The following is a 71,896-nucleotide window of genomic DNA, read 5'->3' on the forward strand; positions in this document are numbered from 1 at the left end:
CGATGGTACGACAACCGGTAGGAGCCATAGGGTTGTCTTTATACTAACGTTTGTGCTTGCAGATGCGTTTACTATTTTGCTAGGATGTAGCTTTAGTACTAATAGCATGAGTAGCACGACAACCCCGATGGCGACACGTTGATGGAGATCATGGTGTGGCGCCGGTGACAAGAAGATCGTGTCGGTGCTTTGGTGATGGAGATCAAGGAGCACGTGATGATGGCCATATCATGTCACTTATGAATTGCATGTGATGTTAATCCTTTTATGCATCTTATTTTGCTTAGAACGACGGTAGCATTATGAGGTGATCTCTCACTAAAATTTCAAGACGAAATTGTGTTCTCCCCAACTGTGCACCGTTGCTACAGTTCGTCGTTTCAAGACACCAGGTGATGATCGGGTGTGATAGACTCAACGTTCACATACAACGGGTGCAAAACAGTTGCGCACGCGGAACACTCGGGTTAAGCTTGACGATCCTAGCATGTGCAGACATGGCCTCGGAACACATGAGACCGAAAGGTCGATCATGAATCATATAGATGATATGATTAGCATAGGGATGCTTACCACTGAAACTATACTCAACTCACGTGATGATCGGACTTGAGCTAGTGTAAGTGGATCATGAACCACTCAAATGACTAGAGAGATGTACTTTTTGAGTGGGAGTTTAGCGAATAACTTGATTAAGTTAAACTCTAATTATCTTGAACATAGTCTAAGTCCACTTTGAATATATTTGTGTTGTAGATCATGGCTCAGGCGACAGTCACCCTAAATTTTAATACGTTCCTAGAGAAAGCTAAGTTGAAAGATGATGGAAGCAACTTTGTAGACTGGGCTCGTAATCTTAAGCTAATCTTACAAGCTGGGAAGAAGGATTATGTCCTTAATGCTGCGCTAGGAGATGAACCACCCGCTACGGCTGATCAGGATGTTAAGAACGCTTGGTTAGCACGTAAGGAGGACTACTCAGTAGTTCAATGTGAAGTCTTGTATGGCTTAGAACTGGGACTTCAACGTCGCTTTGAGCGTCATGGAGCATTTGAGATGTTCTAGGAGTTGAAGTTTATCTTTCAGAAGAATGCCCGGATCGAGAGGTATGAGACCTCTGATAAATTCTATGCTTGCAAGATGGAGGAGAACTCGTCTGTCAGTGAACATGTGCTCAAAATGTCTGGGTACTCAAACCGTCTAGCTGAGCTGGGGATTGAACTCCCGCAAGAGGCTATCACTGACAGAATCCTTCAATCACTGCCGCCAAGCTATAAAGGCTTTGTGTTGAACTACAACATGCAAGGGATGAACAAGTCACCCGGCGAGTTGTTTGCGATGCTGAAAGTCGCAGAGTCTGAACTCCGTAAAGAACATCAAGTGTTGATGGTGAATAAGACCACTAGTTTTAAGAGAAACGACAAAGGCAAGAAGGGTAAATCAAAGAAGAGCGGCAAGCCTGTTGCCAATCCGACGAAGAAAGCAAAAGCTGGACCTAAGCCTGAAACAGAGTGTTACTATTGCAAGGGTATGGGTCACTGGAAGCGCAATTGCCCCAAGTATCTGGCTGATAAGAAGGCGGCCAAAGAAAAATCAGGTATATTTGATATACATGTTATTGATGTGTACTTAACCGGCTCTCGTAGTAGTGCCTGGGTATTCGATACCGGTTCTGTTGCTCATATTTGCAACTCGAAACAGGAACTACGGAATAGACGAAGGCTGTCGAAAGATGAAGTGACGATGCGCGTAGGAAATGGTTCCAAGGTTGATGCAATCGCCGTCGGCACAGTTTCACTTCAGTTACCATCAGGATTAGTTATGAACTTGAATCATTGTTATTTAGTGCCTGCGTTGAGCATGAACATTATATCTGGATCTTGTTTATTGCGAGACGGTTACTCTTTTAAGTCAGAGAATAATGGTTGTTCTATTTCTATGAGTAACATCTTTTATGGTCATGCACCCAATGTGAGAGGATTGTTCATATTGAATCTTGATAGCGATACACACATACATAACATTGAGACCAAAAGAGTAAGAGTTAACAATGATAGCGCCATATTTTTGTGGCACTGCCGCTTAGGTCATATTGGTGTAAAGCGCATGAAGAAACTCCATGCCGATGGACTTTTGGAGTCACTTGACTTTGATTCACTTGACAGGTGCGAACCATGCCTCATTGGCAAGATGACTAAAACTCCGTTCTCCGGAACAATGGAGCGTGCAAGTGACTTATTGGAAATCATACATACCGATGTGTGTGGTCCGATGAGCGTAGAGGCACGCGGCGGATATCGTTATTTTCTCACCTTCACTGACGATTTGAGTAGATATGGTTATGTCTACTTAATGAAGCACAAGTCTGAAACATTTGAAAAGTTCAAGCAATTTCAGAGTGAAGTTGAAAATCATCGTAACAAGAAGATCAAGTTCCTATGGTGTGATCGTGGGGGTGAATATCTGAGTTTCGAGTTTGGTGCTCACTTAAGACAATGTGGAATTGTTTCACAGTTGACACCGCCTGGAACACCACAGCGTAATGGTGTGTCCGAACGTCGTAATCGTACTTTATTAGAGATGGTGCAATCTATGATGTCTCTTACCGATTTGCCGTTATCGTTTTGGGGTTATGCATTAGAAACAGTTGCATTCACTTTAAATAGGGCACCATCAAAATCCGTTGAGACGACACCATACGAACTGTGGTATGGCAAAAGGCCAAAGTTGTCGTTTCTTAAAGTTTGGGGATGTGATGCTTATGTCAAAAAGCTTCAGCCTGAAAAGCTGGAACCCAAAGCGAAAAAGTGCATCTTCATAGGTTACCCAAAAGAGACAGTTGGGTACACCTTCTATCTCAAATCCGAGGGCAAAGTGTTTGTTGCTAAAACCGGAGCTTTTCTCGAGAAGGAGTTTCTCTCGAGAGAATTGAGTGGGAGGAGGATAGAACTTGATGAGGTTGTCGAACCTCTCATCCCTCTGGATGGTGGCGCAGGGCAAGGGGAAACCTCTCTCGTTGCGACGCCAGTTGAGGAGGAGTTAATGATGATGATCATGAAACTCCGGTTCAAGTTTCTGTCGAACCACGCAGGTCGACGAGACCACGTACTGCTCCAGAGTGGTACGGTAATCCCGTCTTGTCAATCATGTTGTTAGACAACAATGAACCTGCAAATTATGAAGAAGCAATGGTGGGCCCGAATTCCAACAAATGGCTAGAAGCCATGAAGTCCGAGATAGGATCCATGTATGAGAACAAAGTGTGGACTTTGGAAGTACTACCTGAGGGCCGCAAGGCTATTCAGAACAAATGGATCTTTAAGAGGAAGACGGACGCTGACGGCAATGTGACCGTTTATAAAGCTCGACTTGTGGCAAAGGGTTTTTCACAAGTTCAAGGAGTTGACTATGATGAGACATTCTCACCCGTAGCGATGCTTAAGTCCGTCAGAATCATGTTAGCAATAGCTGCATTTTTCGATTATGAAATCTGGCAGATGGATGTCAAAACGGCGTTCCTTAACGGTTTCCTTAAGGAAGAGTTGTATATGATGCAACCCGAAGGTTTTGTCGATCCTAAGAATGCTAACAAGGTGTGCAAGCTCCAGCGATCCATTTATGGACTGGTGCAAGCATCTCGGAGTTGGAACAAATGCTTTGATGAGGTGATCAAAGCATTTGGGTTTATACAAGTGGTTGGAGAATCTTGTATTTACAAGAAAGTGAGTGGGAGCTCTGTGGCGTTTCTAATATTATATGTGGATGACATATTGCTGATTGGAAACAACGTGGAGTTTTTGGAGAGCATAAAGGATTACTTGAATAAAAGTTTCTCTATGAAGGACCTAGGAGAAGCTGCTTACATTCTAGGCATTAAGATCTACAGGGATAGATCAAAACGCCTGATAGGACTTTCACAAAGCACATACCTTGATAAAGTTTTGAAGAGGTTTAAAATGGAACAGTCCAAGAAAGGGTTCTTGCAGTTTTACAAGGTACGAGATTGAGTAAGACTGAGTGCCCAGCAACTAATGAGGATAGAGAGCATATGAGCACCGTCCCCTATGCTTCAGCCATAGGTTCTATCATGTATGCAATGCTGTGCACTAGACCGGACGTTAGCCTGGCCATAAGTATGGCAGGTAGGTTCCAGAGTAATCCAGGAGTGGATCACTGGACGACGGTCAAGAATATCCTGAAGTACCTGAAAAGGACTAAGGAGATGTTTCTCATGTATGGAGGTGACGAAGAGCTTGCCGTAAAAGGTTACATCGATGCAAGCTTCGACACAGATCCAGACGACTCTAAGTCGCAGACCGGATACGTATTTATTCTTAATGGGGGTGCGGTAAGCTGGTGCAGTTCCAAGCAAAGCGTCGTAGCAGATTCTACATGTGAAGCGGAGTACATGGCTGCCTCGGAGGCGGCTAAGAAGGGTGTCTGGATGAAGCAGTTCATGACGGATCTTGGAGTGGTGCCAAGTGCACTGAATCCAATAACCTTGTTCTGTGACAACATGGATGCCATTGCCTTGGCAAAGGAACCATGGTTTCACAAGAAGTCCAGACACATCAAACGACGCTTCAACCTCATCCGCGACTACGTCGAAGGGGAGGACGTAAATATATGCAAAGTGCACACGGATCTGAATGTAGCAGACCCGCTGACTAAACCTCTTCCACGGGCAAAGCATGATCAACACCAGAACTGTATGGGTGTTAGATTTATTACAATGTAATTCGCATGATGATGTGAGGGCTAGATTATTGACTCTAGTGCAAGTGGGAGACAGTTGGAATTATGCCCTAGAGGCAATAATAAATATAGTTATTATTATAATTCCTGTATCAAGATAATCGTTTATTATCCATGCTATAATTGTATTGAATGAAGACTTAAATACATGTGTGGATACATAGACAAAACACTGTCCCTAGCAAGCCTCTAGTTGGCTAGCCAGTTGATCAAAGATAGTCAGTGTCTTCTGATTATGAACAAGGTGTTGTTGCTTGATAACTGGATCACGTCATTAGGAGAATCACGTGATGGACTAGACCCAAACTAATAGACGTAGCATGTTGATCGTGTCATTTTGTTGCTACTGTTTTCTGCGTGTCAAGTATTTGTTCCTATGACCATAAGATCATATAACTCACTGACACCGGAGGAATACTTTGTGTGTATCAAACGTCGCAACGTAACTGGGTGACTATAAAGATGCTCTACAGGTATCTCCGAAGGTGTTCGTTGAGTTAGTATGGATCGAGACTGGGATTTGTCACTCCGTGTGACGGAGAGGTATCTCGGGACCCACTCGGTAATACAACATCACACACAAGCCTTGCAAGCAATGTGACTTAATGTAAGTTGTGGGATCTTGTATTACGGAATGAGTAAAGAGACTTGCCGGTAAACGAGATTGAAATAGGTATACGGATACTGACGATCGAATCTCGGGCAAGTAACATACCGAAGGACAAAGCGAAGGACATACGGGATTATATGAATCCTTGGCACTGAGGTTCAAACGATAAGATCTTCGTAGAATATGTAAGATCCAATATCGGCATCCAGGTCCCGCTATTGGATATTGACCGAGGAGTCTCTCGGGTCATGTCTACATAGTTCTCGAACCCGCAGGGTCTGCACACTTAAGGTTCGACGTTGTTTTATGCGTATTTGAGTTATATGGTTGGTTACCGAATGTTGTTCGGAGTCCCGGATGAGATCACGGACGTCACGAGGGTTTCCGGAATGGTCCGGAAACGAAGATTGATATATAGGATGACCTCATTTGATTACCGGAAGGTTTTCGGAGTTACCGGGAATGACGAATGGGTTCCGGGAGTTCACCGGGGGGGGGGGGCAACCCACCCCGGGGAAGCCCATAGGTATTGGGGGTGGCACACCAGCCCTTAGTGGGCTGGTGGGACAGCCCAAGAAGTCCCTATGCGCCATAGGAAGAAAATCAAAGAGAAAAGAAAAAAAAAGAGGAGGTGGGAAAAGGGGGAAGGACTCCTCCTTCCAAACCTAGTTGGACTCGGTTTGGAAGGGGAGGGCTGCCCCCCTTGGATCGGCCGAAACCCTTAAGGGTCCTTGGACCCCAAGGCAAGGCTCCCCCTCTTCCCCCTATATATACGGAGGTTTTAGGGCTGATTTGAGACGGCTTTTCCACGGCAGCCCGACCACATACCTCCACGGTTTTTCCTCTAGATCGCGTTTCTGCGGAGCTCGGGCGAAGCCCTGCTGAGATAAGATCACCACCAACCTCCGGAGCGCCGTCACGCTGCCGGAGAACTCTTCTACCTCTCCGTCTCTCTTGCTGGATCAAGAAGGCCGAGATCATCGTCGAGCTGTACGTGTGCTGAACGCGGAGGTGTCGTCCGTTCGGCACTAGATCGTGGGACTGATCGCGGGACGGTTCGCGGGGCGGATCGAGGGACGTGAGGACGTTCCACTACATCAACCGCGTTCACTAACGCTTCTGTTGTACGGTCTACAAGGGTACGTAGATCACACATCCCCTCTCGTAGATGGACATCACCATGATAGGTCTTCGTGCGCGTAGGAAAATTTTTGTTTCCCATGCGACGTTTTCCAACACTCGGTTAGTGACCAGACAGTAGAGAAAGAAAAAAATGATCCAACCGGACCCTCATATCATTCCTATACGGTCGGGTTGTCCGCAAACCCTCATATTCATGACAAATATGGGGAAGGATATGAGGGCTCGCAGACGCGCCCAATCAGTCTGCCACGCATAAGACGTGAACCCATCCCGGATCATCTTTTTCTTTTCTTTATTCATTTTTTTATTTCTCTATCTTCCTTTCCATCAATCACGTGCAAGTGATCGGACATATAGGAAAGAAAATGAAGAGTGTGGTTGTGCGAACAAACAAATAGATGGCACGAACGTTTAAGGGGTCATATTTGTAATGTCCCATGCACTAACTAGCTCGCAACGGTTTCTCATGTGTGTCGTGTGCATGCAGTTGTGCGTCGAGTATCAACGGAAGTAGAAGCTTTGATCTGCTTGCTGTCGTGGAGAGAGAAAACGTGAGCCCGGGGAGCAAGGCGGCATGCTTGCCATCACCGGATCAAAACGAAAAGATTGTGAGAAACCAGAGCTACAGCGCTAACGTCTAGCGCGTCACCAGCCATTTTCTACTGGATCTTCCGTTGGCCTTTTTCGGTTATTCTGATTGATGGACAAATACTGTGAGTATATGTTCCAGAGCAGAGCATTGTCTCAAAATAATTATGTTCCAGAGCAAGCACTTTTGAAGAGCGCATTCCACATATCTCGAAATTTTACATAGTTCCTACGACGACGGGGGAGGGAGGTGCCCCCATTTTGGAGGCTAGGCTAGAGCGGCATCGCAACCATATCCATAGACGACGTACGTAGTAGCTCATTCATTCTTGGACTCGACTACACAGCGGCGCCGCATTCGTGCTCTCCCGTGCGGCGCCTAGTAGTCAACCGTTACTCGCGGCACTTGATTAAAAACTATGACAACTCTGTTATTTCCTGTCACGTTATATTAACATGCAGTGGTAGGCTGGAAGCACAAGAAAAAACATACAACATCACATGCAAGATTCCTTTTGATATTTGAAATTTAAAAAGTTTTATCTATAAAACGTTAATTCAATCGATGATCCGTTTTTATCATTGATTTTCTCATGACGAGTTCTTCGAAACTAGATCTCATATCAACATGTTCCATCAACTTTTTTTCCGTTCATACTTGCCACGTTTTTGACCCAGTTGCCATATTATTAACCACTTACTTGCCTGAAAAAATAACTTTATTGACACTTTTTAATGTTGTTTCGTACAAACCTTGTGGCAATTTTCATTATACATGGTATAAAAGCATGTCATTGCTTGTGTTTGCCAATTTAAAAATATGACAACTTGTTATATTTATATACAACTTTGTCAGAAAACTATTTTGTGTGTTTGTTAGTTTAACTATGCCGAGTTGTCATATTTACAAACGATGACCAAAAAAGATTTTTTGTGGTCATCGATTTTAAATATGTTGAGTTGTCATATTTTTGCGCGTAATGGCCTAAAAAAGTTGTTTGTACTTGTCAGATTAATTATGTCGAGATGTTATATTTATACGCAATTTTAAAAAATATGGTGATTAAGTTGTTTTTTATCAAACAAGTAAGTACTTACTAATATGACGAGTAAGTGCAATAAATGTGGTAAGTACGAGAAACAAGAAAGTTGTCGAGACATATCGACATGGGATCTAGTTTTGAAGATTGGATCAAAACAAAGTCAATAGCGAAAATGGATCATCGATCGAATTAACGGTTTAAGAGATAAAAAATTTTTAATTCTGATACATTACTGCTTTAGCATGTCCCGGTACAAAAAGTCTGCGAATCTCCCAATCCATCATTGCACGTCACTGTAGCAAAACAGTACATGTACAGGCTGCACAACTCTGCACCGTTCTGTAAAAGAAAGAAAAATCATCATACTTAATCATCAGCGTTTACATGGGATCGGACGTGCGCGAGAGGCGGCCGCACGAGAAGTCAATGGTGTGGCGCGGTTACTTAGATTTTTCCTTCATTCTTTAGGGCAACTTTAACCGATCCCTTATATATAAGGAATGATTTGGTGGATAGTAAAGTATTTTTCCTTCATTAAGATTTGTTCGGATCTAGCCAATTCCCTATATTTAACGGGGTAAAATTAAATTTGCATAAATTTTAACGTACTTTCAATTTAAACAATCGAAATTGGCCACATTGTCTTGACAACCAAATTAAAACAACCAAAATTTAACACATTGGCTGAAAACCGAAATTTAAACTAAAATTAAAATTAAAATTAAATATAAACATAAACTTAAACTTAAACTAGAACTACTCTTCACAACCATCATCATCACCCTTCTCAAGGTCGCTCACCCCACCTCCATTGGGTCTGGGCGAGTCGGTGTCGTCGTCGCTGGAGTCAGGGAAGATGCTTAGATGCACCGCCACTCTTGAACGATGAACTCCTCCTTTTGTTCTTCGTCGTAGATGTTGATGACCTCCCGTCAACTACGCGCTTTGAGAAGATCGCCCGCTCTGCATCCATTAGCTCTGAGTACTGGCAGGGGCGTCCGCCTCGATGGCCGCATTCACCACTCGGGACGCCGGCGGGACGAGGTGGACAGGCGTCGCAAGCTCCGTGGTGTCGAAGGACCCGAGTCGCTTTTTGGTGCGGGTCTCACGGCCCGTGGTCTCCGCCACCCATGGATGTCAGACGCCGAGGCGAGGCGACGGGCGGAAGTCCCATGGGCGAGGCGACAAAGGCTCAAGAAGGCCCCGCTAAAAGACCTACGGAGGGTGTGGCGGCGCATATCCGCGTTGTGGATTGCCGGCCATAGGGGCGCCGATTGAGGATCGGGTAGGTACAGGTTAAGAGGGGTACCGGTTATGGGGATCGGTTAGAGTTGCTCTTAGCTGTGTTGGCGAAATGAAAGGCCCATAGCGTTCTGCTCCGATTTTTGCTTTAGAGCGTTTTCAAAGTGATTGTAACAACATTTACGTGTTCAATAGATCTTCCTCTTCCGCGCAAAAGCAAATTGCATACATGCCTATGCAACACTTCTCCCCCTTGTCTGCATTATTGAGCAAGAACTTTCAAAAAACTGCACACCTGGTTCACACTCAACTCCTACGACTGCACAACCTTTTCAGAATCGGTAGTGGTAACTTTATTCCCATAACATATGCAAACAAGGGAACTTCAGATACAGTAGCTCAACAAACCTTTTCCAATCCACACACAAACGCATGATGCCTAACATCTGCAAATGGTAGTGGAAAGGGAGGGGGTGACGGTATCTGATATATCTCTATAATGGGTTGATCAGCAACTACATACAAAAGATACTTCAGGGATTACAAGGGCACAGGTGTGATCATCACATACATTTTTCTTCCACTAGGGATTGCTAGCTGAAAATTCTTGATACTGGAGACATGAGACTTGACGAGAGAAACTTCAATCCACTAGAGCCTCCAGGGAAGTAGGATATGGTGTAGTAAGCAAGAGCGAGGACCTGGAACAAAAGCAATAGGAAGGTCACTTCTTAAGAAGTAGGCATGAGTGCGCCTCAAACCACATCCAGTGCAAGTGCACACTGAACTGTTTCCGAGAGTTAGAAAAGCATGCTTAGATAGGGATAAGGAAATCATTATGCCCCTAAATACAGAAGGGGGGAAGACATTATAGAGCTGGTCATCAAATCATGGCCCTGATTGCAAGCTTATTAAAAGGAAATGGCGCTGGAATGAAGACAAGAGAAGATAAAAAGACACACCTGGAGGATCGAGAATATCACTGACAGAAAATAGCTGTGAAGCACCATAGAGACATATATCGTACCAACCATGCATCCAGTGAACCCCACTGTAAATGGTAGCCTCTGAAAAAAAAAACTAGGCAAATAAGAGAACTTGTATAACTTTATAAGCATCTTTTTTTTTCTTGCATAACTTCATAAGCATTTAAAAACTTATACAACAAGCAAGTGAACTCGCTGGAAGTCCTGTCACAAGGTTGCCAACTTGCACTACTCTCCCTTCTTTTGGTGTTAAGATCATAAGCTATACATTACATCCTTACGCTATTATTTTTCTTATTTCTTTCGAGTATTAAGTTATTTGGATTTCTTGAATTAATGAATTGTGATAGGCCAGTTCTTGCAGAATACATGTTTGATGTTAATGGTTCAATGTCATTCAAAATAATTAATTTAAAAGGACTTCACAAAGCATTTGCAGTTTTCCAGGTTGTGTACAATCTATAAAGATAAGGGGGTTCCATATATATTTTTGTTGGGACAGTTCATGAGTTAGAAACGTCCTTTAGATCTTCAAGACCTGAACCAAAACTATTAATTTCAAGAGCTCAGCCCGACAACCAGATTAACTCCAAGCGAATGGCAATTTAGACTAAACACTGAGTTTGAATAGGTTGACTGAAGGAAAGGCCTACTTGATCTGTGTGCTCAGTTTTTCCACAGTGCCCTTTCTAACTTGCTTATTTAAAATTAAGCATCACAATATTGGTCAGTCACTCCTATATTAGTTTCATTCAAAACATTCTATATAGACAATAGAAGGGGATAATTATCCCTTCAACTTTTCTTCTCAAGTGAAGAAGTTATGCACGTAAAGATCCACGTAAGGGATTCATAGTTTCATACAAAGAACATCCTTGATGTAAGATCGCAGTCTCAGAGCTATTGGTTCTCTTCCGTGAGAGGTAATGGTATGATCGGCTGAATTCAAGCCTTCAATTTAGGTAGTGATGGTTACCTTTTTTGTTATCAGGCACTATAAGAAATTAAAAGTTGGGAACCCTTCATATGTGTAGCATGTTTCATACAAATAACTTTTCAGCATAGATTTTTCTATCTAGGTTTAGAGAGCCCTATTTTGGAGATTTGGGGAAGAAAATACTTACCCAATCAACTCAGCAAAGTTATATGGAACACAATCAACCAAAGAGGATTAAAGGACAATATCATAACTACCTTGTCCAGTTACCACTCAATCCACCCAAGTTTTGTCTTGACTCATTTTTCCTATCACTATCCAAAGCAGTAACTAACTTCTCTCGGCACAACAAAATGACCACCAGCTAAGCTACAACTGATCCTCAAGAATTTTTCGTTATTATGCAGCTTCCATGATATTCACATACACAGGATGAACTAGCTGATGACAGTCTTTAGCTGTCTGCAGAGAGCACTTAGTAATGAATTAAGATTTCGAACTTGTTTCCACATGTTACAAAGCCCTAACCGTATTTGACTAAAAATAACAACGGATGAGTTTTGACAGGGTAATCTCTACTCCCTCACTAGCAAACAAGACTATTAGTAATTTCTTTATAAACTACTTAAAACAAATGAACAACCATAGCTGCAACCTGAAAATCGTATTGACAGGGTAAATATTTACCTCCTCACTACCAAACAAGACTATTAGTAATTCCTTCCGAAACTGTAAGCAAATGAACAGGCATAGCGGCAATCTGCGGCAATAGAGTACCTCTTTCGACGTCATATGGGCGAGCTGGTTGGCGGGTCCTTTGAGCGCGAAGAGCGACGCGATGATGAGAGCACAGCCAAGCGTGAAGCAGATAGCGAACTTCTGCGGCATGAGCACCATGACGGGGAGGAAGAGCGTGAATGCGATGAAGACGAAGAAGATGCCGGTGGCGAGGAAGAGCCCGAAGTACATGAGCGCCTTCCCCGAGGGGAAGCTGCTGGTGGCGCCCTGGAAGCTCCCCGGCAGCTCCCGCACGCCCTTGGTCACCCTGCAGCCCACGGATCAGAACGCGCTAGATCAGGGGCGGGGAGCTAGCGAGCTAATCGCGCCCAGATCCCTCAGCTCGGAGGGCAGCGGAGCTTGGAGGGAGGGGGTCAGATCTGAGGGATTGGGGCTGGGGAGAAGGGAGCTTACACATTGAAGGTGCCGGAGACGGTGTCGTTGGCGGAGCGGACGGCGGCCTCGATGTCGAACGGGAGGGGGGAGGAGGAGGAGGCGTCCGGGCGGGTGGCGGCATAGGAGTTCCAGTCGGCGAGCAGGGAGGGCTGCGACTCGGCGGCGGTGCTGGGGGAGGCGGTGCCGCCGGTGAACCAGGACTGCGCCGTCTTCTGCATCGCGGGCAGGGGGATGCGGGTTTAGCTGCCGGCGGCGAGGCGAGATTGAGGTGGGCTGGGATGCGGCTGTGCGTGACGAGTCGCGGGGGTGGAGGGAGCGAAAGAGATCGAGGGAGTAAACGAGCAGACTCGTAATTATTGAACGTTTTTCGCTTGACGATGATAACTTTCCGGCGAAGTATGCAGCGAAGAAGGGACTGGGATCAGGTGACATGCCTACAGCATGTCACCCTGCAACATGCGCCCTCCCATCCGCCTTTCACCTGCAACATGCGCCCTCCCATCCGCCTTTCAATCTTCATCCAACGTCCCACAACGATCCTAGGTCAAAATATACTTACAGACAATAAAAAAAATACAGCTTGGATGAAATCGCTCCCGCTGCAGCCCGAGTCGCCGCGGACTGGTGGTCGCGCCGCTGCAGCCCGAGTCGCCGCGGACTGGTGGTCGCGCTCGCGTCGCCCCCGCCTCCGTCGAGCGCCCGCAGGGTCGCGTCGACCCCGCCTCCGTCGAGCGCCCACAGGGTCGCGTCGCCCCGCCTCCGTCGAGCCGCCCGCAGGGTCGCCGCGCCTGATTCGCCGCCCGCAGGGTCGCGTCGGCCCCGCCTCCGTCGAGCGCCCGCAGGGTCGCGTCGCCGCTCGAGTCACCGCTCCGTCGAGCCCCCGCAGGGTCGTGCCGTCGCCCGAGTCGCCGCTCCATCGAGCCCCCGCACGGTCGAAACGCCGCCCCTGACGCCGCTCCGCCGAGCCGCCCAGGTCGCCTCTCCTCTTCCTTGCACATCAGTATGGATTTAATTAGCATATGGGTTAAGTTAGCATGTATGGTTCATTTAGCTTGTTTGGGTTGCAAACATCGCTTACCTGCTATTATTTTGATGTCAAAAGCAGGTCCTTGCTGTGGTTGATGGGCAGAGTGTAACTCCAGCTAAGATACCCCTGTTTTCATTTGACAGAGTTGAATGTTGTGCAATGCCAGAAATTGGAAAGAGGACACCCAAAGTAGGTATGAGGTTCAGAGATTCGGAAGAGGCTTGGGAGTTTTGGGTAGATTATGGGGGTCACATCGGCTTTGATGTGAGGAAAAGATCCACAATCAAAAGCAAATGTGATGGTGTGATTACTTCACGCTGGTTTGTTTGTTCAAATGAAGGCCATCGAAGGAAAAACCAAACAGATCATGAGCCAAAGTGTATTAGAGCTGAAACAAGAACCAATTGTAAGGCTCATGTGATTGTTACATATGATCGAGTTGCCAACAATTTTGAAGTCACCGAAGTCGTTTTGGAGCACAATCATCGCCTTCAATTGCCACAAACCCGCCACTTGTTAGCATCACAAAGGAAGATTTCATAAGTGCAAGCTTTCGAGATAGAAACAGCCGATGATTCTGGAATTATGCCAAAAGCTTCACATGAGTATGCTTGTCGTCTAGTTGGTGGTCCTAACAACCTTAGTTACACTTGCCATGACCAAAAGAACCATTTGCGAAGCAAGCGGCAGCGGGAGTTGGCTTATGGACAGGCTGGAAGTATGTTGAATTATTTTCATGACAAGCAGGCTGAGAATGCAGCATTCAAATACCATTTGCAGTTGGATAGTGAGGAGCATATAGGCAACATATTCTGGATTGATGCTAAAATGCTACTTGACTATGCACACTTTGGCGATGTTGTCACATTTGACACTACATTTGGCACAAACAAAGAGCATAGGCCATTTGGTATTTTTCTTGGGTTGAACCAGTTCAGAAAAACAACCATTTTTGGTGCTGCATTGATGTTCGATGAAACACGTGACTCCTTTATATGGCTTTTTGAGACTTTTCTAGCCGCACATAATGGAAGGCAACCTAGAACTATCTATACAGATCAAGATGCTGCAATGGGAAAAGCCATAGAAAAGGTCTTCACAGAATCATATCATGGATTGTGCACCTTTCATATAATGCAAAATGCTGTCAAACACTTAACTTCTGTGAAGGGCGAAGAAAATGATGAAGTGGAAGAGAGAGATGAAGTGGAGGATGAAGAAAAAGAGCCTCATATTCTCACAGATTTTGGTGCTTGTATGTATGGCTATGAAGACAAGGTAGCATTTGACAAAGCGTTTGCCAACATGAGGCTCAAAGTGCATAAGCAAACTTGGTTAGATAGTATCTACAAAGTGAAAGAAAAATGGGCTGAATGTTATATGAGAGATGTCTTTAGCTTGGGAGTGAGAAGTACACAATTAAGTGAGAGCTTCAACAATGCGTTGAAAAATCATTTGAAATCAGATTTTCATATTCTTCGATTCTTGATGCATTTTGAGAGGACAGTGGCAGTAAAAAGAAGAGTTGAATTAGAATATGAATTTGATGCAATAAAGAATATACCAATAATTAAGATGAAGACTCCTATGTTGGTGGAAGCAAGCGAGGTATACACTCCAATTATTTTTGAGGCTTTCCAAGGTGAGTATGAAAGATCAACGGCTGCATGTTGTAGAGTATTGGATGGAAATAACAGTTTTGTTGTTGCCATTGCGAGATTGCATGAAGATTTACAGTTTGAGGAGGAGCGCATAGTGATAGGTGATCCTTTAACCAAAACGGTTTCATGTAGTTGTGGGATGTTCAATATGACAGGAATCTTGTGTGCACATGGTCTAAAAGTGCTTCATTTGATGAACATAAAGACACTGCCGGCACATTATGTCTTGAAGAGGTGGACTAGAGAAGCTCGCAATGGAAGTATACAAGACAGAGAAGGAAGGAATGTGGTAGAAAATCCAAAAATGGAAGCTGAACTTCGATACAAGGATTTGTCTTATAAATTTCACAAAATGGCACAAAAAGCAGCCAACTCTCCACAATGTTGTATTCTATTGGATAATGCACTTGATTCCGTCGCTCCGCATATACATGATTTACTCAATGCATCCACTAGTGTCATGAATGAACTATGTAAAGACAAAGAGAATGTCCAGCAAGTAGATGAGTTGCTTAGATCTGCACGGTTGAAGAAAAAAGAGGTTCAGTCAAAGAACTTAAGGAGAAAGAAAAGTTGGCTTGATAAGTTACTCAAGGGGAAGCACAGAATAACTAAAGGACCAACAAAACATGGTAAATTTGATTAAAAAAATATAGCTGCTCTTTATATTATATAATGACTGAAAAGTTGATGATTCTATTGAACAAACTTTGAAAACAGTAGTCTGATGTATTTTACATGTGTAGTTTATTGTCTGTAAGTATATTTTGCCTTGGATCGCTGTCGGACGTTGGATGAAGATTGAAGGGCGGATGGGAGGGCGCATGTTGCAGCGTGACATGCTGTAGGCATGTCACCTGATCCCAGTCCGCGAAGAATACCCGAAAGCTTTCCCTTAATGATGACACCAAAGTGCATTCTTTCTGCAAAATACCCAAACTTACTATTTAAAAAATCTCTCCCTAATAATAAATCAAATACGATTTCTGGTCGTCCGTCTTAAAAATTACCCCTAAAGTTTGCATAAATTACTCACCATGCCACCGCTAAGTAATAAAAAACGTTTCACAAAGCGAAAATTCTTGGACTGGGCCGGCCCATGTAAGAACCTCCTATATTACACTCTGCACGCCGGGAGAATATCCAGCACACCATATGGGCCGGTCCATGCACAGACGCCTGCTTTTAGTTCCATTTATTTATTTATTTATTTTCAGTTCCGTTTTATTTTTTTTATTTTAAATAATTTAGAACTTCAAATAATTTTTAATATTTTAATAAACTGAAAATTATAAATCAACATATTTAAAAAATTAAAATGTTTGTGACTTCAAAAACTGCTCGGAGTTTTGTGAAAAATGCTCGCATATACAATAAAATGTTTGCAATTTTAGAAAAATGTTTGTACAATAAGAAAAGTCCATGATCTCAAATACAATTCCATGTATTAAAATTATTAAAGTCATTTAACAAAATGCTTTCTAATTCAACATATGTTAATGCATTTAAAAAATGTCCTAAAATTTTAAAAATAGCTAATGCCTGTTTTGATAGTTTCTTTTTTTATTTAAAATTTTCCGTTCCATTTTTGTTTATTTATAATTTAAATAATTTAGAATTACAAAAACTTTTGCATATTAAAAAATAGGAATTTGAATTAAAATGCTGACGAATTTTTATTTTGAATTAAAAATAGGGTTCAAAAAAAGCGCAGGATTTTTTTTTTTTGCAAATTCCAAAACAATGTTCATGCATTTAATAAATATATTACTGATTTATAAAATATTTGTTTATTCAGAAAAACTTCATGTGTTTCAAAAAATGTTTGTGAATTTAAAATAAAATCCTCCAACATCAAAAATTATGTTCGTCTTTTCTTGAATTGGTCGCCAATTCAAAAAAAATATTTAAACCCATTCGAAATATAAAAAATATTCACGATTTTTACTAAATGTTTGTACATTGTAAAAAATGTTCTTGATTTTAAAATTGTTCCCATATTTGTAAAATTGTTCACGATAGATCTAATGTATGTAGTTAAACATTAATGCTTCAAAGTCTTTGTGACAATATATCTGTGCGAATTTGAAGAATTAACTATTGGATGGATCGGATTATTATTGTATTTTTTCTAAAAAAAATCTTAAAATTTAGAATAAATCTTTGAGTTACCAAGATTTTTGACAACCATGATATATATTATTTGAAAATGTAAAGATTGCTTCAACTTGTGAATAAATTTAAAAAAAGAAACATTTTTTTGCATTTGTGCACAAAATTTCTAAATCAAGCGATGATATGTGAACATAATATGGTCACCATCATTGAAGATTATGTTTTTTTTCTTCCATGGCAACGCACGGGTCATTTTGCTAGTAAGTATAAAACGTAATAAAAAATTACATCGAGATAAGAAGGGGTTCGGATGGTTGACCAACATGATGATTGTGTATGAACTCGGGTTTTGGCTCAACACCTGCTGTCTTTCTTGCCCACCTTTTTGTGATGTGTTGTTATTGTCTTTTCCATACGAGAGTCGGGCTGAATTTATGGATGACAACCGAAAAGTTTTCGTGCACGTGCCTCTAAGGATCAGTGTCCTCGAGTCATAGTCATCATGGTTGAATGTTTGAAGCGATTTGAAGCACCTAACACGAGATCTTGTCATTGCACATGCATGACGAAATACCCTAACCTCGTTGTCCCAAAGAAATGACAAAAATCTACGTCGAACCTCCGTTGACTCCTTCCTGACCGACGAATTCGAGGAGAATCGAAATCCGAAGACCAACTTGAAGATGAAGTGCCATCATCCGTTCAAGCATCGTCCCATGTGAGAACTAAAAAACTCTATACTAAACTACTAACGGAAGGAGAGCAACGGGATTACCCTTCTCACCACGAGCAGTCAGAGCCGCAGGCAGATGAGAGGAGAAGAGTGAAGCTTGAAGAGGAGGAGAACTTTGCCTTAGTAGCCTTATAATGAGGAAAAGAAAAGGATGCCCAAAGTGTACCCTGTATTTGGTAAATGACAATCAAAAAATTATTCAATACAATGAAATAGAACAATTCAACACACACACATACACACACAAGTTCAGCAACAAATAAAATTACATTGTAAACCATAATCATCCTATTTTCCGTTCAATTTATGTCGCTCGTCTTAAAAAATACGCAGAACAAGAAAAAAAGTCGCCTCAGGCAAGCCCACTCTTCTCATGTTGTTTTTGTTAGTGATTAACACCCTCGACAAGTTGTTGGGCAAGGCCATTGAGTTTGGGTTGCTTCACGGCCTAGCACCTTGTGATCTAACGACCGGTATCTCATTGTATGTTGATGATGTGATCATTTTCTACCATTCAGATAGAGATGAGTTGTTCACTATTGGCATCTTACTTGCGCTCTTAGGGCATCCTTCATGTCTACACATCAACTTCATGAAATGCTCCATGCCCCCTATTGGTTGTTATAAGGTGGAGGCCTTGGAGCCAGCAACGGTAATGGGGGTGTCGGTTCGACCCCTTTCCAGTAAAGTACCTCGAGATCCCGTTGGTGATCAAGGACTACGTCATCTTTTGGATCGCGGGGTAGGAGGATTAGCTGCCCCGTGGGAGATGACGTGGGTTGGGACACGGTTGTGCATGTCGAGTCATGGAGACAAAGGAAACGAAAGAAATCGTGAAAGAAAACAAGCAAACTAAGGTTATTGAAGAAGGTATTTTCCTTTGATGTTGATACATACTTTATGTAGATTGATTTCTTGAAAACGCCCTTCTGAGAAATCCTTTTGGATTATGCAGAGATCTGAAAATACTTTGATTGGATTGTTACATGGAATATATAAACAAAGTTATAGAAGTAATATTATTTTTCGAAGAATATAAGTACCTTTGAAACCATTCACTTTGAATCCTTCATCTTAGGTATGTAGTACGAATTTCAACTCTACCACTTCGATCTTCGTCTCCAAGTTTGTCAAACAAACATACCAATAGCCATTGATGAACTAGCAATTTGCGAAGTTGTCGCGCCATTTTATTTTAACTCCAGCTGAAAATCAAACGAGGGAAAGGAAAGTAAGCGTTGACTAAGCTACACCACTATCTCAACAAACACCAAATTTGACATGTTAGAGAATGCATTTTCACTCAATTTAAGAGTTTATAGGCAAAGAAAAAATGATTTGAGTCCATATATTAAGATCTAAGGCGGTCTAGTGTTAACCACATGTCATAGTCTAAATATATTATGTAAAACTAGGAAATGTGTCCGCACATTGCAACAGGGAAAACAAAACCTTGCACGCTCCTAGCTACCCATTTAATTTTGTTGCCACTTTTCCTTTTCATCGGCATCGCCTAATGATGCTCATATTATCCATCATACTTTTTACCATCGCTAATGATCAATCCCAAGACGATGTGCTTTTCATCATACTTTGGCACAACATAGGTGCGTCGTTATAGAGTAAACAGATTCTGACGCACCTCCAACAAGGAATGCGACGCTAACGCTGCTGCTGCCCGACAAGGTTTTTCTCCGGCACGCGATGAGGAGCGGGGGATGGGTAGCACCGACGCCCTTCATGAAGGAATATCGGCACCCTAAGGCGTCGCGGCGTCGAAGCCGGATGAACCGGCAGGGATTTCTCCCGCACCCCAAACACCACCACCCACTCGAACCGGAGCCATCCAGCCAACTAGCCACCTGCAAGCACGCGCCACCACCGTCCTGGACCCAACCACGCCGCCCCGCTGCAAACACCATCACGAGGTCAAGAGAGCAAAGACAAGGAGCGTTTAGAGGCACGGGCAGAAGCACTGAAGCCGCACGGGAGGGAGCTACCTCCACCCCCGTCGCGTCGGAGGCCCGTGCCTCCAGCACCGATGCGGCATGTCGTCCGAACGCGGCCATCAAGGCAAAAAAGGCCACCCGGACCCGATCGGGCCTAGATCAGGCCCGCAAAGCTGTGACCACCATGTTGTTGCATGCCGATAATCGAACCGACGCGCATCACCAGCTGGACGCACCGCCACCACCTCCCGAGGGCCACGTCGACGCCACGCCATGAAGCCGGCCCGCCCGGACCCAAATGGGGCCCAAAAGGCCCAGATCTAGGCCTGGCGGGCGCCACCAACCCGTGCTGCCGCATCACCCCGTCACCAACGACGTCGCCGCTGCCAAGAGCTTACCCGTGCCAGCACGAGGAAACCCCGCCGCCACTAAGGTGCACCGCCCACCCAAAAGGCCCAGATCTAGGCCTGGCGGGCGCCACCAACCCGTGCTGCCGCATCACCCCGTCACCAACGACGTCGCCGCTGCCAAGAGCTTACCCGCGCCAGCACGAGGAAACCCCGCCGCCACTAAGGTGCACCGCCTAGAGTCACTCCGCCCCGCGTCGGAGGAGCCTCGGGAGGGGAAAGGTCAGGGGCCACGACCGCCAGCGTTGCCCGGGCCAGGCCGACGACGGCTGGGAGGAGGAAGGGAGGGGCTCGCGGAGGAAAGCGTCGACCGCGACCGGTCGCCCGCGGGGCCGACACGGTCGCGGTCAGGAAAGGAGGGGATGGTTCCCACTTCAATGTTTATATTAGTCAAGAGGTCCCGAGTTTTAGTTTCGAATCTCAGGACCACTTCAATGTTTATATTAGTAAGAGGTCCCGAGTTTTAGTTTCGAATCTCAGGACCGGCCCTGATACCATGAAACAATCTTCGATTTCGTACCCAATGACGAAGGCACATTCACTCTCAACTTACAATTTCTACTCTGAACCCGCAGGTAGAAAAGAAAACAGAGCAATCAGACTTCTCAACTTACAATTTCTACTCTGAACCCGCAGGTAGAAAAGAAAAACAGAGCAATCAGACTCAGCAGGTACAGCCATCCAGCGACCAGCATTCTCCACGCGTTCAGTGTTTCCGTGCATTAGACAGCAGAGACATACACTAACGTCTAAAACAACTAATGCAAGTCCCAGCAGGTAGAGAGTTCTGCAAAAAATATGTTTGCACAGCACAGCATCATCAAACCATGTCAACGTCCACAGACGTCCCATTTGATGAACCCTTCGTATCTCCGACATCTCTGCTCTGAAGTTTCTCGGAGGCGATATCAGCCTTGACCTTGCGCTCTACCTTCCGCGACCCGTCAATGGTGCCTGCGTCGATCGCCTCCAGGTACAACGCCCTGGCCAGACTCATGAACCGTCTCCTGAAGCTCGGTATCCGGGACATATTGGCGACGATCCCTTGCAACCTGTTGATCGTTGATCGATGAACATGTTACTGATTCTGTAGCCTGTTCCAAATTTATATTTGGGAGTTAACTGTGGCAAAGTAGGAGCGTTGTACAGAACAGGTACCTTCTGATGATCGCCTGTAGCTGAGCTCTCTTCACGCCGTCGCTTGACGGGAAACCGCAGTCATCCCAATCCGACGGTTTCTCGTTCGCGTTCGTCATGACGAGTTTCTGCAAGCACAGCTCCTCGTCTTCGGTGAGCTCCAGTTTCTTCATCTGCTCCTTCAGAACCAGCAGTGGTCCGAGCATCCAGTCGAACACTTTGTCCTTTGGCCAATTGAAGTTGGTCACCTCAACATCATCAGCTGCAACCAACAAAGAAATGATAACCATTAACCACGAAGATTTGAAGTGCTTAATCTTATGCTAAGGCTGCCAGGAACAGGGAGTCATGCATACATATGAGCAAACCGTGCGAGTCGTGTTTCGCGGATCGTATCAGACAGTGAAGAATGCACCAGGCAGGTAGTTTTATGCTCAACTTCTTCCCCTTTCCTTTGGTTATAAATTCCTCTATATCTTCAGAACTAATCAGTCCCTCGCCCAGTAGTATCCTTCCATTTATCTCGCAAGATCGGAAGAGCCAATCCCATATCTGTACAAGTTATGTCAGAAGGAGACTGATTAATTTATCTGTTAGAATAAAGATATAGACCATCCAAGAGAAATAAATATTCATATACTTGAATAGGTCTTAGTCGTTGGATAGTTTCCATGAATGTCTTTGACCGGTGTAGAACCCTCCTATGCTTCCGCTGGCCTTGATGTTGCTTCTCTGCACATGCAGCTGTAACGTTGTGCTCATCTTTGTCCCGACCGGTCTCATGCTTCGCAGAACCCGCTTTCCGGTACTTGGGCCTGTCTATTGGAACTAGTTTACTAACAAGTACTCCCTCCGTTCCTAAATATAAGTCTTTTAAGATATTTCATTAGATGACTACATACGAAACAAAATGAGTGAATATACACTCTAAAGTATGTCTACATACATCCATATGTAGTCCTCTAATAGAATCTCTAGAAAGACTTATATTTAGGAACGGAGGGAGTAGAATGATTGCTATGCATGATCTTCTAGAAATATTGCTATGCATGGATTCAAAGAAGTAACAAACTTCTAACATATGAAGCCATAATCGCAGTAAAAATAACTGCTAAATCACACCTTGGCAAACAAGAACCTTCTCTCAAATAAAGAAGATCATTTGTGTATTCATCATACAATGCTACTGCAGAGATCATGTATGATAGTCCCATTTGAAATGAAGCCTCCTGCACACGATTACAGACATGTATAAGTAGTGGTTCAAACGAGTCAAAAGAGGTTCACCATTATTTTCTGTGAGTAGAAAAAATAAAAGACCTGATAAGCAACCAATCCAGCATGGAGGCCAAAAAAGAAGCTGCTAAGAAATGATGCGATCACTCCCGCGATGACGGCAAGTGGCCACAATACAATGGCCAAACCAGCGAAAGGGACACAAACAGTCTCTAGAAAAGGCCCTTCCCTCCCAACTAGATCCTCGCAGAGTCTTTGCCATCCTTTCAACAACATGCAGGGGCTTTTCCACAATGCCACCCCAGTAATCATCAATACATCCAGAGGAACGGCAACCAGCGCAACAAGGAAGCTCCGCGGTAGATAAGACAACCTTCAATCATACAAGACAAGCGGAATGTATTAGTACTAGACTAGAGGATGTTTCAAGGTCAGTGCATAATTAGGACCCGATCCTGTATTTTGACGACATGAATATGTAGCATGTTATATACTTGATGTCAATAGGTTCTTCGTCATCCCCCATTTTCTCGGAAAGCTCGTCCATGAAGGAGAAGTAGGAGTGGAAGCAGAAGTCGGTAACATCACGCACCACCACACAAGCTCCCCTTATTGTGCTAGCAGTACCATCCTGTGACATAGCATTTCTCTGTTAAATGGACGCATTATTTTGATTTGTAGTACTCCGGCAGATTCCAAAAAGAAGGCACACATGCTTTTCGAAATTCACGTTTGACCATGAATTTAACCAATAAAATGTGGGTTTTGTGTCAAAACAATTATAGCATTGAATTTGTGTCCAAACAAATTTTCCACTGGTATAATGTGGAGTTACATGACTTGTGTGTCATTGATTTAACTGATGGTCAAAATTAAATCTCGAAAAGCGTATGCATCCTCTTTTTGGAGTCGGAGGGAGTACATCCAGAAAACCTAATGAACCAAATCCGCATTCCAAGTTTCAGCAGCATGTACGTACCAAAAAGCAATGAGAGAGCTTGTCCGCGACGCCCTCGCCAACAGCCTCGAAAGTCGCCATGAGGGGAACGAAAACGCCATAGCCAATACCGACCAGAAGGCTCCCCGCAATGCCAAGCACCGGCAACAGGAGCAACGGCAGTGGCAGGAATACCACGGCAAGGATCTTCAGAACCGGCCCGATTCGCTTCGTGCTGCAAACCAGAGTTTGCAGAATAATTTGATCACATACGACCAACACAACATTTCAGTCAAACTTATCCAGAAAATTTTAACTCGTTTAGGAATATTAATTCGTTTAGGCGTGCATGCATTAAAGAGCAAACTATGTGGGAAAGTCGGCATGGTGAAAAAACTAAGGCTACTTCCAATGCATCGGTGCTAAGATAAGGTGCTAAGCACATTAAGGGACTTAGCAACTAAAGCCCCCAATCTCGAAACAGGCTTTCGCCCCGCTTTATATATAAGCACATAGACCAGAATCCATACATCATATCCCAACAAAGAAATAAAAAAGAGGGTCCGCTGGGGCAACAGCACAATTCAGCCCGAGAAAGGAGAAGAAACAAAAAAAGCCATCACAGGGACAAGCTAAGTAGCAAGCGAGGTAGAGGAGAGCCGTCGGGCGGCCACCATCAACGCGTCAAGGTAGCGCTGTAGCCGGTCCCGGTCTCGAGGCCTAACGAGCGGATGCCAGTGCTGCAAGAAGGCAAGGAATTTGAAGAACGAGTCAGATGCACGCCGCTGAAACACCTTCTCAATCACCATCTTATTGCGAGTAGTCCAAAGAGTCCACATCATAGCTGCGAAGACCAGCCAAAACAGTCGGCGTTTACGGCCGACCAGGGTGGCCCGCACCTGCAGAAAATCTGCAAGGTCATAGGCCTCCCACTCCGGCCCCATAGCCTCGCGAACAAAGCACCACAGTGCCTGTGCCGCGACGCAGGAGAACAGAATATGAGAACCAGTCTCCGGGACGTGGCACAGGGGACAAATGCCGTTACCCGGACCATGGCGTTTCAGCACCTCGGTCCCAGAAGGTAAACGGTCTCGAAGAAGCTGCCAAACAAAAATCTTAATCTTCAAGGGCAACGGTGCCTTCCAGAGTGGGGATAACCACGAGAGGACCGGCATCCTACACAACGCCAAGTAGGCCGAACTAACGGAGAATTCTCCCGAGGGAGAAAGACTCCAAGAAACACTACCGCTGACCGCCGAGACCGGGAGGGGAACCACTGCCAGTAGTAATTCCCAGTCCTGGACCTCAGCTGAACCAAGTGGACGGCGGAAATCAACATGCCATCCGTCCTCCAGCGCAGATGCAGAGACAAGGACGGCAGGGTCGGAGCAGATAGCAAAAAGTCTCGAAAAACGAAAGCATAGAGGCTCCCCCTCCAACCAGGGATCTAACCAAAACTGGGTCCCAGACCCATTGCCCACCGAGACCCGCAGACCCAACCTAATCTCGTGCTTAATGCTCTAGATAGATTTCCAGAATTGCGATCCATTCGCGAGCGAGCAGGCCAAGAGGGGTCTGCCTCGAAGGTACTTGGCCTCAATCAATTGAAGCCACAAACCCCCGTCACCCTGCAGGATCCGCCACACCCAACGGAGCATCAGGGCCACGTTCATGCGGCGGGACGCAGGTATGCCCAAGCCCCCTCGGTCTTTTGGCACGCAGATGTCGGCCCATTTCACCATGTGATACTTGGGTCTACCATTCCCTGCCTGCCAAAAGAATCTAGCCAACTCCTTGCCAAAGGCGATGTACACACCTTCGGGCAAGAGATACATCCCCATCATATACATGGGGAGGCTCGCAAGGTTAGAGCTTATGAGAATGGATCTGCTACCTTTAGATGTGAACCTGCCGCACCAGGGCTCCGCACGGGACGCTACTCGTCCCACAAGCGGATCAAACCCACTAACCAGAATCCTGGACTCAGCCAGGGGCATTCCCAAATATGAGATGGGGAAAGCAGCCAGCTTGCAGTTAAGGTTGTCCGCGATCCTGTGCTGCTCAGCCTCAGAATAGCCCAGGACCACCACCTCACTCTTACCAAAGTTAATCTTAAGTCCAGACATTTCCTCGAAGCAGAGCAAAAGGAACTTAAGATTAGCAATGTCCAAGTCTGAGCCTGAGACCATGATCATGGTGTCATCCGCATATTGGAGGTGGGAAACCCCACCACCCGGGATGAGGTGGCCAACCACCCCCTGGATATGCCCGGCTAGCTTTGCCTTATCCAGGATGCCAGCAAGGGCGTCAACAGCGAGATTAAAAAGCAGGGGGGAGATAGGATCTCCTTGCTTGACCCCCTGGAAGCCCGGAAAAAGGGGCCTACTTCACCATTGATATTGATCGCGGTGCTACCGGATCGAACCAGTTGCATGATCCAGGAACACCACCTCTCGTCAAATCCGCGCCGCTGCATTACCAACCCCAAGAAGGACCAATCAAGACGGTCATACGCCTTCTGGAAGTCCAATTTGAGGAAGACCCCCTTGAGTCCCTTGGACGCCACCTTGTGGACAATCTCGTGTAGGGCAAGAATCCCGTCATGAATCCTCCGGCCCTTCAGGAATGCGGACTGGAGGGGGTGAGCAATCCGTTCGGCCACAGGGGACAAACGAGTGGCGCAGACTTTCGCAAAAATACGCGCCAGCACGTTAATCACCGTAATAGGACGGAATTGCCGAATATCCGAAGCCCCAACTAGTTAGGGGATGAGAGCAATGACTCCAAAGTTAATCCTTCCCATGTCCAGGGTGCCTATATAAAATTCATGGAACATGGGCATAATTACCGGGCGCACGGTCTCCGAGAAACGCTGGAAAAAAACCACCGGGAGGCCGTCTGGCCCCGGGGCCGAGCATGCCTTCATAGAAGCGATAGCCCGACCAACTTCCTCCGAGGAGAATGGGAGAGTGAGTTCCGCATTCTCCCCGTCGGACACCTGATCGGCTGGCGGCCAGAAGTCCTCACAAAGGGAGGAGCCTCCCCGCGGCACAGCCGAGAATAGCTCCTTATAGAAGGAGTAAATATGGGATGAGATGTCTTCTGGGTTTTCCAGAAGAGCATCCCCATCGCAGAGGAAAGGGATGACACATTTCCGCCTACGTCTGTTAGCGATGGCCTGGAAATACGCGGTGTTTGCATCCCCCTTGAGAAGCCAGTTCTGGCCTCCTCGACGTTGCCAGAACAATTCCTCGCTCCTGAATATGTCCATGAGCTCGGCATCGAGGGAGTATCTCCGGATCCAGTCATCCGGGGACAGGCCCGGCCCGTCCGCCAAGTCATCTAGGGTCTTAATCTGGCCCAGCAGGGCCCCTTTACGAGCCCGGAGGTCAGCACCCAAATTAGCGCCCCAGCCCTTCATGGCCTGTCGAGCCATCTTAGCACAGTGTTGCCAGATGTCCACCGCACAGAAGACACGCGGCGGGGAAGCGGCAGCAAGATGCCATCGGCCGCGGACCAGCTCGCAGAAACCAGGTTGCTCCAGCCAAAATGTCTCAAAGCGAAAACGTCGGGATCTAGGGGGGGAACCATCCCCGACGAGAAGAGAAGAGGCGTATGGTCAGAGCCAATCTGCGTTAACTTGTTGTTGAATGATTTAGGAACTAAAGTTCTTCATGCATTGGTGGGTTTCTTTCATTTAAGTATTTTGCCTAGGTTCACGCGCTTGGCATTGTTTCTTCCTGGGTTATCATACTCATCTCTCTCCTCTTAGTTACCTTGCCACATCAAATTTTCTGCCTACATGGCAGCCTTAGCAACTGTACAAGGTGGAGCATTGGGAGATGACTAAAATGTAGTGGCAAAGTGTGGCGTAGCAGCATTCAACGGTTGCCTAATCCAGGACATTAATCCTTAAACCGAGCACATGGGGGTGTGGCGCATGCGTATAAGAGCATCTCCACTCGTTGGCCCCCCAGGAGCCACTTTTTCAGCCGGTTGGGGTCATGCCGGCGAAAATTTTGGCATGGGGGGGAGCAGTTTTCCAGCTATGCCCCCACCCAACACTAGAAGACAAGAAAGATGAGAGGAAAAAGAGATGAAGTGGACAAGAGGCATGCACATGGGTGGGCCTGTTGCATGCAAGAGAGAGAGGACAGAGGGAGTGGGAGGCTGACCGTGGGCCAGTTGCATGCAAATAATAGCGCCGGCGCTCCCGGGCGCCCCCCGGCGCGCTGGGTTCGGCCTGGGACCGTCCGGGCCAATTTCGGCCCTAACCAGCGAAAAACGGGCTCCTGGGGCACGACTGGGGTGTTTTTTTCCCCGCCGACGATAAAAAATGGCCTTGAAGGGTCCTGTTGGGGGCGCGGCTGGAGATGCTCTAAAATGCTGGACCAAGCACTATAGCCACACATCAAAACACCGCAGCGAGGCCTGGGGCCGGAAGGGGGAGGGATAGTGTGGGAGCAAGTATGTGCTTTTTTTTTGCGAATAGCATGTGCTCTTCCTGTGTTCATCCTCTTCTGCTCCTAAGATTTAGATTTTTCAGGTACTCATCAATTTCCATTCCTCTTTAGTGATTGTACAGGACATCCATGGAGATAGGTCGTAGGAGATCAAAGGCGTAATCGCTAGTACCTGCTCCCAATGGAGCTCCTTCGTCCATGAACAGGACACCAGTTGTGAACACAACATTACTTCAACTCCATCATGTTGCAATCCCTTGTGGGTACTAGAATCCTCTTTGTTATCGAAGGTGTATTCGTTGGTATCGACATGGAGAATATGTGCAAGTTCAAAGTGTTAGGAAATAACAACCGTATTTTCCTCATGGTTCCCATTGAGGATAGACCCAAAAACCATGATGATGGACATGGGGTGATAGGAAAATTCTAGGGAAGTAGCCAAAGCTATAAAGGCTAAATCCATGTGATAGAAAGGTTGACATATCGGCTGGTGCATGCCTATCAGACCAGGAAAGATTGCTCGCCAAGGTGCATGACATACAAGACACAAATATGCCTAGGATGAACAATATCCGATTGCTAGTCAAGAAAGTAGACCAAATTGCAAGCAGGGTGGCAATCAAAGGGCCGGAGAAGGAGAAGCTGATGGTGGCGTGTACCATTGTAGCTAGCTCCACATTCCTTGTGCCGCGAGGTACAACCGTAAAAATTGCAAACGAGTTGCTTCAGTACTTACCTTGTTAGAAGTTGATGACCTCCTTCTCCAACTCTTCTATTGACACCTTGCTACCAATACTATTTTCTTAACTCTAACAATCGGAATATTGGTCATCCTAGGCATATCTGTCTCTAGTATGGCATGTACCTTGATAGAAATCGTTCCCGGTCCGTTAGGCACACACCAGCCGATATGTCAATCTTTCTACCACATGGCTTTAGCCCTGTAGCTTTGGCTATTTTCCTAGAATTCACCTACCATCCCCATGTCCATCATCACTGTTTCCGGATTCTATCCTAAAAATGAGAGTCATGGAGAAAATGCAGTTGTTGTTCCTAACACTTTGAACTTACACACATCCTCCATGCCGATACAAGCTAGCACACCTTTGATGAGAGGGTTCCAGTACCCGCAAGGGATTGCGGCGTGATGGAGTTGAACACCAGGCTCACAATCGGTGTCGACGAAGAAGGAGCACCATTGGGAACTGTACAAGCATTGAAGGGGAAGGGGGGGGGGGATCGATGAGCGCTTGAGAGAACTACGTAAATCTTAGGAGAAGAGGAGGATGAACACACACTGGTGGCACATACCTTGCTCCCACTTCCGGCCCCAGGTCTCACCGCGGTGTTTTGGTGTGTGGCTCTGGCTGGCATTTTATACACACACGCCACACCCCCCAGGCCCCCACCCATGTGCTCAAGGAACTAACTAATGGCCTAGCAAGTCTAGAGAAAAACGTTTTATGCTGCTACACCACACTTTGCCACCGCATGATCTTTAGACCTTAGTCCTTTTCATCATGATGCAAGGAGGTAACAAATCAAGGAATGAGGCATGGTCAAAAAAAATGTGGGGGGAAGTTGGCGTACGTACGTGAGCACGCAGCAGTACGTCCAGACGAAATGCGCAGGCCACAGGCCGACGATGACGGCCGAATCACCGAGGAAAACAATGGCGACGACGACCGGACCGATCAGAAGAGCTGCAAATAAAATGCAATACGCAAATGCTCCATGCATGCTTTGGGTAGCTATGGAAAAAAAAAACATATCGAGACCTCTGACTTTGGAGGACAGGGAGAGGCGGGGGATGGTGTATGTTGGTTACCTTTGGCGGAGCCGAGTAGCAGGAGGAGGAGGAAGAATGGCAGGAACGACGCGAGGCTCCAGAGCTTGGCGAGGAAGCCCACCGGGACGTTCATGGATCAGCAGCAGCCAACCAGTTGCCTCCTCTCTGCCCTGAAACAACCCAGAGAAAGGGAAGAAGGAAAAGGAAGACGCCGGGGGTCCCTGTCGGCAGGTGAGAGTCCCGAGCGGCGTGCTGTGGAGCTGCCGTGGCGCGCCACGTTGTGCTCTGCATGGGGCGCTCCCAAATTCTTTACTCGAAAGGCCATGGTGGGCACACCTGTCTCGTCTCCCTGCCCTGCAGCACATCTCAAAGAGCTTCAACGCCAACGGAAAATTCCTATGACTTGCGCCACTTTGGATCCATACGCATCAACAAGACTGTGCTCTCGTCCCTTCCTCATAAACGAGATACATCATATACTGTGCATTGCTACAGCGGCAAGAATTATCGGCTTTGAGAACTACAGACGTTAGGAAATAGACATCACACGTTCAAATCAAGCGCCTTGGCGTTAAGTTGGCCGGCCCACAAAACGTCAGGAAATAGGGACAACAGAATGACACCCCATCAATTATTTCCGCCCAAAAAATAGCTTGTGACGGGAGAAGAGCCTGTAGAAAAGCTGAAGCTACCGTGCATTTTTTTTTAGTCTAATAAAAATGCCAACCAACAAATTCTGGGGTTTCACTCTTTCGACAAACGCTTGCGGCCCAGATGGTGGCTGGAAACCGGCAATAGACAGGTCAAGCAGCACGGCTGCGCATGATGCCACACGCTCCATGTTCAGACGGCCTCGGCTTCGTCACCGCCCCCATCAGATTAGAGCTGTCTATCTTACGTGAATGATCATCTTGTTCAAGAGATCCTTGTGCTCCGGAAAATATTCCAGCAACTCGGCTTTGGTCACCCACGCATGGTCCTCACACCTCCTGATGTCAAAATGCGTCGTGCCGATCACTTGCGACTTGAAGAAGAAACGCTGCTAGATGCATATACCAGGATTAGGAGATCATCACATGACAGTGCATCAAAAATAATGTGTCGATTGCTTTGACAAAATGCAAGCAAGTCTTCTTTTATTCAATGATACGCATGCTATGTGCGTAGAAGAAGAAAAATGGTGAACCAAGAAATACCTTGAATGGTGAAACGCTGGAATCCTCTTTTTGTTCAGTTACCATGTGAGCCATTGGAGCGTTGCCAACAAAATATGTATTGTCAAGCCCGCCGAGAACAGATTTTAGGGCTGATTCGGCGCACTGAAATCAAATACACAAAATATGAATAAGGATGGTATTATGAAATTACAATTTTAAACTACCAGAAACTTGACAAATAATATAAGGAAATAAACTGGAAGTGAACTAAAGCATGGATCATCTGATAAAAAATTGAAGGCCCTTTTCAGAAGTTCATACCGAACGCAAGGTGTCTTCATTTTCATACACTTTTTCTGGAAAATGCCAGACGGGCTTGCCATCAGGAGCCCCAAAAGTTTTGCCATACAGGAGAAGATAGAGCTTATTATCCAGAGCTCGTTGTAGTGACCTACAGAAAACATTGGATTAGCGTGAGCTCACAGTGTTATACTCACAGAACAGCATTGTCACAATATATACTTGAGTTTCAGGATATGATGAGTGTTTTGCATGAAACACACAATACCAAATAAGATACTGCTGTATGAGGTATGTCTGCCATCTTCGGGCTGGGAATAAGTAAAGCATCAGAGTTATCCAGGACTACTAAAGATAAAATTATGACGACAGTGCGTATCTTTGTAACTGCTGGTGATGTGGACAGGATAGTATCAGTTTGCACAGCAGAGGGAACAGCAATGGGTGGAGTTGAGCGCATTGACATGACACGGTTTGCTGATATCTTTACCATAAGTACTCTGATTCCAGTCTGAACATCTGCCCCAGGTTCCACTTCGATCAAGGAGAGATGTTAGTGATACTCTACACACTCTTAACTGCATGTGTGTGTAGGGCTTGTGGGCACACACAACAGTGTCATATCCCACAATATTCTCCTATGTAACAAATACATACGCGTAATCCTAATTTCGGATAGCATGTTACTCCCCTCAATGGGTTCAGTTTTGGGTTTCATGGAATCAGAGCAGATTCCAACTTAACTCTCCACCACCCTTCCTGTTTTCTCAACTATGATCAAAACCAGACTGTACCACACCATGACCAGCTTTCTTAGTTTTTTCGTAAACATGCTTTCAAGGCTCATGCCAAAGACATTTGCCCATCTTACCCAAATCCAAATGGCAGCAATATGATCAAATTATCCTTTCTTGGCTGCCTTGGTCTCCGTTGAGATCTCTGATATAATATGAATATTGATGTGACTGCCAAAACAATTAAGGCGACCTACTCTCACAGCAACAAGGATGAGTTACATTGGCACACTCACATCCAAGGACACATTGCCACAAGTTAAATGGTGCTAGCCAAGCAGCCACCGTTGCCAACCTTCATCGAGGTGCTTTACTCAAGGAACATGCCACATGAAAGTGAGTGCAACTCGTTGAAGCTTGGGAAGGCCGACAGCCTATGGCAGAGGCAGAAACAAAATCTGTGGGGTCAACCCTGAAACTGTGGGCCGACAGCCTTCTAAGGAGAGGAGACTAACTAAGTGTGTGCACGAATTGTCAGACTAATCACCGAGTTATTCATAAGCATATATGGTGATGGTGCACAATGCATCAAAGAGGATTTGGCACGACAATGGTGTATCTACCATGATTTACTATACCGTGCTCCTACTGACATACATTAAAGGCCAACAAACCGAAGTACAGTTACTTAATTACAGGGGGGGATGAAATCCCAAAACCCTAGAGGTTTAGGCAAAAGCTATAGAGGAAACAATAGCAATGATCCTGGGCGCTAGGCCAGGTATAAAACATGCATCAGCACTCCAGCAGAGAAAACACCTCTCTGAATCTGGACACCCGAGAAGGATAGGATGGCGTCACTCCTTGGAGAAACTTATTTTTCCTTTCTTTTAGTAAGTATACCTTCATCCACCATAGGTGTAGATACACCTAGATTGACCAGGACATTTAGCTAAAATCAAAGGGGACATTTAACTAAAATCAAAGGGGATCTGGTACGCAGGTGTATCTACGCCTATGATGATCAATGTACTTGTAATATTCAAAACAATTCGCAGTAGTAGTGCATATAATGTAAATATACATGCAAAGAATTGTACGAACTGACCTGTACGGTGCTGTAAAAAAGGAAAAGGTTTTCAATGTAGCACCAATTTTTGTATTGTTTGTACAGAACAATGTACAGGTCAATTTGCATAGATTTTGTATGTAATCTTAATTCTTACATATACATCTACTAATGCCCGTGAAGTTTTTGAATATTTTCTGAATAGTACAAGTACCTTAATCCATCATAGGCGTAGATACAGCTAGGTTGACCAGGACATTTGGCTACAATGAAGTAGTGGGGTATATACTATGCTTACAAGCGAAGCTCGCCTAGATCTATTCTAATTCACGTAGGTTGTGGAGGTGAGCCACAGCATGCATGTGACACAGACAACCCATGAAGAATGCATGACCATGTTCATACACTACATACGTCACATGCATGTTGGATAACTTGGCTTGCTGTACTTGCCTCCATGTCATGCATAGGTCTAGGTGCTACCTTCACTTGTGTGTCCATGAACGGAAATGTTCGTATGTAGCATGTATCACAGGCATGCTAAGTGACATGGCTTGCTGCAATCCCCTTCACAACTGTCGTGCATTAGAATAGGTTTACTTGTTAAAATAAATTTTGTATACCCTGTACATATATATACTGAATACGATAGTGATTCGCGTTGCAGATCTTCCCAATGTTCAGGATATCAATAACTGGTACCATTTGGTCGGGTGCTGAATAGGGATAAATAGGCAAATTTTCCAGTTAATCGGACGATAGATCAGTTATTCGGCCGATAAATCAGTTAACCAGCTATTCGCTGACCCACCGAGTAGCGATTAACCAACCGAGATGCCGATTAACTGGCTGATATTTGGAACAATGGATCTTCCGCACTCCCTATCTTATCACCCGGCCTCAAGATTCATGGTGTGCCTCTTATTGCTGCCTTGAAAATATAATTGTATGTACACTTCTTGGCTAATGGTTATCATATCGAGCTTTACATTACGTGAAAGATATAGGCAGAGATCAAGACAAGTAGCCAACAAAGGACAATGTAATTATTATAGTTTTGCCATTTGATATATTGGCGAAGGGCAGGCCTGGAGCAGTGGTACAGTCTCTCCACTTGTGACCTGGAGATCCTGGATTCGAACTATTATTATGCAAGGGTAATGCTGTCTAGAAATTCCCTTCTCCAGACCCCACATCGTGTGGGAGCTTTCAGCACTGGGCACACCCATTTGATATATTGGCAAAAGTGGAAAAGTGCCTAGGACATTATCCCTGGAAGCATATTTGCAGCGCAACTAAGAAAACTAGCACCAGTAAAATTAGTTGGAAGCTCGGAGATCACAAGAGATGGGTACATATGTTTTGATGCTAGCAACATTGATAGCATAAATAGAATGGGATGGAGAGAGAATGACAGTTAAGCTGAAATCAGCTTTGATACCATGCAATTTAAAATGAATGTGCATTCATGCAACTGAGGAGAGTAAGGAATCATAACTGGGCACGCATTATTTGTGTTACTCTAGTAGTTACAGATACATGAATGTGCATTCATGCAACTGAGGAGAGTAAGAAATGGAGAGAAATAGGGTCACGTGGATATGTTTGTACCCCAGGAAAGTACATGCAATGGTAGCCAATACAAGGTGGTCACATAGGCTGAAGCATCCATGCAGGTAAGGCGTGGAAACACTGTCACTAGCAAAAAAAGTAAATGATGACAAGACAATATCACTAACATGATACTGTAGTTTCGGCCTTTAGAACAAATAGTTCATTAGGCTTAAGGTGAGAAACAAAAGAATAAGCAAAGAGAACCTGGTAAGGGTATAGAAGGTACAGAGAATGAGAATCTGGAGCCACAACCATAGAATGCAGTGCATGAAGGGCAAAACAGAGTAATATATACGGAATCACATACATATCTACTCCCTCTGTTCCTAAATATAAGTCGAGATTCCAATATGGACTACATACAGAGCAAAATGAGTGAATCTATGCTCTAGAATACGTCTACATACATCCGTATGTACGTCTATATACATCCATATGTAGTCCGTATTGAAATATCTAAAAAGGCTTATATTTAGAAACGGAGGGAGTATGTGATACTATCAATATAATTAGAAACATTCAGAGCAGCATGCAACATAACTTGGCACATGCTTGCATAACAAGAGTGTAACTGACACTGACAATAACCACAAGAAAGTATGCACACAAACAAGCTAAGTTATGAAATAAAGTGACAGGAATGGAGGTTGGAAACTTACTTCCTGTCTTTTGCTTTGTCAGCTTCTGTGATTCTTGGAGCAGGCACATAGTCTATCTGATAATCACCCTTGCCCCTGCACACATAAACAAGCATGTTTCATGTACTATATAATGGCAACTGAAAAGAAATGAATTAAATCAAAGCCTGTCTGCAAATACTCCACTACCACATGGAAGTTGTTGTATATTCACAAAAGCCTGTTGTGTATGCATGATCTATGTTGTGGAGCAGATAACTTTGACAGTAGGTACAATTTCTGGTCACAGGGATTCTGCCACAATGATGCTTCATTGGCATGGAATGAGACTCAAATCCTTTACTGATGCTCTATCTGAACAACCAGAGTGTTCCATTTGTGCGCAAGTTTCATTTCATGGCTCTAACTTGACGGTTGGCAGGTTGGTATTTCATTTTTATTCAAGGCATATAAGCCCAGATGGCATGTGGATTATTTCCCTGTAAATTTTTGGCAGTAGTGGGTCATGCATTGTTTACTCATGAGGAATTGCTTCCCATGTACTCCCTCCGTTCCTAAATATAAGTCTTTTAAGAGATTTCACTAGGAGTCTACATACGGAGTAAAATGAATGAATCTATAATCTAAAATATGTCTATATACATCCGTATGTAGTCAATTAGTGGAACCTCTAAAAGGACTTATATTTAGGAACGGAGGGAGTATCTTGTAAATATTAATTGTTATGCTGCTTAACCAGTGCTGTTCCTTTTGCACACAAACCAAGAATAATTATTTCCCTCTACCTGAAATTTCCAACCTATTATGACATACAGAACTCTTGTGCCAGCATTCCCAATTTGTATAGTGCCAACAGGCACAGCAACGAAAATATGCTACCCTTACCCAATAATGCACTTAACCCATTACACACTTCAAATCTATGAGCAAGAAATGGCCAACTCCAACATAAACACAGAAGAAATCGCAAAGCGCGAGAGCGAAATGTCACCTCGCGTCCGCCTTGCCTAGGACATCGTCGGGGTACTGCCGCCTGTATTGCTGCCTCCACCGGAACCTAGCAAGGGGCAAGAAACCAAACCCCGCACGGGGGACGACGTCAGCCCAACGAGCAAACAGCAGGCGTCGCCAAACTAGAGGAGATACGGGCGGATCTGGACTACGAGAATTCTTGGAAGGCGTAGACGACGGGGTGGATCTTGGGGATGACGACGGGGAGGCGCTCGAACACCACCGCGGCCACGACCTTCCCGTCAGCCCCTTCCTTCGCGGCCGCCGCCGGGGCCGAGGACGAGCTGAAGCCGCGCGGCCACCGGAGCGACCGGAGGTGGAGGCTCGCCGGCGATCGCGGCAGCATGGCGTGGGATGGGAGGAGGGGGGAGTTGGGGTCGGGGGGTACGGGTCGCGCCGCAAGAAGGGTGGGAGGAAGGAGCCAGTGAAGAACCCTGCTTAAACCCGGCTCGTGGGCCGGCCTTGTGCTCTCTTCCGCGGGCCGCATCATTTCTCGAGTAGTACCATTTCGCATTTGAATTTATATCATGCGCAGCCCTTCAAATTCGCTGTAATGAATTTATATCATGCTATATTGTGCATTGATTTCATTTAGTGAGACATTCTTCTGAAATGGAGCATGCTTTTCTTTTTGGGAAAAGCTAACCATCAGCCGGCGGATTATAATGGCTGCATCAGCCACCTCCCCCGTAAGACACGCGTCCAAGTGACTATGCGGTTCTGCAACAAAGACTATGTTTCTGAAACATATACGATGTTGCAGTGGTCTACTATAGATTTATGTTCTGACCATCCGGCCGCCGCCAGCCATTCATGCCGTCCATGAACGTTGCAAAAAATTTCCGCAACTTGACATTTGTTGTAAAAATTCCTGAAACATGACCTTTGTTGCAAAAAAATTCTCCCACAAAAGTACCTATGTTGCAGAAAGACGAAGAAAAAAAATCCTGCAACAAGCAAATTATTTCTGCAACTCAGCCATCGTTTCAGGAATTAACGGGTCCAAAGTTTATTCCTTGCAACAAAGCGAAAGTTTCTGCAACTCAGCCATCGTTGCAGGAATTATGGGGTGCTTGACCGGAGCAGATCCGACGGCCACATGTAGATTGGACGGCCCTCCAAGTGGTGGATGTTTAGTAAACATCCACCGATGGATGCTTAGCAGGCCCCTTTCTTTTTACGTGGGTAGAGCATGTTGGTGCTATTAAGAGCATCTACAACCGGACCCCTTAAATCCTTTTCAACGTTCGGGCAAACCGCTCGATCACTGTCCGGTCATAAAATTGTGATTGAAAGCACATATGCTCCCTTGGTGGTTTTGGTAATTCATGACAACATACATTGTCTCTTGGACTAACACTTTTACCTAGTATATTTTAGGTATAGTCCACATAAAGCTTTGGTTACAGGATTGTGTGGAGATGCCCCTTTGATGCAAGGAAGGGATATGATTGACTAAAGCTTCAAACAAGAAGGCTCTTCACTTTACACCGTGTGAGAAATCACATTTGAATCTATACAAAAGCCAATACTATTAAAAGGGGATGAGATATTATGATGAATTAGTTGCTCAAGTGCTTAGAGATAGCCACCAAAAGTACTCAGCCACTTTCCTATAATATATATTTGTCCCAAGCCAAGCCAAATATGGAAAATCGATGACACCAACATTTCTCACTTGGCTATACGGATTTTACACTTAGACAGACCCTATGTCAATCCCACCATCTCGGTACAACCAATATTCCTATCGGTGCCATCGAGATTGGGTGACCAACTTTCGGTTAAGCTAATTTCAAGTTTCGGGAATTCCGAGTTTGAAGTCGGTTTCACAGAGTTTGGAAATCCAGTATAGGTCATCGTATCGGTACCACCGAGATTCATATATCAGTCTCACCGAGAATTCAAAAAGTTGCCACATTTAGTGCAACTCGATACCACCGAGATTCATTTTGATGTCACAGAGTTGGGCAATAATGTTGTAATTGTTGAATTTTGAAAGATGCCTATATATACCCCCTCCACCTATCTCTCATTCGTATAGGAAGCACTCAGAACACACTTACACTTGGGAGATCCATTTTTCTGAGAGAGAGCCACCTACTCATGTGTTGAGATCAAGAGATTACATTCCTACCATTTGAACCTTGATTTCTAGCCTCCCCAAGTTGCTTTCCACAAGATCAATCTCTCCTACCCCTGCCAAATCCATGAGAGAGGGATTGAGTGTTGAGGAGACTATCTTTTGAAGCACAAGAGAAAGGAGTTCATCGTTCTACCACATCTATTATCTTTTGGAGGGTGATGCCTCCTAGATTGGTTAGATGTTGCTTGGAAGCCTCCTGCTTCGTGTTGTGGAGTTGAACCAAGATGTTTGTAAGGGTAAGGAGATCGCCTACTTCGTGAAGATCTACCGTGAGTGAGGCTAGTCCTGTGTGGACGGAAGCCATGGTGGAATAGACAAGGCCGCTTCTTCGTGGACCCCTTGTGGGTGGAGCCCACCATGGACTCTCGCAGTCGTTACCCTTGTGGGTTGAAGTCCCCACTAACATGATCGTACGATAGCGCCACCTATGGAAACCATGCCAAAAATCGTCGTGTAAACTTCTACGCATTTGATATTCTTAAACTTTACTCCTTACTACATGTGCAAAGTCTTTACTTTCCACTGCCATACTTGTTGACTAGCATGTGTAGGGTGCACTAGACTTGTTAGAATCGCTAAAATCTGTCAACATTAAATTGGGAAAAGGCTGGGATTTTAATTCATGCAAATAGTATATTCACCCCCTCCTTTAGACACCTCTTGTATCGATCTCTCAATTGGTATGAGAGCAAGGTCTCCAAAACCTTGGTTTAAACACCATTGGAGGAAGATGGATGTGCCTAGTTTGGGGAATATTAGTTGTAGAGTGCATATTCTTGATGGGGAATATTTTAGACAATGAAAATATGAAATGCTTGATATATTTGATAAATTCCATTTGCGCAAGTATGTTGAATATTCCTACGAGCCTCCCATTGAACCTTTCATCCTTCTCATGATGAAGAATTGATATGCTTGGTAATCTTCAAACTGTTAATCTAATCATTAGAGGACTGCAAGAAATGTGCTTAATCAATTAAAAAAATTTGAGTGTGCTCGCACTTTGTGGAAAAACTTAAGAGAAAAGATATCCCGACTATTCATTGAAAAATCTTGAGATCATTTTTCATAAATGCATTGCCTTTCAAAAAATGGAGCCAACCGATCCTAATTTTGATAAATGCTTATTTGAGCTTCGTGACCTCATGCGTGCTAAAGGAGATGTCATTACCATTAACAATGTCATTGTTGAAGCCATCCACATGCATAAATATGAACATTGTCATAGTCAAAATTCTGATGAAATTCTTGTTTCTTATGACGAGGATATTTCGTCCCACGACGACAATGTGGAGCATGGCTACTATGATGAAGATGAAGGGTTTGACATCAAGTATGAAAAGACCAAGATGAACCTTAGTCTTATGGCGAACCTTAGAGACTACGTGGCCGATGGAAAGGAGTGGGTTCTCGACAGTGGATGCACCGATCACATGACCAGAGATAAAGACATGTTCCATGAGATCACACCAAACCGTGGACCTCGAAGGTATCTGACCTTTGGAGAGAACTCCAAAGGTAAGGTACTTGGTCATGGTAAGGTAGCCATATCTTATGATAGTTCCATTAAAAATGTCATGCTTGTTGAATCCCTTGGATACAATCTTCTTTCCATATCTAGACTAGCACTTTGGTTTCAATGTTTTATTTACGAAAGTTGATTGCCAAGTGTTTCGTAGCGACAATCATAACATGGTCCTTACTAGTATCCATAAAGGTGATCTATACATTGTCGATTTCACTAAAAAAATCCAAACCCTGTACATGTCTTATTGCAAAATCTTCTAAAGGTTGGTTATCGCATAGAAGGTTAGGACATGTAGGTATGCGTAACAAGTGTGATAGCCTGGCTTATTAGGGATGGTAGACTACTCATATAAACAAGAAATTCCTTCTTTTTTGGGAGCCCATTCGAACAGAATTCCTAGGTTAAGAGTGCTCGGCTTGGAGTAGTTCTAGGATGGGTGACCGACCGGGGAAGTTGTTCCCGGATGCGCATGAGTGAGGACAAAGTGCGCAGAAGAGACTAGTATTGATATGTGGGGCCAGTCTAGATCCCGCCAGGAGTAACGACCGCCGGCGGGTGTGTGACAACCCGATACCGACGCTCGAGAAGATTCCCCTTTTATTTCGTTCTCTTTGTGTGACTCGTTTGGGTGTCGCATTCATCATCGCATCATGTGCATCATCCGCATTGCATCGACACTCCGTTGCCATCAGTTTTCAAACTTGCATCCGTTATTAGTTGCTGGTTCTCTCCGTTTTCGTTGTTGACCGTTTTGAGACCGTCCACACTCGCACGCGCCCGCGTCATCGATAAAAAATTGTTTTTAGAAGTGCGCATAAAATATTCTCGGATTGGGTTGAAACTTGGCGTGCGGTCTAAATATAGTGTAGGTAGGCCGCGTGCCAAATTTCGTCGCAATCGGAGTCCGTTTGATACCCGTACGGTCGACCGTAGCGGCATCGTCATCGGTTTATTTGTTGGTTGTTTCAGTATTTTAAAACTCGTGTCGTCGGGCCGCAAAACCTCCCTCTCTTCTTGACCCAACCACCTCTCCACAGCCTACTAGCCTACCTAGCCCTAGGACGCAACCGAAACCGTCCGATTGAGATCAAAGGGTCCAAAAATGCCCAAAACCCCCTCCTACTATTTATGGACGCCCTACCCCTCCATTTTCGGAAACCCTAGCCATAGACCTTCTTCCCCGCTGCCCCGCCGCCACTTGTCCTCCCCCTAACCATTCTAGACACCACCTGCGCCGCCGTGCCGCCGCCGCGATCTGGATCGTTCGATCCAGATCCTACCACGCCCATGCCTCCCCACAAAACCCCACTCCACCGCGGCCCGTGGAGCCCGGACGAGGCCCGTCTGGCCCATAGGCCGTCGCGTGTGTGTCGCGTCGCATCTGAGCTCCAGATCGGGGAGGAGCCCCGATCCAGAGCCCCGCTCGTCCCATGCTCGCAGCTCCGGATTCTGGTGATCGTCGGAGCTCATCTAGCCTGCCTCGACGGACCACCGCGACCCAGGCCAGTGCCTCGCCCTGCCTTCTCCTCCCTCCTCGTTGCTCTTTCTCTCCCGTGACCTTTTCCTCTCTTGGAGAAGCTGCAGGGACAGCCATGGCTGTCCAGGAGCTCCGCCAGCCGCCAATAGCTGTCGTCGTCGCCCTCTGGTGCCAAGAATCCCCGGATCCGGTAGCCCGCATCCCGATCTGCCCGTTCCTGGTCGGACCTCGTCGACAGGGCCCGTCCCCATCGTGGCCTTGGCTGTTGATCACCGACTGCCTTCATAGCTCTATCAACCGGCAGATCTGGCCAGAGGTGAGCCTCTGCCCCGCGCCATATACCTGTATCGGTGGAAGCTGAATTAGGACAGAGTATGCCTCGTAGTCCAACTGGCAACGAAGGGAGATGCTCATCCAAGGGGTCTGGGTTTCAATTCCCACCTATGCTAATATATTTATGCCTTGTTATTCGTTTAATTGCACCATGTCTTAGTTCCACCACAAGTTGGGCAGCAGCGCATTGGCAGGTGCCTTGCAACTCCACATGAGAGGTCTTTGGATCAACTCCAATTCGAGCCTCATTTCATTTTGTGCAACTTGGGTCCAATCCACTCCTGGGCTGCTGCACTATGGTGCAACTCGGTCCGGTTGTGTTTTTTTTTTCGTATGCGAGTTTGTCTAATTAGCCTCGAATTTCACAATTACAAATTATGTGTATATTTTATACATACGTACATTTTCAATTGTGCCTCGTATTGAAATAAGTTATATATGTAAAACGTGTAGAATTTTGCATAGATTAATATTTTCTAGCTCGCGTGCATGTTTAAAGCTGTTAGGCGTACTACTTGCTTTGGTTTGCGTATCGACATGATAAAACGGTTTAGGTCGTAGTTAATTAACCGTAGCTCCGTCGGAGATGAGCCATATATGTAACTGGACTAGAACGATGAGTAGAATCACGTGAACCACTTTGTCTTATCGTTTAACAAACATAAAATGTGGTTAGGACAAATCTGGACAATTTACAAAGTAAACGTGTGGGGTCATTTCGGAGATGCTATATGTCGTTTCCGACCTCATTTAAAATGCCTCGATAGGTAGTTTAATTTGTGCTTCACCCTTGCCATGTTAACAACATTTTAATATTGTCGTGCATCTAAATGGGAGTGAACTAAATAATTCAACGTGGAGTTTCGTCAACATGCAACGAGTTGCATATTGAGCTTCACTTAATGTGTAGCGTTTGACTGTTGTGAATTGCCATGCCATACCTTGCATAATTTAACTCGTCATGCATCATATGTGTTGTGCATCATGTCGTGTATGTGCGTGGTGAATATTGTGTGTTGATTCTTGTTTTCGGTTTGCTTCGTCTCGATAGAGTTTCGCAAGCGTGTCGGAATGTGAGGATCCACTCGAATATGTCGGTTCGTCTGCTTCACAGAGTCGTTCTTCTTCCAAGCAGGATCTCAGGGAAGATGATCATTTCCCTAGATAACATTACTATCATTGCCATGCTAGTTGTTTCGTTTCTATTACTATGTCTCGTTGCCTACCACCTGTTAAATGTCAGCCTCTCAACATTGCCATGAAACCTTCAACATGTTCACAACCTAGCAAACCACTGATTGACTATGTTACTGCATGCTTAACCATTTGTTAGCGTTGTTAGTTGCAGGTGTAGTTGCTTCCATGTGATAACATGAGTTTCATGTTATACCACCATATTAATGCTATTTAATTTAATGCACCTATATACTTGGTAAAGGGTGGAAGGCTCGTCCTTTCTAGCCTGGTGTTTTGTTCCATCCTTTCCCCCTTAGTTTCGGCTACCGGTGTTATATTCCATAATTGGGCGCTCCTAACACGATCGGGGTTGTTATGGGGATCCCCTTGATAATTCGTCTTAGATTAAAACTGGTCTGGCATGGCCCAGCTTTGGTACTACATTTGCCTAATAACTGATGAACCACATAGGGAGTAATTAACCCGAGGAAATTTAATCAACCCCCGGGCCAGTGCTCCGCATGAGTGTTCGTCCAACCTTTCAACCGCCGGTGGCTACCAGGGGCAACTCTCTGATTGGCCTACCGGAAGTTTGGACAATCCGTCGTGTCCTGAGAACGAGATACACGGCTACTATCGGGATTGTCGACATGCGGCCTTGCTGGATTAGTTTTACCTTTGATGAATGTCTCGTGCATCGGGATTCCGGTGATGCTTTGGGTAATCTTAGAGTTGAGGTTTTCCACTAAGGAGTCTGACGAGATCGCGAGATTCGCGATCGAGGATTTCTATGCGGCTTGTGGTAATTTGTGATGGACTATTTGGAGCACCCCTGCAGGGTTAAATCTTTCGGAAAGTCGTGCCCGTGGTTATGTGGCAACGTGGAAAGTTTGTTTAATATCTGGTTCTAGATAACTTGAAGTTAACTTAACTAAAACTTGTCAGCTGAGTGTGTAACTGTGACTGTCTCTTTCATGAGCTCCTTCTCCGATCGAGTACACGGTGGGGTTATGTCTGACGTAAGTAGGTGTTCAGAATCATTCATTTGATCATTAGTAGTTCACGTCCGCTGTGCGTAAATCTCCCCCATCTTTGTTCTTGTACTCATAAGGTAGCCACTAAACAAATGCTTAGTCGCTTGTTGCAGCCTCACCACTTAACCATACCTCACCCATTAAGCTTTGCTAGTCTTGATACCTTTGGAATTGAGATTGCTGAGTCCCCTGTGGCTCACAGATTACTACAACACCAGTTGCAGGTTCAGGTAAAGTGATATTAAGACGTGAGCGCGATGGTTGTTAATTTGGAGTTTCTTCTTCTTCTTCATCGATCTAGGATGGGTTCCAGGTCGGCAGCCTGGGATAGCAAGGATGGACGTCGTTCTTTTATCGTTTCTTTTCGTCCGTAGTTGAACCCTGCTCTTCTACATGATGTTTATGTATTGTACTGATGTGACTTTGATGTAGCATGTGGCGAGTGTAAGCCAATTCCATATATCTCTTCTTTTTAGTACATGTACTTGTAACGATATCCATTCTTGCGAAACGACGACATGCGCTTCTATCCCTGTTGAGGCCCTCGTGCCAAAATAAGGATGTTTGTGGACAGGTGTGCAGTCATGTTGTTCATGACGTTTGTGAGCCGTCGTGGCACACGTCATGGCACATGTACTGGACTGGATGCACAAATGTTTGTGCCAAGAGGGAACGCTCCTGTGGCCCGAGGAGGACGTCGGTTCCTGTGAGTGGTGGTGTATGTGATAGCCTGGCTTATTAGGGATGATAGACTACTCATATAAATAAGGAATTCTTTCTTTTCCGGGAGCCCATTCGAAGAGAACTCCCAGATTAAGCGTGCTCGGCTTGGAGTAATTCTAGGATGGGTGATCGACCGGGAAGTTGTTCCCGGGTGCGCATGAGTGAGGACAAAGTGCGCAGAAGAGACTAGTATTGATATGTGGGGCGAGTCTAGATCCCGCCAGGAGTATCGATTATCGGCGGGTGTGTCCGGGGTGTTACACCTTGACAGAAGTTGATCATATTCTTGGTGTTAGAGATGTTATCTTTGACAAAGATGGACTTTGTAGTGCTTGTCAAGCAGGAAAGCAAGTTGGTGGAAGTCATCCCGCGAAGAACATCATGACTACAAGAAGGCCACTCGAGCTACTTCACATGGATCTCTTTGGTCCCAATGCTTACAAAGTGAAGATCAAGAAAGTTTAGAGTGATAACGGAACAGAGTTCAAGAACACAAATGTGGATACTTTTCTTGATGACGAAGGTATCTCACAAGAGTTCTCGGCAATGTACACACCTCAACAAAATGGAGTTGTTGAGAGGAAGAACCAGACTCTCATAGAGATGGCAAGAATGATGCTTGACCAATACAAGACGCCAAGACATTTTTGGGCAGAAGTCGTGGAAACAACTTGTCACACCATAAACCGACTCTACTCACACAAGCTTCACGGTAAAACGACATACGAGCTACTCACCAGTAGCAAACCCCAAGTTCAGAACTTTCGAGTATTCATCTCTAAATGCTACATTCTTGATAAGCATCATCACACTAAATTTTCTCCTAAATCTCATGAAGGTCTCCTACTTCATTACGGATCGAACTCCCACACTTACCGTGTCTACAACATCTTCACTCGAAAAGTTGAAGAGACGGTAGATGTGAAGTTTGATGAATCTAATGGTTCGCAAGTCGAACAATTACCAAATGATGTAGGAGATAAGGAACCTTCGGAAGCCATCCAAGATATACCTATCAGCAAGATTCGTCCCACGGAGGTGAAGGAAAGTACTTCATCAATTCAAGTGTAAGCTCCTACTTCGCGTCAAGGTGAACCACAAAACGACATGGAGGCATCCACAAGCGGTACATGACATGATGAAGAAGAGGAGAAAGTACATCATGATGATCCACCTTAACCTTCCTCACCACCACCTCAAGGAGATGGCACCGTCAATGACAACGTGCAAGATGATGTTGATGAAGAAGCTCAACCATCCAACAAGAAGAAGCTGTCAAGAGTTCGAGAAAGAGTGGACAAAGATCATCCGTTGAATCAAAAATTCGGTGACATACAAACCGGGAGAATCACTCTCTCTAAATCTCGTTTAGCTAACTTTTGTGAGCATTATTCTTTCATCTCTAGCATTGAGCCTTTGAAGGTAGAAGAAGCCCTTCAAGACCCGGATTGGGTGAATTCCATGCACGAAGAGCTACACAACTTTGAGAGGAATCAAGTGTGGACACTTGTTGAGAAAAGCCCGAAGCCGAGCAAAACATCATTGGTACAAGATGGGTGTTTCGGAACAAGCAAGATGAAGATGGTCAAGTTGTATGCAATAAGGCGCGTCTTGCAGCCCAAGGATACATGCAAGTCGAAGGTATGGACTATGGTGAGACTTATGCCCCCGTTGCTAGACTTGAAGTCATTCGCATTATTCTTGCTTATGCCAATCACCATGATATCACTCTTTACCAAATGGATATCAAAAGTGCTTTTCTAAATGGTGAAATTGACGAGGAGGTTTATGTCAAACAACCCCCAAATTTTTGAACCCTAAGAAAGCTAATCATGTCTACAAACTTTGTAAAGCTTTATATGGTCTTAAACAAGCCCCTGGAGTTTGGTACAAATGCCTAACGAAGTTTATCATAGAAAAGGGTTTTGAAATTGGTAAAATTGATGCAACCTTATTCACTAAAAAGAGTTAATGGAGAACTATCTGTGTGCCAAATATATGTGGATGATATTATCTTTGGTTCTACTAACCCACATTTTAGTGAGAAGTTTGGAAAGTTGATGTCAGAGAAATATGAGATGCCAATGATGTGCAAGTTGAAATTCTTCCTTGGATTGCAAATCAAACAATCGAGAGAAGGTACGTTTATCTATCAAACCAAGTATACCAAGGACTTAATCAGGGAGTTCAATATGCAAGAATGGAAAGGTATGATAACCCCCATGCCTACTAGTGGACATATTGACCTTGCTTAGGAGGAAAAACCAGTTGATCGAAGAGTTTATCGATCAATGATTTGTTCATTGCTATATCTATGTACCTCCCATCCTCATATCATGTTGAGTGTTTGCATGTGTGCCCGATACCAAGCGACACCTAAAGAGTGTCATCTATTGGCTGTGAAAAATAATCAAGAGATGCCTGATACATACACCAAATTTTGGCATATGGTATCCCATGGGATCTTCTTTTAATCTTGTTGGCTATTTTGACTCAGACTATGCCAGAGACAAGGTTGATAGAAAATCCACCTAGGGTACATGTCAATTTCTTGGGAGATCTCTTGTGCCTTGGTCATCCAAGAAACAAAACTCGGTATCTTTATCTATTGTCGAAGCTGAATATATAGTCATCGTATCATGTTGTGCACAATTACTATGGATGACTCAAACTCTTAAGGATCATGGCATTCATGTTTAAAATGTTCCATTGTTGTGTTACAATGAAAGTGCTATTAAAATTGCCTATAATCATGTTCAACATTCTCGAACAAAACATATTCAAGTGCGACATCATTTCATTAGTGATCATGTTGGTAAAGGAGATACAGATCTTCAACATGTTCATACCGACAAACAATTAGCTGATATCTTTACCAAGCCACTTGATGGGAACGTATTCTGTCATTTGAGGAGCGAGTTGAACATCAGTGATGCTTCAAACTTGAGCTAGACTCACTCGGATGCATGCAAGGGCATGAGCTTGATTGTCTTTTCCTTGATGCTATTGATATGACACTATCTTATATCTTGGAATCTATGCTCCCTTGTATTGCATCTAACCCTGTTGTAGGTACTTGGAAGCAATACACTCCACAAGATTGCCATAAACTCACATCAAAAGAAAACTTGTCATGGCCAAGTATCAGTAACTCCTTCATCGGAGATGGAGGAAGAAGACAACAAAATCATATCCTTGTCAATTATATGATAATGAAATTCACTCATGTCATTTGGATGTATTATGTTCTTCCTTGCATGACTAACCATTGTAGGTGAAAAGTGAACCAAAATGACAAGGATAGCTCCCAATTCAAGATGATCTTCATCAACTTGGAGCATCCACGACAAGTTCACTTACATACCATGTCATCAACATCATTCAAAGTTATGTACTCATATCCTTGATAAGATTTACATCAAATCATGAGGTAAAGCAACTCAAGTGATATGAAGACATTAAGGGCTTCAGCGCAAAATGGGACACTTAACGATGAGTATGACCTATGATCAAGCAGTCTTGCTTGACTCCTCAAGTCAAATACTCTAATATAGGTGACCTAGCCACCGCCCTATATCTAGATGGAGATTCTTGTATGGTTCACATTTTTCATTGCATACTTCCTGGGAACCATTCAACTCTCATCTATATGTATGTATATTTCAAAATAATAATAATAATAACTTACAATTTGGTGTTGTTTTATGTTTTCTTTCATAATTGGCATCTTATAACAAGCTTTAGATTATTATCTGTCTTTTTTCAATTAAGGAGTTGATTTTCAATGAACTCGGTTTCACCGATATGGGAAAGTTGGTCCAACCGATTTCTCCCACAGGCCTAATTTTCATTCTCGGTTCTACCGAATCACATTGCCTCGGTGAGTCCAATATTATCACTGCCTTTGTTTTTCTGATATTTTTGGACTTTTGCCTTAGGGGGAGAAAGATTATCAATGATCCCATGTTTCATTGCCACCTCAGATCTTACTGAAAATTTTGGGAAACAAAATTAGTTTTAGCATTATTTTCTAGGGGAGAAAACTTTTCTAGGGGGAGAAACCCTCAATGATCCCACAATATAAGAGGGAGAAACATCCAGGATCCCTAACATAGGGGGAGATAGTTCAAGGAACGCTTATTCATATTAAAGGGGGAGAACATTCAATGAACCCTTACCTACTACTTAAGGGGGAGAAATATTCAAGGAACCCTCATCAAAGAGAGAAGTATCAAGGATCCCTTTCTCTCAATGAGACTTACCTCTGACCTTTTTGGCAATTAATGCCAAAGGGGGAGAAATATAAACTTCCAATAAGACTATATAAAGGAGGATAAATATAACCAATAAGCTTACACAAGAGGAGGAGAACTACTATTATGGGGGGAGAGATAAAATTGTTTCAGATATGTTTTTTTGCACTATCTTCTGATTGAACTTGTCTTACCCTACCTACTCCCAATATCTACATGCTATGATTCAGGGGGATAGGTAATTCTTACATATTCATCCTTAGGGGATAAAGTTCTAAATTCTCTTGGAGACATATCTATCATCAAATCATTTTTTCAATATCACTACAGGAATCAGCTTCTTTGCCGTCTGCCATCACAGACGGCAAAGAGTAAATCACGGACGACAAAGACAATATCACACACGACAAAGAATCTCACGGCCGGCAAAATTTCTGCGTCAGCCTACGACGGCATTGTAGCTTCTTTGTCGTCTGTCTCCCCAAAGCGGACAGCAAAGAGCTTTGCCGTCAGCTTTTCATAGGAGCAGTCGGCAAAGTGGTCGAGACGGCAGCCGACAGGCGTTGCCTCCGTTAGGGGCTAACCGAGGCTTTGTTGTCAGCCTCCCCCCTCTTCTTTGCCGTCAGCCTCCCCCCTCTTCTCTGCCGTCTGCTTCCCCCCTCTTCTGTGCCGTCTGCCTACCCTCTCCTCTTCTTTGCCGTCAACCTCCACCTCCTCCACCCCCTCCTCTGTGCCCTCTTCTTTGCCGTCTGCCCCCTGGAAGCAGACGACAAAGATACTATATGGCCAGCTGCTACTGCCCATCTTGCACAGCTGGGCGCCACGTGGCACCTTTGCCGTCGGCCAGCTGATGGCAAAGGCCTTTGCCATCAGCTGGCAGACGACAAAGAGCCTATATTGTCACATTTTTGTTTATTTTTTCTATTTCACATCATATATACATATAATTCATAGCACATATATGATAAATAGGTCACAACACATATATGATATACATATAAAGCTCATCAATGCCATTTGTTCATCAACGTACATTCCATATATCAAAAGAACCAACACATACAAAGTTTCATCCATATATACATACATATAGTTGCACATATATTGTTCATCCATATATACATATACATATAGTTCCACATTGTTCATCAACTCAAATAAAAACGGAAACTAAAGCACTCCAATGCCAGCTTCCATGCATGTAGTACATCCAATCTGGAAAATGGGAATAAGAAAGTCAGAAGAAGAAGAACAACAACATATATATGACAAATAAGCTAAACTGAAGAAGAAAGAGAAGAAGCAAGAAGAGAACAAGGAGAAGAAAAACAAGAAGGAGGAGGAGGAGGAGGAGGAGGAGGTGAAGGGGAAGGAGAAGGAGAAGGAGGAGGAGAAGAAGAAAAAAGAAGAAGAGAAGAAGAAGGAGAAGAAGGAGGAGAAGAAGGAGGAGAGAAGAAGGAGAAGAAGGAGGGCTCCTTCTCCTTCTTCTCCTCCTTCTCCTCCTTCTATTCTTCTCCTGCTCCTCCTTCTTCTTCTCCTTCTCCTTCTCCTTCTCTTCTTCTTCTCTTCTTCTTATTCTTCTTCCTTCTTTTCCTTTCTCCTCTTCTCCTCTTCTTGGAGCTAAATTAGGTAACTATGTATTTTTGGAGCTAAATGGGATAATTATGTCATTATAGAGGAAAACAAGCTAACTATATAATATTAATGAGCTAACCAAGGTTCTTATGCCATTTTGAGCTTATAATGTCTTTTAGGAGCTAAATTGGCTAATTATGTCATTGTTGGGGAAATTAAGGCAAGGAGAATATGAAAGAGGAGAATAAAGAGGAGGAGGAGGAGAAGAAGAACAAATAAAGAAGGAGGAGAAGGAGGAGGAGGAGGAGAAGGACTAGAAGGTCCTTGGCCTTCTCCTCCTTCTCCTCCTCCTCCTCCTCCTCTTCCTTCTTCTCTTCTTCTTCTTCTTCTTTCTTTTCATTTTTCCTATTTCTTCTCCTCTTCTTGGAGCTAAATTAGCTAACTATGTCTTTTTGGAGCTAAATGGGCTAATTATCCCATTTTAGAGGAAAACAAGCTAAGTATATAATATTAATGAGCTAACCAAGGTTCTTATGCCATTTTGAGGTTATTATGGCATTTTGGAGCTAAATGGGCTAATTATGTCATTGTTGGGGAAATTAAGGCAAGGAGAATATGAAAGACGAGAAGAAAGAGGAGGAGGAGGAGAAGAAGAAGAAATAAAGAAGAAGGAGGAGAAGGAGGAGGAGGAGGAGAAGGACTAGAAGGTCCTTGGCCTTCTCCTCCTTCTCCTCCTTCTCCTCCTTCTCCTTCTTCTCCTCCTCCTTTTTCTCCTTCTCCTTCTTCTCCTCCTCCTTCTTCTCCTTCTCCTTCTCTTATCTTTCTCTTCTTCTTTTTGTTCTTCCTTTTCATTTCTCCTCTTCTCCTCTTCTTGGAGCTAAATTAGCTAACTATGTATTTTTGGAGCTAAATGGGCTAATTATCTCATTTTAGAGGAAAACAAGCTAAGTATATAATATTAATGAGCTAACCAAGGTTCTTATGCCATTTTGAGCTTATTATGGCATTTTGGAGCTAAATGGGCTAATTATGTCATTGTTGGGGAAATTAAGGCAAGGAGAATATGAAATAGGAGAAGAAAGAGGAGGAGGAGGAGAAGAAGAAGAAATAAAGAAGGGGGAGAAGGAGGAGGAGGAGGAGAAGGACTAGAAGGTCCTTGGCCTTCTCCTCCTTCTCCTCCTCCTCCTCCTACTCCTACTCCTACTTCTTCTCTTCTTCTTCTTCTTCTTCTTTCTTTTCATTTTTCCTATTTCTTCTCCTCTTCTCCTCTTCTTGGAGCTAAATGAGCTAACTATGTATTTTTGGAGCTAAATGGGCTAATTATGTCATTGTTGGGGAAATTAAGGCAAGGAGAATATGAAAGAGGAGAAGAGAAACTTACCGTAGTGGTCATCAAGGAGGAGAAACACCCGGAGAAGGGTCGTGCGATGCCGCTCGGGAGTTATTCTGCAGAATAGATATTTTGCAATGTCTCAGTTAGCATGATGACACTCAATTACTAATACTAGTTTATAATGAAACTCACCGTGCCAATCGAAGAGAAGATGGGCATCGGCGGAGGGACTTGACCGCTCTTCTCGCACAGACCCTGAAGAGTGGGTCGTATTAGTTAGTAATGAAACAGACATTACACACATGATTTGGCTAATGTGAAAAAAAACTTACCACAAAAATCTCGTACAGGACCCGTTGACCCGCCTCATTCCGGGACCTCTCCTCCTCAATCAATCATGCCGTGGTCTGGTCTCTCTCATCAAGAGCAGCCCGACTTGCCAATCTCTCTTTCTCAAGAGCAGCCTCAAGAGAAGCCTGGCTTGCCAATCTCTCTTTCTCAAGAGCAGCCTGGTTTGCCAATCTCTCTTTCTGAAGAGCAGCCTGAAACACCATTCCTCGTTACCAAAGTAATGATCTATGGTGACACACATAATGAAATGGATGAAAGTGTTCTTAGTCCGTACAACTAACCTTGATGGCAAGATCGACTGGCCATGGATGACGCATTATCTCAGGACAGCTGCTCGACTGGCGTGCCTTGATCTCCGGGAGAGTGAGTGGACAACGTATTATCCCATATCCAATGGCCATCGAGGCATGGGGCCTCCCGCCACGAGATATCATCACCAGCTCTGGATCCAAAGGTTTCTGGCTAGGGTTAAAGTCATCCCCTTTCGTAGCCTTCCCCGCGTCCCTGTATGCCACGAGCTTCTGGTGGGATGATATGTTGGTGAAGTTATTGGGATCATCCAGGTCAGACTCAGAGAATGCCTTCGCCTTCTTGTACGAGGCAGTATGGGCCATGCCATAAAGGTCGTACAAGTGTGGCATCTCCGTCTTATTGTGATGCGCCTAAAAGAGAGGAACAAAATTTTAGCATGAAGAATGAATTGCATGAATCATGAAGAAAATCACATACCCAGTTTCGTCCGAACTGAAGTAAGTTGGCGTTGCCTTGATGGTGTGGCACACCAACCATTTGGCTACGCCGATCCTTCGCATTCTCGTGGACGGCTCGCCAGCTGCCTGTGCACCACTCATCAACCAACGCCTCCCAACAATCCATCTTATCCGCACACCATCTCGGGGGCACCTGTAAGTTATTAGAAAGAATTTTGAGCGCTACACCTATGAATGAAATCAAGAAAACTACGTAGAAGGACTTAAGAATAGGTAATTACCTTCATGTATTGCTCCTTCTTCAGAAACTTTCCGCGGCGATCCTTCTTCTGCTTCTTAATACCACGCGTGGCGTAGTAATCTCGAATAGCCTGCGGCCGAGCCTCATGGCGTAAGTTCTATAGTAACTGCCTACACTCGGCCTCGAGAACCCTGGCCGCCTCCTCCTCATATACATCCTCACACCTATAGAAGGTCTGCAATCAAACGTGAAAACACCGATTTGTGCAATAATTAGCTATATTGTTAATTTTAGATTCTGTAAAAGGATAATTTACCCAAAAGCTCTTGATCACCATCTCGGCCCTCGTGTGGCACAAGACACCATCTATAATCCCCTCCGGCGGGGCCTGCACAGCCTCGTAGTGCTCCCAGGAAAATCCTAGTGTAGGAACCTGACCCTCACCAGGCAGCGTGACAAACCCCGGGAAATTTGTCCGGCAAAGCACACCAAGGATGGAGTTCGGCCTGCTGACTCCAAGAGGGTGTACCCATCCCCTGCAGTATGATAAGGTCAACACATTAGATATTTGAACAAACTTGAAGGCAAAAGCTAAAAAAAGAGTAAATGTACTTACCTATCTCCTTCAGGTTTAATCACCGGCCTGTGCTCGCGGGTAGCCGGCACGACCGGGAGACGTGTACTACCACGCTTGTACACGGTGGCACCGTCCACCTGCACATCGCCCTCACTATCCGTAAGCTCATCCCCGCCATCCCCGCCCCCTGAGCCACCCGGACCCTCGGTCCAATCCGGCAACTCGGTCCGATCCGGCCAGGTCTCCCATCCGGGCCTCTCCACGTTGGGTGAAGCCTCCGGAACCGTAGTCTCGTGGGCCGAAGGCACCTCGAACCGAGGATGCTCGTGGACCGGAGTCTCATGGGACGAATGCCCGTCAACACCAGGCTCGTGGAACGGAGTCCCCGTAGCCTCCTTCGCAAACGGGTCGACCATAGTAGTCCTATGCTCGGGTGAATGAGCTAGTGGTGGTGGCGAGGACGGGTCAAAAGTCCTCCTGGATCTTCCGCGGCCACCACCTCTCGATGTACCCTTCCCCTTCTTCCCTACCCGACCAGCACCTCTCCCAGTGGGCAATGCCGCCGACGAAGAAGAACCCACGGGTGGTGTCGACAGACTGTCTGCCAAGGCTCTACGGAGAGATAGGGGTGGAAGGGAAGTACCACCCCTCGTGCGGGGCGCCTCAGAAGAACCCGTCGAGCGATCTGGACCAGCGCCCACCATCTTTCAACACATGGTGACCTGCTATGATAAAGATTAAAAGAAAGTAGTACAACATAAAAAAATTGAACAACTGACATGAATAATAATATGTACATGAATAATAAAGATTAAAATATATATAATTTAAGTTGTGAATCTTACAAACTAATAATCATCATCAATAAATGCATCATCATCATCATCACTATCACGCATGTCTTCATGAATGACGTGCTCGTCGGGTTCAACGGCGTGAAGTTGTGAAAGGCCTTCCTTTAATCGTTGAAGCATTGACATGTCATCCACATCAGTAACCTCTACGAGTTCCAGGTCTTCTGGTTCCGGCTCAGGGCTGGAGTCGGATTCATTGTCGCTGTCTACTTCCATGTTCTTGGGTGAAGCACGGCGGTTCTTGAAACGTTTCTTGGAAAGACGTGTTTCTTGGAAGAATTCTCCATCATATGTGTCTGGGTTAATGTGAGGTTCATAATCCTGTTCATTTGGGAGAGGTGGTCTGACATGTGGCGGCACTTCATAAACAACATACCAACCTTCCAGATTCTTATCCGTTTGGTATGCCCACGGTAGATAGAAAACTTGGGTCGCCTGTTGAGCCATAATATAGACATCGGGAACATCTAAATGGGTGTTTGGATTGATTTCGACTAGTCCTATATGTTCATGAGTCCTTCTAGTCTCCTTCGGCTGGAACCAATAACATTTGAAGACTACGACGTTCGGTGGGTTTTCACCATAGAATTGAAGTTCATAAATTCCTTCAACTCTCCCATAATACTCGATAACACCTTCGCCGATAGCAGAGATACCACAATTTGTAGATTTCCGGTCGGGCATAGATAGCTCTTTGCCAAAGGTACGAAAGAGATACCCGTTGATGTTGTATTTCTCAAATGAACGGACCTTATAGTCAAAACCATTAGCGACTTGTCTCAATTCGGCGTCCATAGACTCTGAATTAGCCTACAAGTTTAATACGAAACGATTGTTGCATTAGCCACAAGTTAGACCAAGAAATGAAATGGTCCATTATTGATAATTACCGTTTGTTCGAACCAAGAGATGAAACCGGGATAGCCGCCTCCTGTCTTTGATAGAAGCTCATACTCTTCGACGGAATCATTTTTGATCACCGCACCATCCGAGAATTTGGCGACGTAACGGCTGTTTGAAATATCCGGGAATAAGAGCAGTTCAAATGAATTAGAAGTTACAGGAAAATGTGTCGAGAACTCACTCGATGTACGGCCGCACTTCTGTTAGGTTGTTGAAGATATACAACGAAATGTTCTGCCATTCTTCGACATCCAACGTTATTGGTTTCGAAGCACCGGCTAGTGCGAGCTGCCCTTTGAATAGGCTGAGGTTGGACCCACCTTTTTTAGGGTCTGCATCATTGTGCCGAGTCTTCGGATTATGCAAATGATGATTTTTGGCTTCGTAGTGTGCTGTCACAAAGTTTGCCACCTCCTCAGTAATGAATGCCTCAGCCATCGATGCTTCAATTCTATGCTTATTTTTACATTTAGCTCAAAGGGTCTTCTGCATCCTCTCAGTTGCATAGCACCAACGATCTTGCACGGGCCCATCCAATCTTGCCTCGGTCGGTAGATGTAAAATCAAATGCTGCATTGGATTAAAGAAGCCCGGTGGGAAGATCTTCTCTAACTTGCACAACAACTCCGGTGCAAACTCCTCCATGTCTTCTACCACCCAGGCGACAATTCTTTCGCACAAAGAACACAGAAGAAATAGCTCAGCTCCGCCAGTACTAGCCATTCATCCTCAGGAATAAAGCCACGTAACATCACCGGCATTACCCGCTCTAGCCATATGTGCCAATCATGACTCTTGAGACCAAAGATTTTTAATTTTTCAAGACTCGCTCCCCTCTTTAGATTCGCTGCATACCCATCGGGGAACATCAAGTGCATTTTGACCCACAAGATAATTTCCCTCATAGTTGGCCTTCCAAGATTGAACTAGGCCTTTGGCTTCGACCACTTCTGCTTTCCTTTGCCTTCTCGCATGTTTTGTAACGGTCTATGACATAGTGTCTCTTGATCGACTCTAGCCTTAGTATTATCCTTTGTCTTCCCATATATGTCGAACAATGTACCAAAAATAGCCTCTCCGATATTCTTTTCAGTGTGCATCATGTCAATATTGTGTGGAAGAAGGAGGTCTTTGAAGTAAGGCAGATCCCAGAAGCATGGCTTGTGAGTCCAGGCGTGTTTTGAATTATACCCCTTGAAATACCCTGGACGCTCTGGATCAGGCTCGAGGGCGTTTAACTGATCCAGGATCTTTGGCGTGTGAACGCAGGTGGTGCCAAGTTTTTGACAACTTTACCTTTGGTAAAGTTCTTCTTGTCTTTTCTGAACTGATGGTCAGGATCCAGGAACTGTCTATGCAAGTCAAAGCAAGAATACTGTCGACCCTCCTGCAACCAATGAAACTGAAGAGCTGCCTTGCATTGGGGGCACGGGAACCTTCCATGCACACACCATCCAGAGAATAGCGCATACGCTGGCAAGTCATGCATAGAGTACATGTACCACACATGCATTTTGAAGTTTTCTTTTCTAGCGGCATCGTATGTCTTGACCCCATTATCCCAAGCTTCTTCCAATTCATCCTTAAGCGGTTGCAGGTACACATTCATATTATTCCCAGGATAATTGGGCCCTGGAATTATCAACATCAGAAATATGTTCTTTCTTTGCATAATCTGCCCCGGGGGGGGGGAGATTGAGTGGAATGACAAATACAGGCCAACAACTATATTGGGTTGCCGTCATGCCGAAGGGATTAAAACCATCCGTGGTGGCGCAGACTCGAGGATTCCTTGGAGCTGCCGCTTTATCTTGATGCAATCCATCAAAATGTTTCCACGCTTCCCCATCCGATGTGTGTACCACCATCTTATTCCCATCCGCATCTAGTTCAGTTCTTTTGCCCAATTTGTGCCATGTCATCTGTCTGGCTGTCTCTTCGACCATGAAAAGACGTTGAAGTCTTGGTATGATTGGCATATACCGAAGAACAGTAACTGCGATTTTGGTCTGCCTCTTCTCACCCATACCGTTGTCTACCACAAGATACCTGCAAGACTCGCAATTGGGACAATAGTCCAAGTGTGCATACTCCTTCCTAAATAAGACACATCCTTTCTCACATGCATCTATCTTCTCATAGGGCATCTTAAGTACACAAAGTATTTTGTCCGACTGGTACAGGTTTGCAGGCATGACATGGCCTTTGGGTAGGAAGCGTCCAAATAGTGTCATCATCGCATCGTAGCATTCTCTTCCCAAGTTGAACTGAGCCTTCAGAGCCATTACTTGTGCAATTGCATCCAACTGACAGAGCTCAGTGTGCTCATGGAGAGGACGTTTTGAAGACTCCAACATTTCATAAAAGGCCTTTGCAGATTCCTCCATCTCATCTTCCGAATCCCGAGCATCATCAAAGTCTTGCACCATGTCTTCGATCCCGGTACCATGCTCGTCCGTGCGACGACGGACCACCTCAGCTCTTGTGCGTTGTATAGACTCACCATGAAATGTCCACACCGTATAATTAGGCTTAAAACCCCTCCTATGCAGGTGTTTAATCATTATAGCTTCTGTCGTATTTTTATAGTTGTCGCATCCAAGACAGGGGCAATAGTTTCTTTCCTGGCCATTTGCGAATGCGGCTTTCACATATTCCTTTGTTTTTACAAACCATTCTTTCGTCATCTCTTTCTGACTAGGGTGACCAGTATACATCCACGCACGATCACTCAGCTTGCCTAGCTACTAAAGACAGAAGAAATATATTTATATATAATTTAGCATTTATATTCATCGGTTAATCAGGTTCGCCATTTTTATTACATCCAGGCAACCTACACGCTAATAGGTAAAGATAGGTCCTAATCCCACCCGAGTATGTGTAGATTGGGTTCGTTTTCCCATGCTTTGCTCTGGATCCAACGCAAAATTTCGGCAGCACCTCCCCGCTGTTCTCCTGATACACGTCTCTGCAATAAACAGAGAGGATGTGCATCCGGAGAACAACAGGGAGGCACTAACGAAATTCTGCATCGGATCCAGAGCACAACATACGGGAAAACAAACCCAATCTACACATACTCGCGCTATCCATGGATAATGTTGGACAATTCAAAAGGACGGCTCGCCCTTTCGAACGGGAGACGCATACTGGTCACGCATAGTGATAAATTAATTTAATTACCTAAATCTAGAAATTTCATTCGGAAACCGAGCCATAGTAAATGAAGGGGCGGGGAGGAGATGAAATTTTTACCGACCCACAAATGCAGGGGCGGAGCTCGTACAACGCACGAGCAGGTCTTCGCACAGCAGACCTCACAGCGACGAGACAACTATCACATGTAAATCCACCTGATCAACACAAATATTCTAATTATGTCATTTTAGAGGAAAACAAGTTAAGAATATAATATTCATGAGCTAACCAAGGTTTTTATGCCATTTTGTAGCTAAATGGGCTAATTATCTCATTGTTGGGGAAAATAAGGTCAGGAGATTAAGATAGAGGAGAAGAAAGAGGAGGAGGAGAAGAATAAGAAGAAATCAAGAAGAAGGAGAAGGAGGAGGAGGAGAAGAAGGAGGAGGAGAAGGTATTCTTCTTCTCTTCTTCTCTTCTTCTTTTCTTCTTCTTTTCTTCTTCTCCTTCTTATTTTTGTCTTCTCCTCCTCCTCCTCTTCTTCTTATTCTTCTTCTTCTTCTCCTCCTCCTCCTCCTCCTCCTCCTCTTCTTCTTTGTCCTATACTTTCTATTAAGCTAACTAACTAACTAACCTAACTAACCAAGCTAACTAAACCTATCGCTAAACCTAGATAGCACTAAACAACAAAAAAATAACAAAAACATAATCTACCACTATAAAAAAAACAGAATCTACCACTAAGTAACTAAAAAAGAATCTAGCTACCACTAAATACCAAACAATAAAAAATCAACTTCTTCTTCTTTTTTCTCTTCTTATCCTTCTTATTTTTTTCTTATTCTCTTCTTCTCTTCTTCTTCTCCTCTTCTTTACTTCTTCTCCTTCTTATTTTTTTCTTCGCGTCTTCTTCTTCTTCTTCTCCTTCTTATTTTTTTCTTCTCTTCTTCTTCTTCTTCTTCTTCTTCTCCTCCTCCTCCTCCTACTCCTCTTCTTCTTCTCCTCTTCTCGTCCTCCTCCTCCTCCACCTAACTAAGTAAGCTAACTAACTAACCTAACTAAAACTACTAACCTAACTAAATCTACCACTAAAGCTACTAACAATAACAACTACTAAAACTACTAAAACTACTAAAAAATAATGCGGGTGGGGGTGGGGGTGGGGGTGTGGGGGCTCACCGGGAGGGGTGGCTGTGGAGGTGCCGGGGTGTTGGGGGTGGCGAGGCGGCACTGTGGCGCCAGGGGCGGCGGCGCGACGGTGGTGGGGCAGCGGCAGCGGGGGCGAGGTGGGGCAGCGGCGGGACGGTGGTGGTGGCGCGACGGTGGCGGCGGGGGCGACAGGGGCGGCGACGGGGGCGAAAGGGGCGACAGGGGCGGCGGTGGGGGCGACAGGGGCGGCGGCGGGGGCGAAAGGGGCGGCGGCGCGATGGGGGTGGCGGCGCGACAGTGGTGGCGGCGGCCGTTACAGAGAGAGGGGCGCGCGGTGTGGGGAGAGAGAGAGAAGGGCGCGCGGGGTGGGGAGAGAGAGAGGGGCGCGTGGGGTGACCGTTACAGAGAGAGAGAGAGAGGGGTGGGGTGGGGGGCATTAATAGAGTTAGGGCGTTGCCGTCTGCCTCCGGACTCTTTGCCGTCCGCTAGCACACGACAAAGGTCTGACTCCAGTTTGACCTAGCCACCCCGCGGTCAGGTGGCCCCATCTACATCTTTGTCGTCTGCCTCCGGACTCTTTGCCGTCCGCTAGCAGACGACAAAGATGTGACTGATGGCAAAAACACCCTATGCCATGAGCCTGTGCTTTGCCGTCTGTTTTGCTGAAGCTGACGGCAAAGACACTCTTTGCCATCAGCTAGGAGACGACAAAGACTAGGCAGATGGCAAAAAACTGTTTTCCAGTAGTGTATGTCTTCAATATCTTGCTACTTTTGAAGCTCTTTGCATCTTTACAATAGAGTACCCTTGTGTTATCTAATACTTGTTTTCCCAAGTGTACTCCTACTGCCAAGACCCTCAAGAACCTTGATACGTCCATTTTGCATCATGCTTTTATATCGATATTTATTGCATTATGGGTGTTAATACACATTATGGTACTATATTTATGCCTTTTCTTTCTATTTTTACAAGGTTTACATGAAGAGGGAGAATGCCGACGGTTGGAATTCTAGACCGAAAAAGGAGCAAATCTGAGAGACCTATTATGCACAAGTCCAGAAGTCCTAAAAACTTTTAGACAATTATTTTAGCATATATAAAAAATATTGGATGAAAGAAATACATCACGGGACCCACCAGGTGGCTACAAGCCAGGGGCGCGCCCTGCAGGCTTGTGGGCTCCCTGGCAGGCCTCCGGTGCCCATCTTCTGCTATATGAAGGGTTTTCACCTGGAAAAAATCATATCAGATCTTTCAAGGCGAAGCGCCGCCATATCGAGGCGGAACTTTGGCAGAACCAATCTAGAGCTCTGACAGAGCTATTCTATCGGGCAAACTTCCCTCCCGGAGGGGGAAATCAGAGCCATCGTCATCACCAACGATCCTCTCATCGAAAGGGGGTCAATCTCCATCAACATCTTCATCAGCACCATCTCCTCTCCAAAACCTAGTTCATCTCTTGTATCCGATCTTTGTCTCAAACCTCAGATTGGTACCTCGGGGTTGCTAGTAGTGTTGATTACTCCTTGTAGTTGATGCTAGTTGGTTTACTTGGTGGAATATCATATGTTCAGATCCTTAATGATTATTAATACTCCTCTGATTATGAACATGAATATGCTTTGTGAGTAATTACGTTTGTTCCTAAGGACATGGGATAAGTCTTGCTATAAGTAATCATGTGAATTTGGTATTCGTTCGTTTTTTTGATGAGAAGTATGTTGTCTCTCCTCTAGTGGTGTCATGTGAACGTAGACTACATGACACTTCACCATTATTTGGGCCTAGGGGAAGGCATTGGGAAGTAATAAGTAGATGATGGGTTGGTAGATTGACAAAAGCTTAAACCCTAGTTTATGCGTTACTTCATAAGGGGCTGATTTAGATCCATATTTTCATGATATGGTTAGATTTATCTTAATTCTTATTTCGTAGTTGTGGATGCTGGCGAGAGAGGTTAATCATAAGTGGGATGTTTTTCCAAGTAAGGTCAGCACCCAAGCACCGGTCCACCCACGTACCAAATTATTAAAGTAATGAACGTGAATCATATCAGCATGATGAAAACTAGTTTCACAGAAATTCCCATGTGTCCTCGGGAGCGCTTTGCTTTATATAAGAGTTTGTCTAGGCTTGTCCTTTGCTACAAAAAGTATTGGGCCACCTTGCTGCAACTTCGTTACATTTGTTACTTGCTACCCGTTACGAATTACCTTATCACAAAACTATCTGTTACCGATAATTTCAGTGCTTGCAGAGAATCCTTACTGAAAACCGCTTGTCATTTCCTTCTGCTCCTCATTGGGTTTGACAATCTTACTTATTGAAAGGACTATGATAGATCCCCTATACTTGTGGGTAATCAAGACTCTTTTCTGGCGCCGTTGCCGGGGATTAAAGCGCCTTTGGTGAGTGGAACTTGGTATGGAAAAGATTATATATTGTGCTAAAATTTACTGTCACTTGGCACTATGGAAAATAATCTTTTGAGGGGCTTTTTTGGGGTATCTTTACCCCGACCGGAAGCACAAAGAGATGCTTCTCAGCCTGCTGCACCTACTGAAAATGTTAATTACGAAATTCCTTCAGGTATGATAGAAAAACTGCTAGCTAATCCTTATGCAGGAGATGGAACACTACATCCTGATTTGCATCTAATCTATGTGGATGAAGTTTGTGGATTATTTAAGCTTGCAAGTCTGCCCGAGGATGATGTCAAAAGAAGGTATTTCCTTTATATTTTAAGGAGAAGGCGTTGACGTGGTATAGGCTATCTGATGATATTGGATCATGGGACTACAACCGATTGAAATTGGAATTTCATCAGAAGTTTTATCCTATGCATCTAGTTCATTGTGATCGGAATTATATTGATAATTTTTGGCCTCGTGAAGGAGAAAGAATCGCTCAAGCTTGGGGGAGGCTTAAGTCAATGTTATATTCATGCCCCAACCATGAGCTCCCAAGATACATTATTATTCAGAATTTTTATGCTCGGCTCTCTCGTAATGATCAATCCATGCTCGATACTTCTTGTGTTGGTTCCTTTATGAAGGAAGATATTGAATTCAAAGGGGACTTATTGGAAAGAATTAAACGCAACTCTGAAGATTGGGAACTCGACGAAGGTAATGATTCAGGTATAAGCCTTAAGTTTGATTGTGTTAAATCCTGTATAGACACCGACTTTTTTCGTGATTTTAGAACTAAATATGGACTTGGTTCTGAGGTAGTAGCTTCATTCTGTGAATCTTTTGCTACTCATGTTGATCTCCCCAAGGAGAAGTGGTTTAAATATCATCCTCACATTGAAGTTAAAGTAGTTGAACCTGATAAAGTTGAAGAAGAAACTATTATTTATAATGCTGATCATGTTATTCCTACTGCTTATATTGAGAAACCACCGTTTCTTGTTAGAATGAAGGAACGTGCTAAAGCTTCAACTGTGGTTCGTAAGAGTTGTACTAGAACACCTATACCTCCTGAACAAATTAAAGTTGAACCTAATATTTCTATGGTTAAAGATCTCTTGGTTGATAATATTGATGGGCATGTCATTCATTTTTGTGATGAAGCTACTAGAATTGCTAGACCTGATACTAAAAGTAAACATAGACCTATTGTTGGCGTGCTTGTTGTTTCTGTTAAAATAGGAGATCATTGTTATCATGGCTTATGTGATGTGGGTGCGAGTGTGAGTGCAATTCCCTTTAACTTATACCAAGAAATTATGAATGATATTGCACCAGATGAATTAGAAGAAATTGATGTTACCATCAAGCTTGCTAATAGACATACTATTGCACCAATTGGGATTGTTAGAGATGTTGAAGTCTTGTGTGGGACAATAAAGTATCCTTCTGATTTTCTTGTTCTTGGTTCCCCACAAGATGATTTTTGTCCCATTATATTCAGTAGACCCTTCTTGAATACTGTTAATGCTAAGATTGATTGTGAGAAAGAAACGGTTACTGTAAGTTTTGGGGATGTATCTCATGAGTTCAATTTCTCTAAATTTTGTAGACAACCCCATGACAAAGAATTGCCTAGTAAAGATGAAATTATTGGTCTCGCTTCTATCGCTATGCCTCCTGCTGATCCCTTAGAACAATATTTGCTAGACCATGAAAATGATATGCATACGAATGAAAGGAATGAGATAAATAAGATTTTATTTGATCAACAACCTATTTTGAAACACAACCTGCATGTTTAAATACCTGGGAATCCTCCTCCACCCAAGGGTGATCCCATGTTTGATCTTAAACAATTACCTGATACTCTGAAGTATGTTTATCTTGCTGAAAAGGAGATATATCATGTTATTATTATTGCAAACCTTTCAGAGCATGAAGAAAAGAGATTATTGAAAACTTTGAGGAAGCACGTGCCGCTATTGGATATACTCTTGATGATCTTAAGGGAATTAGTCCCACTCTATGTCATCACAAAATCAATATGGATCCTGATGCTAAACCAGTTGTTGATCACCAACGAAGATTAAACCCTAAAATGAAGGAAGTGGTAATAAATGAAATACTAAACCTTCTCAAGGCAGGTATAATTTATCCTATTGATGATAGTAGATGGGTTAGTCCCGTTCATTGCGTCCCTAAAAAGGGAGGTATTACCGTTGTTCCTAATGATAAAAATGAATTGATTCCACAAAGAATTGTTACAGGATATAGAATGGTAATTGATTTTAGGAAATTAAATAAAGCTACTAGGAAAGATCATTATCCGCTACCTTTTATTGATCAAATGCTAGAAAGACTATTCAAACACACACACTTTTGCTTTCTAGACGATTATTCTGATTTCTCTCGAATACCCGTGTCGTAAGAGGATCAAGAGAAGACCACTTTTACTTGCCCTTTTGAAAGTGTGTTATATCGACTAGAGGGGGTGAATAGGAGATTTTTATAATTTCATCACTAAGGAAATTCCTAGTGAGGAAACTCCTCACTCATGAACTGAGTGCAGCTGAAATAGTACAAGATCAGGTGTGCAAAAACGTCTACAGCAAAGTACTCGATGAGATTTCAGAGATTCGGTTTGCACAAATCGCAAGTACAGAGTAAGCAGGTGAGGATTAACTCAAGTGAAGAATTTGAGGTTAAGGAAATTCAGCGAAAGTCTTCAGACAAATTCTTCAAACAGTACAGATGAAAGTCTTCAACATACAATTGAGGAAATGAGAAGGTTGAAGAAATAGAACCCGTAGCTTGATGAAGACAGTTGTTGATGACCCAGTGCCAACTGCTGTGACCGCTGTACGTCTGGTTCAGAGTGTCTTGGTATTGAAAGCAAAGGACACACAGTTCCTACCGTATTCACCTTGAGCTAAGGACACACAGTCCTCGCCCAACACTCGTGGTAAGTCTTCAGGGCAGACTTCCAAACCCTCACAAACCCGGTCACCTAGCGATCCACAATTGACTGTTGGATGCTCTTGTCCATGACACCTAACCGTCTCGAGGATACACAGTCCTCAAAGGTAACAACCGTCGGTTCCACACAGGAACAACTTCTTAAGTGATGCTCAATCACTTGGGTTTTTGGTTTGGGTTTGGTGTTTGGGGTATTTCCTCATTTGATGATTTTCTCTCGAAGACTCTGAGGAATTTGGGTTGCTCTAAATGACAAGTGTCGGTTTCTCTCGGAGAAGCCAACGAGCAATTGGTTGTGGGGGCGGCTATTTATAGTCTGGGAGTATCCCGACATGATTTGACATAAATGCCCTTTAATAATATGACCATTGGGTGGATAAGAACAGTGAGATGGCGCGTGGCGCAACAATGGTCGGAACTTTCAACTGTGAAAGTCCTCATGTCTCTCATATTCCTCACTTTGAGGCTTTGGTAGATTTAGGCTTGGGTTGAGCATCATGAGGAAAATCGTTCCGTAGTTTTACCTCGACCCCCTTTAATAGTATGGTGTTCCTATGACTCAAGTGTGAAGAAAATAAAACAGAAAGAGTAAATCTTCATGCTTCAAAGTTTATAGAGTATTTTCTTCAGGACAAACTGAATTCCTCATCTTCAATATCTTCATGAGTAATATCAATTTCTACTCGAGGACGTGCATGAGTTAAGCTTGGGGATGCTTGATACGTCTCCAACGTATCTATAATTTTTTTATGGTTCCATGCTATTATCATGTCAATTTTGGATGTTTTATATGCATGAATATGCTATTTTTGGGACTAACCTATTAACTCAGTGCCAAGTGCCAGTTTCTGTTTTTTCCGTGTTTTTGACCTTTTTCAGAGAAGAATATTAAACGGAGTCCAAACGGAATAAAACCTGCGGGATGATTTTTTTCCATAATAGAAGATACGCATGGGACTTGAGAACCAAGGCAGGAGACCTTGTGGGAGGTCACAAGCCCCCTAGCCGCGGCCTAGGGGGGTGGCCGCGCCTGGCAGGCTTGTGGGCCCCACGTGGCTCCTTTGCCCTACCTCTTTCGCCTATAAATTCTCTAAAATCCCGAAACCAAAGAAGGGAGCCACTAAAATACTTTTCCGCCACCGCAAGCTTCTGTCTCCGCAAAATCCCATCTGGGGACCGTTCTGGTGCCCTGCCGGAGGGGGATTTGGACACGGAGGGCTTCTTCATCAACACCATTGCCTCTCCGATGATACATGAGTAGTTCACCACATACCTTCGGGTCCATAGCTAGTAGCTAGCACTACTAGAAAAATGGTTTTTAACGACGGTATATGTGGTCGTTGAAAGTCAAATTGTGGTCGTTAAAAATCTTTAACAACCACAATGCGTTGGTCGTAGTAGGCTCCGTCGTTAAAAGTCTAACGACCATATTATGTGGCCGTTATAATTATAACGAAGAGATGGTGTGTCGTCGTCAATCCTCAAGCAATAACGACCGTAATTATCGTATTAACAATCACTTTTTCATTGTTAATTATGTTCTTATGGTGATCAAAACATGATTACTCACAATTTTTTCACCACTTTGATATCATTCAGAACTACTTATATTTAGTATAACATTCCATTTAACAAGCACTTGATGCAACATCCAATATTTGAGTATTAACATCCATATTAATATAGAAACAAAGGAATCTGAATTGTAAGGACCATCGCCTCTTTTTCTTAATATAAATACCAAAACTCTCACATACAATTCTGGAATTAAAATATACTAATTTACAAAATTTTAGTAAAAAGCACTTCTTATATGACCAATATACTTGTTCATATATATCTTGAAAAGGAGACAACTATAAAAGATAATATTTATTAATCTTGAATCAAGGGACACCATCTTTCTTTGAATGGATATTATCCTTCATTGGTGATCACAATGCCTTCTCATGCTTCTACGTATTACGATGGACCATCAGTAAGTCCTGTTAATTCTTGTACGCCATTTCCAGTGTCTGGAAAATATAAAACCAATTTGTAAGAAGGGTCGATGATGAAAAATATAAATTTGACATTATTTTGATACCATAGCTTTCATCCTTATGGGTGCAATATATTTGAGTAACTGGAAGACAATGGAGTGTAGAAACAAATTCTTGATGTGCTACAAGCTAGTTAGAATCTCACTTCGGGAATCATCCGCATCCCAATTTGCAGTGAATAAGCCTTGTATATTTCTTGGCACATCATCTGCAGATATGAAAACAAGCAACCTCTTCATATCATTCAATACAAGATAGCTTGAATACCTTTTGTAGCTAAGTTGTAACCTTTCCATAGTCCTGTTCTCCCATATGAGATGTGTGTGTAGCCCTTTTTCTACTGAAATTTGCTAATTATCTTGATTTCTTTGGCAAGGTCCATGCCAATTCGACGTTTTTGACGTTCCATACTTGTGGTGACTCTTATGATAACCTATAATTAAGCGTTAGTTTGAAGTGGGCACCAAAAATCTACATAGTTAAATTAAATTAAATAAGTGAATGTCGATGGACTGAGAAATAATTATTGAATGATAAAAAAATAAGTACATTACAGATGTCACAGTTTTACTATCGAATTACTCTTATGTTGTTCAACATGGCATAGTAAATTTGTAATCCAAAATAAAGCAAACAAAACTGCACCTACGTGTTTAATAATCATGAACTGGACTTGAATCAAGAATAGTTGATATAAATTCCCAACAACCAAAAAACAGAGGAAGGAGGAATAAGAACGAACTAGTAGTGGAATAGAGTCGGTGGTGGACCCTGGTAGTGTGCAGGATGCAGCTCGAGCACCCAGGACAAGGTGACAGGTCGGCGTTGTGCAGGACACATCATGGGCACGTCGGCGTCGAGGACACCATAAGGAGCAGGCTGCAGCACGAATGCGCCGGGCTCAAGCTTTGTGGCTAGGTGTAGGCTGCAGCGCCAGCGTCGTTAGTCATAGGAGAAGAGCAGGGAGATGGGATCAATGGAGGCGTCCAGATTTAAAAAAAACTAGGGAGGAGACGAAAAGGAGGCGCAACCGGAAGAATTTTAGTTCGTCAGCGGCATCGAATGGAGATGGGGAAGATGTCCATGAAGGTACAGGTGGTTGTGGTGACAGTGGCCTAGTTTGGCGAGGACTGAGGTGCGGATGACTAGCTAATACAATAGCTAATAGGATTACGAGTAGTTTAGTTTTATTGTAGATATTTTAGTGCCAATTTTCTGGGAATTGCCAACAATTTTTTTTCTCTTTGCTGCTTATGGTGGAGAGATAAAGGTGAGGAGATTCTGTTTGTTACAGAGCTATACGTATAAGAAGGAGATGAGAATAATAAGGAGCGCGCCCATGCTTCTTGTAGCTGACTTCGGTCGCGCGGGGACTTGGTTGGATTTTAACGACCAAAAGTTTTTAGCCATCGTCCTTAATAATACTTTTTGTAGTAGTGTAGATGGCTTCTTCTCTCTCTTGGATCTTCAATACAAAGTTCTCCATGATCTTCAGGGATATCTATCCGATGTAACTTTCTTTTGCGGTGTGTTTGTCGAGATCCGATGAATTGTGGATTTATGATCAGATTAACTATGAATATTATTTGAGTCTCCTCTGATCTCTTATATGCATGATTTCGTATCCTTGTAATTCTCTTCGAGTTATGGGTTTCGTTTGGCCAACTTGGTCTGTAATTCTTGCAATGGGAGAAGTGCTTGGTTTTGGGTTCATACCGTGCGGTGTCCTCACCCAGTGACAGAAAGGGTAGCGAGGCACGCATCGTGTTGTTGCCATCAAGGGTAAAAAGATGGGGTTTATATCATATTGCATGAATTTATGCCTCTACATCATGTCATCTTGCTTAAGGCGTTACTCTGTTTGTTATGAACTCAATACACTAGATGCACGCTAGATAGCGGTCGATGTGTGGAGTAATAGTAGTAGATGCAGAAAGTATCGGTCTACTTGTCTCGGACATGATGCCTATATGTATGATCATTGCCTTAGATATCATCATGACTTTGCATGATTCTATCAATTGCTCGACAGTAATTCGTTCACCCACCGTAATACTTGCTATCATGAGAGAGGCCTCTAGTGAACACTATGGCCCCCGGGTCTACTTCACATCATATATTCAGATCTACAAAAATACCAAAAATACTTTGTTGCACTTTTCACCTTCAGATCTCACCTTGCAAATAATCGTGAAGGGATTGACAACCCCTTTTTCCCGTTGGGTGCAAGTTTGTTTGTTTTTGCGCAGGTACATTGGTGCCTCATCTTGATACTCCTACTGGATTAATACCTTGGTTCTCAAACTGAGGGAAATACTTACCGCTACTTTGCTGCACCACCCTTTCCTCTTCAAGGGAAAAACCAGCGCAAGCTCAAGAGGTAGCAGGAAGGATATCTGGCGCCGTTGCCGGGGAGTATTCAAGTGAAGCATATCTACCAAGTACCTATCGCGAACTCATCTCTTGCATTTACATTATTTGCCATTTTCCTCTCGTTTTCCTCTCCCCACTTCTATAACGATTTTCCAAAAATACCAAAAAGATTTTCCTTTTTATTCGCTCTTCTTCCGTTCGCCTTTTTGTTGCTATGTTTGCTTGCGTTGCCATGTGCCTTTTTTTGCTTGCATCTTCGCTTGCTAAAAATCTATTGATATGGATCCTCATCCACTTGCTAATCTTTTCAAAAGACCAAATTATGATGAACAATTTGCTAGTGAGTTGAGTGCACTTGACTATCTCTATGAAGTTTTGCTTGAGATGCGTGAATCTGAAAATTGTGATGAAGAAATTTATGAAGTGATTCACGAGGGCTCCTCGAATGAAAAGCATGATTGCAATGGTTTCACTATAAATTCTATTAATGACAGTCATGCTAAAAATATGCAAAACCCTAAGCTTGGGGATGCTAGTTTTGCTATGTCCACTACTTGTTGCAATGATCATGATTGGGGTGATGATTTTTCTTATGATCTTGAAAATTTGTTTAAGCCTCATGATGAATATGATATTGATAATAATGTTTGCTATAAGATTGAAAGTGGGTTTGGAGAAGTCATGACTTTAGTTGATGATAATCCCACTATTTTTGAAGAGTGTTAACTTTGCATGCATGTGGATCATGAAAAGAATATCCTATGTGATAGTTATATTGTTGAATTTTAATATGATCCCACATGTAATTATTATTGGAGAGGAAAATATGGTTGTAGAAATTTTCATATCACTAAATCACCTCTCGTTAAGTTGAGGTTGCTATTGTTTCTTTCTTCTTCCTTGCATATGGTAGCTATTGGTTGTCTTGATAATTTGTTTTCCTATAAAATTCCTATGCATAGTAAGTATGTAAGACTTAGATTTGATTTTCACATGCTTTATGATGCTCTCGTTGTGCTTCAATTCTTGTCTTTTGTGTGAGCATCATTGAAATCGTTAAGCCTAGGTAGGGGCGTTAAACGATAGCGCTTGTTGGGAGGCAACCCAATGAATTTATTTTTGCTTTTTTACTTTCTGTTTTGTTGTTTTCCACACCATCAAATTCTGTTATGAATGTGTTTTTTATGTTTTAGTTAGTGTTTGTGCCAAGTAGAACCTTTATGATTAGTTTTGGTGATAGTTGTTTGATCATGCTGAAAAAGACAAAAACTTTGCGCTCACGAAATTATTTTTATTTCCTATCCAGAAAGAGATTTTCAGTTGATTCTTTTTGCTGATGATTGATATGCGAATTGCCCTAATTGTCATGATTTTTCAGAATATTTGGGATACCACAGGTATACAAAGTATACAGATTGCTACAGACTGGTCTGTTTTTGACAGATTCTGTTTTTGTTGTGTTGATTGCTTATTTTGATGAAACTATGGTTACTATCGGGGGGGGGGGTACTAGCCATGGAAAAGTGAGAATACAGTAATATAACATCAATCTAAATGGAAATCAAGTTTACTACAGTACCTAAAGAGTCGGTGGTTTGTTTTCTTATGCTAATGATATCACGAGTTTCTGTTTAAGTTTTGTGTTATGAAGTTTTCAAGTTTTGGGTGATGTTCTCATGGACAATGGAATAAAGAGTGGAAAGAGATTAAGCTTGGGGATGCCCAAGACATCCCAAGACAAATTCAAGGACACCAAAAAGCCTAAGCTTGGGGATGCCCCGGGAAGGCATCCCCTCTTTTGTCTTCAATCCATCGGCAACGTTACTTGGAGCTATATTTTTATTCACCACATGATATGTGTTTTGCTTGGAGCGTCGTGTATTATAGGAGTCTTTGCTTTTTGTTTTGTCACAATCATCCTTGCTGCACACCTTTTTGAGAGGGACATGCACTCATCGTGAATTTGCTAGAATGCTCAATGAGCTTGACTTATATCTTTTGAGTTAGGCAATTTAGCTCTCATGTGCTTCACTTATATCTTTTGAGCTAGATAATTTTTCTCTAGTGCTTCACTTAAATCTTTGTAGAGCACTGCGTTGTCATATTTTGAAGAAATAAAAACTCTCGATC

General features: G+C 44.0%; 3 protein-coding genes and 1 long non-coding RNA gene across 5 annotated transcripts; all 4 read right to left on the reverse strand.

Moving 5' to 3' along the window:
* Window positions 1-9,710: 9,710 nt before the first annotated feature.
* On the reverse strand, window positions 9,711-12,904 carry LOC123411226 (protein transport protein SFT2-like). Its single transcript, XM_045104164.1, has 4 exons — window positions 12,496-12,904; window positions 12,082-12,349; window positions 10,344-10,448; window positions 9,711-10,082 (listed from the first exon to the last, which is right to left on the reverse strand). Exons 1-4 carry the CDS (start codon window positions 12,693-12,695, stop codon window positions 9,975-9,977), a joined length of 681 nt encoding a protein of 226 aa, XP_044960099.1. The 5' UTR covers window positions 12,696-12,904; the 3' UTR covers window positions 9,711-9,974.
* Window positions 12,905-20,830: 7,926 nt separating this feature from the next.
* LOC123409702 (uncharacterized membrane protein At3g27390) lies at window positions 20,831-30,379 on the reverse strand. The gene is made up of 10 exons (XM_045102564.1): window positions 29,971-30,379; window positions 29,737-29,845; window positions 23,722-23,914; window positions 23,237-23,373; window positions 22,827-23,115; window positions 22,629-22,735; window positions 22,147-22,321; window positions 21,863-22,058; window positions 21,528-21,768; window positions 20,831-21,421 (listed from the first exon to the last, which is right to left on the reverse strand). The coding sequence occupies exons 1-10, from the start codon at window positions 30,062-30,064 to the stop codon at window positions 21,190-21,192; spliced, it is 1,773 nt and encodes a 590-aa protein (XP_044958499.1). The 5' UTR covers window positions 30,065-30,379; the 3' UTR covers window positions 20,831-21,189.
* On the reverse strand, window positions 24,103-29,339 carry LOC123409704. The gene is made up of 2 exons (XR_006612892.1): window positions 29,214-29,339; window positions 24,103-24,419 (listed from the first exon to the last, which is right to left on the reverse strand). It is a non-coding gene; the product is annotated as an uncharacterized LOC123409704 (long non-coding RNA).
* A 102-nt stretch (window positions 30,380-30,481) lies between the features above and the next one.
* On the reverse strand, window positions 30,482-36,850 carry LOC123409703 (39S ribosomal protein L46, mitochondrial). 2 transcript variants are annotated; one of them, XM_045102566.1, is made up of 6 exons: window positions 36,607-36,850; window positions 36,435-36,500; window positions 35,465-35,539; window positions 31,410-31,539; window positions 31,128-31,250; window positions 30,482-30,970 (listed from the first exon to the last, which is right to left on the reverse strand). In XM_045102566.1, exons 1-6 carry the CDS (start codon window positions 36,798-36,800, stop codon window positions 30,821-30,823), a joined length of 738 nt encoding a protein of 245 aa, XP_044958501.1. In that variant the 5' UTR covers window positions 36,801-36,850; the 3' UTR covers window positions 30,482-30,820. The 2 variants fall into 2 exon arrangements, with proteins under 2 accessions (XP_044958501.1, XP_044958500.1); XM_045102565.1 differs by having other exon boundaries at window positions 30,482-30,973.
* Between the last annotated feature and the right edge of the window lie 35,046 nt (window positions 36,851-71,896).

Source organism: Hordeum vulgare, chromosome 7H (genome assembly GCF_904849725.1).
Source record: "Hordeum vulgare subsp. vulgare chromosome 7H, MorexV3_pseudomolecules_assembly, whole genome shotgun sequence".
NCBI lineage: Eukaryota > Viridiplantae > Streptophyta > Magnoliopsida > Poales > Poaceae > Hordeum > Hordeum vulgare.

Bases quoted from the DNA above. Each gene is read 5' to 3' on its own strand.
- LOC123411226 (XM_045104164.1), bottom strand. From the start codon at position 12,695: ATGCAGAAGACGGCGCAGTCCTGGTTCACCGGCGGCACCGCCTCCCCC. The intron at 12,350-12,495 runs GTAAGCTCCCTT...CGTGGGCTGCAG, and splicing joins GTCTCCGGCACCTTCAATGT to GGTGACCAAGGGCGTGCGGG. The intron at 10,449-12,081 runs GTACTCTATTGC...TTTTTTTTTCAG, and splicing joins CCCATATGACGTCGAAAGAG to AGGCTACCATTTACAGTGGG.
- LOC123409702 (XM_045102564.1), bottom strand. From the start codon at position 30,064: ATGAACGTCCCGGTGGGCTTCCTCGCCAAGCTCTGGAGCCTCGCGTCG. The intron at 22,059-22,146 runs GTATATGAATAT...TAACTTGTACAG, and splicing joins AACGACTAAGACCTATTCAA to ATATGGGATTGGCTCTTCCG. The intron at 21,769-21,862 runs GTATGCATGACT...TGTTGGTTGCAG, and splicing joins CTCGCACGGTTTGCTCATAT to CTGATGATGTTGAGGTGACC.
- LOC123409703 (XM_045102565.1), bottom strand. From the start codon at position 36,800: ATGCTGCCGCGATCGCCGGCGAGCCTCCACCTCCGGTCGCTCCGGTGG. The intron at 35,540-36,434 runs GTGACATTTCGC...TTATGTGTGCAG, and splicing joins CTAGGCAAGGCGGACGCGAG to GGGCAAGGGTGATTATCAGA. The intron at 30,974-31,127 runs GTATTTCTTGGT...ATATGCATCTAG, and splicing joins CCAGCGTTTCACCATTCAAG to CAGCGTTTCTTCTTCAAGTC.